A 71156-nucleotide genomic window follows, 5' to 3' on the forward strand; every position below is an offset into this window, starting at 1 on the left:
ACAGGTAGCCAAAAAAGATTCATCCTTATATATATATTAAAAGTTTGCAGTACAACCTTCAAGTTTGAAACCAAAAATACAGAACTTCTATGCTATTCAAATGTACAGAAGTATATAAGCTTCTCCAAAAATACGAAGCTCTGTAACAAAATAAAAACATATCTGATGGCGATCACTGGTGAGGATCTGAAAGAAAACGAAACATAAACAGATGTGAGCTACACGGCTCAGTAAGTAATCCTGCATAATCCTACCGGATCAACCAGTAGACTAAACATGTAAATCAGGATTTTGAGAAGCTGACATGCATGTTTATCTAATAATCATCCTGGCATAATAAGTATGCAATTTAAACAAAGCAGTAGTGCAAATCACAAAATTTTCATATTATATGCATATGAAACCGTGCCCCCCAGCATGCCGTGGTCCTTTTACTCTCGGATGCTACTGCGAAGTCAGACTCGGCCACTGGCGGGGCCAGCTCAGTTACTATTCAGCCACTGGCAGGGCAAGCTCAGTTACTATTCAGCCACTGGCGGGGCAGGCCCAATTCCAATTTAGCCACTGGCGGGGCAGGCTCAGTTACTATTCAGCCACTGGCGGGGCAGCTCAGTTACTATTCAGCCACTGGCGGCTCAGTCATTCTCAGTAGCATCTTTGAGCCCATTATAGTGCCTCTGGGCTAGCTAAGACTTTATAAACTTACATGCATGATTATAATATCAGTATCATCATGTTGCATACATAGCCATAGCTTCTGGGATCATTAAAGTTACTTATGCATTGTAACATATCATGTATGAAACATATATACTTAAAATAAATGCTTAGGAAACATTAATAACATAACATGATCCATAACAGGATTAAGACAGGTTACTTACATTCTTCACTAATCATGCATACAATTCGAATTGTATGAAAAACACTGGTTCATCTTATAAAACGTAATACAAGATCTACGATAGGATTAAGACAGATTACTTACAGTGATTCGTTTTCTCCCAAGTTTCTTACGTCCTGGTGACGGATCCTGAGTCACCTAAAATCACATTATAATGAGCATATTATTTTCTTTTACTTGTTTGGATTCTACCCGAAATTTAGCCCAAGTCTAATGTGTTCATATTGGAGCCTTGATTGGGTCCATATGGTTTAATTGGCCTTCTAATTGGTCATTAGGCTTAATCCTAAGTTTAATTTGGGTTTAATTTTGGTTAAATTTATAGTCTGGCTTGTCCAGACTTAGCCCAATTTGATTGGGCTCGGGTTTAGTCAAATTTGGCTAAACCCTTTCCCCCTTTTTTTTTATTTTTCTCTTTTTCTTTTTCTTTTTCTTTTTCTTTTTCTTTCCCTTTTTCTTTCCTTTTCTTCTCTTCTCCTTTTTCTTTTCTTCTCCTTCCCGAAGCTTCCTCTCCTCCCTTCTTCTTTCATCCCGATCTCCCCCTTCTTTTCTTCTCCGACGATGGGAGCACGACGAGCGGAAAGGGAGGACGGCGAGCGGAAGAAGGCCGGGCCACAACCGGCGGCGTCCACGGCTAGGCCCCGCGGCGTCCTCGGCCGAGCCTGTGACGACGGTGCTCGCGGCCGAAGCCGGCGGCCGCCGCACACGACGAGGAGGATGAGTCCCCTCTTCCTCTCTTCTTTTCCCTCTTCCTTTCTTTCTTTCATTCTTCTTCTTTTCTTCAACCTCCCTTCACCAACCCCATATTCTCTCTCTCTCACTCCCAAACCCTCTCTCTTCCTCTCTTCATTCTTCCCCTGTGAAGAAAGAAGGGGGTTTGGGAGGGCCGAGCCACAGTCGGCGGTGCCACGGCCGGGCTCGCGGCGTCCACAGCCGCGCCTGCGGCGGCCTTCTCTTCTCCCACGGGGAAGAGAGGCCGGGAGAAGCCGGCGGCACTGCGGGATGCCCGCGGCCGCTCCCTTGGTCTGCCAGCAGCCGACGCCCGCGCCGACGGGATCACGGCTGAAGCCGATGGCCGTCGCCGGTGGCTCTCGGCCTGCCAACAATCCCCTTCCTCCTTTCTTTGTTTCTTTTTTTTTTTTTGTCTTGCACAAAACAGGGGGAGAGAAGGCAGGGGGCTTACCTGGCTTCCGAAGGGGATTGCAGTGCCCCGTGCTCCAGTGCCTCCACTCCATCGCCTTTGCCGATTTAGGGGTTGCCGGCAGAGGCTTAAATATTTGTTTAGAGGATGAAACCCCCCTCTGAGAGGTCCCATCCTCTCCTTTTCTCCATACTTCGGGACTGGCCGCCGCCCCCTTGTCTCCGGCGCGCCGGCATCGGCTGCCAGCAGGGGGTGCGGTAACCCCTCCCTGTCGGTCTTATCCCTTCGTTTTTTTTTTTTTTTATTTCCTGATAATAATTATGCTGGCTACAGTGAAATTTGGGCCCAACCCTTAACTGGGCCTATTTCTTATTGGGCCTAGTAGGTTATGGGCCCGGACATTACAGAAGCTATTTTTCATAATAAAGCATGATTTTCACAACATATATGTCAATCCATAATTTTAAGAAAAACATGATATTTCGATTAGCAATTCTTATGCAGAAAAAGCATGATAATTTGACAAATAATAAACAGTGTAAGATCTATTTCTTTCACCTTAGATCGTCAAACATCACTAAGTAAATCTATTAACCCTATTTATAATATTAAAAGCGAAATTAATTTATGTCCAATGATTTTAATAGAATTAAAATAATAAAAAAAAGGGGATGATTGGTCGGGTGACAGAGTACGTCGGCTTCAGGCAGGTCAGGTTTAAGCAACTCGATCAATGAATCATAGCGTATGGACTTGATGAGAGCCAAAATCAATGGGTTCCATATATACTTAACATCAGTCCAGTATGTGGCCTGGCACTAGGGTAGTTTAGGGTCACTTTCCAGGGATCAACTCAAGTTCATAAATCAGATCGATGGGATCCTATACTAGGATCCATAAGGTTGTTAAGAGAGACAAGAAGATGAGAGAGAAAGAAGAGAGACAATAAGAGAGAGAAAGGGATGGGCTCTCTCCTCTTCTTCTTTTCTTCTTTCTTTCTTTCTTTTTTTCTTGGTAAATAGAGGAAGGTAGTGGGTGGACCAGTGGATGTTGTGGTCATGGTCCGGCGAGGTGGCAACCGAAGGGGGTGGCAGATGGTGGAGAGCAACCGGCGGTGGTGGCCGGCCGAATTCAACCCAAAAATAGGGCCGAGAAGGATGATTATTGGCTCAGTTGTACTCGGATCCTAGCCCGCTCGCCGATGGCTAGGGGGTCTAGCTTCGACTAGGGACCAGCATGGGGAAGCGGCCAAGGGCTTCGGCGATGAACATCGGCGACAAAGATGGCCGAGAAAGGGAGAAACAAATCGAAAAATAGGAGAAGTAGAGTTCGGCTGATTTTCGGCGAATATTTCGCTTGCGACAGTCGTTTAAGGCCGTGGAAGAAAGAGAGAACAAAGGGGAAGAAGATCAGGGCCTTACCTTGGCTCCGGCCTCAATTTCCAGCAGGTATGGTGCCCGGATGCTGTGATTTCGAAGAGAGAAAAGAGAAAGAAGGAAGCTCGATGTGGAGGACCAGGAGAGGTGGGGAGGTGTTTATATATAGAGGAGTCCTAAGGCTCCGATGGCCCTATGCCTCCGACTCTTAGTCGAAGTCGCCAAAGAGGAACAAGACTCTCTTTGAGAGTTTTCCACTTCCTATCACGTGCATGACATGCGAGCCAGCAATGGGCTAGGCAAATCAAGTGGATCAGGTCTGGACCGGGCCTTCACATTAAGTATATTTAAAAGAAGTTTTTTTAAAGAATCCATCCAGCCATCTTCATGACTTCAAAACTTCAAGTGGAAAAGGTTAAGAAAACAAGCAAGCCCTTTAAATTTCATGATTCTTGAATCCCTGACAAACAAAAATATGCAAACTCCGTCCGTCAAAAATCTACTATAACTACACTGCATAAATACTATCAACTTCTCAGCTCCAACTCATAAAGTCTATTATAACTATGCTGCATACTTACTATCAACTTCTCAGCTCCAACCAATAAATAAAGTCTTGCCTACAAACACTCTCCCCGTGAAGTAGCAAGGGGTGATCCACAAGCAACCCAGCACCAAGCATGCCATTTATGCGAGTTTATGTCAATATTAAATACAATGTTCCTCAAGAAATCAGCAATCCTATTGGAAAAAGGCTGAGTTATCATTAACATCATTTTTTTTTTTCGGGGGGGGGGAGCATAATTATCCTCCTTCCACTAAATATCCCTACATCTCTAAATGATGGCCATCAGCACAAATCAAAATCATTCCTCATTTAAGTTTTTCCTCAACTTGTATCCTTGGGAAGGTCTCCTCCTCCAATAAATCAGGTTCAAGAATCCTGCCAAAATGCTGACCAAACTTAAAGGTTATCCGTCAACCAAACCAATCTCTTAAAGGTCCATGACTTCAAATATAAGATATAAAACCTGAAGTAGTCCAATTTTACAAAAATGTCAAATCAAGAACAGATCCTACAACAACCCAATCATTGCTCCTTAATATGAAAATTGACCAGAACCCTCAGGTTCAGATCCCAAAAGCCCAATTAGTTCACACACAGGCACATGAATACGAATGCAGAGAGTCTTGCGAAATTACATATAGATGAATGACCTTAATCAACAATAACACCTTACCAAATAGCATATCCAACAGGAAGATACTAAAGTTAGAATGCACCCACAAATATACATATAATCACCAACTAAATTAGGCCCCAACATTTGGACCCATTTGACGAATATAAGATCATGAGAATCCAAATTTTGAGCGATGAGATATGATATGCAAATTTATTAATTGAAATTGATGTTGATCTATAGATCAGAGTGCCCGTCAGTTCCATTTTGCACCAAATATACACTCTTCTCCATATTGTCGAACCAATTTTCTTCTATTTATTGGTTAAGACCAGATGTCATGGCATACAATTAATTCTTATCTTTAATGTTTTGACCTACCTAAAAGCATCTATATTATGCCCATGTTTCAAGATATTTCAAAACCAAACATTTCATCAAAAACGCATAACTCTAAACCAAATCTCATGATACATTAATTTTGTCAATGAAATCAAAATACAAATGAGCTCGGTGGATAGGTAACAGCTAAAATTCATATTCTTGCTAAGAGCAACTGCACAAAGACCTAACTATGTAGCAATGAATAACGGACTTCAATTCCATGATCATGAGATAACAGGAGGCACACTGATGCTGCATAACTGAAAGTGTCAGTGAATGATAGACTATATCAAAGTAATATCCATGCAATGAGCACGATGTAACTGCGCATCTAAAAGAATCCAAGAAAACCCTTTAATACATACATTGTACAGCAAAGGTACCTTCAAACATATGATCAGAATGTTCTATCATCCAGAGAGTGAATAGACGAGAAAAGAATGAACCATGCAATCATCCAAGTAATCTCTACTCTCAGAAAAGTGGATGGTTATAAAGCAAAACAACATGCATACATGCATATAGTGGGTGCATCCATTGGCAAAGAAGATGCGCACACAACTAAGGAAAAATAATCCCAAGTAACTGCTAAGATGCCACCATTTTAGTGAACCACCACAATCATTAGAGATGAGATGGAAAAAATAGATAGTCAAGCAACTACAATCATCTAACTTTAAATAAGCACAAAAATTGCATTAGAAACTAAACAGGAGTCTTGTTGATTGTGTCATAAATGTTCTACAAAATAATCAGAGTATACAGGTCATCTACATAATATCCAAGATGTAAGAAGAAAATGTGCAACCTGAATTCAAGGTGATATTCACTGTTTGGTTCCATTGAGAGAGACAATACCTTCAAAAATCCCAACACCATTTACCATTTTGTTTCCACCAAACGAAATAGAAATAATTTCTTCAAAAAATTCCAACATCACATTAACAAACTTTCTTGATACACTTCCAAATATGAATGTCTATACAAATTTTGCCTGATCATGTTCTGTAGAATACTTTGTGGGATGGCGAACACCAACATATCTATCGATGCAAAAGATGCAGAAACTTGTGCCTACAAAATGATCAGATAAAGTACAATAAGAAAATTATGCAATCTTATCTTGCTTCCTGACATCAAAACATAAGCATAAAAAGGCCGAGAGGGTAGCTCAAGCCCTTACCATTTTCCTTTAGAACCTCAAGTGTGCAAGTAGCACTGATGTGATCCCAACAGCAAAACATGATAGAGCACCAAAGCAGTCAGCAAAACTAAGTTGCAAAAGAAAGTGTGTATGGTAAGGGTGCACTTTCATTTTATAGATTTTCTTTTATGATTCAGAGTTAGTAACCAATAGATCTGACCGATGGCAACCACCCATACACATTAAAAGCGCTGCCTTGTCAAGTCAGCAGAAGTTCATTCGCCCCAAGATGAGGCGGGCGCATGCAGACATGAACTTCATGCTCTTCTGGACCGACACGGTGTTTAGGGACCATTATCTCGAGCACGGTACCAGACTCATCATAGTATGCTTCCAGCTTGGCATCTTCTGGAATGCGCGTGGCCAGAGGTATTTCTCTTACGAACTCCCCTGGTGGGCAGTGCTCAGGAGAAGGGTCTGTTAGCTTGAATGTTCTATCATGTCTCTTTATATAAAGATTCCGGGCAGTGCTGACACATGATATCTTCACTATCCCGCGTGTAAGACTGTTCCTCCAGGAGACCTTCACCCTCTGTTGATCAGAGAACGGCAAGCTAACCACTATCAGGTATCCCTCATCATCCTCATATATAGTCTTTGCGGCAGTAACCGGGCCATATGCACGCCTCATCACACCACTAAACTCATTTAGCCATGGTACTGGTTCGACTGGGTGCACATCAATATCTTGGGACCTGTCTAAATAAGAATTATTCGGCAAGCAACCATCTTCCTCCATCCCATGTGGGAAGAAATCCTTCCTACGTTTCGTGCACATAGTGGAGACATCAGTTCCATCCCCACCAGAATGATTTGATGATGGTTGTGTCGATAAATTCAGACCCGAGCCATTAAGCAACCTCCTTGGATGGGGATGTGAAGTATTCTTTAACAGCAGAGGTGGTTTCTCAAGCTCAAAGTCGGTGTTGGGAAGATTCCTCCATGACCCGAAATCGCAGGCCTCGAGCGGGATCGAGAAATTGACGTCCCTTCCTGTGAGCTCCATCCACTTCTTGCGATCAGCCTCAGAGACCACTGAGAGATTAGGTGACCTTACGACCTCGATCCCGTGCACGCACTGCGGGTTCGACAGGCCCCTGTACTGCTTGCGCTGCATCCGGTGGGAACGGACAAAGCCCTTGTCAACGCTGAAAGGGAACTGGGGCTCGCCGAGGCGGGAGTGCCCGTTCATGTAGCTCCTCAGCTGCATCTTTCCAAGCGCATTCTCTGGCCTCTCCTTAAAGACCCACATGTACATGTTCTCCATGTCATGCTGGACCATGAACACCTCGAGCCGGAGGTCAGACTTGTCGAAGCCTGCAACACCGTTTGCATCCCGGATGCTCTTGGCCTTGGATTTCTCCGAGAGAACAGGCTTGAAGTAGAAATTGAAGAAGAACCAGGCACCCCAGATGCTATCCCCTCTCTTGGCGCACTTCCGGGAACCAGCAGCGGCAACCACAACAGCACTGCAACCGGACTTGGGGAGGCTGAGGACGGCCTCGGTCTCGGAGATCTGGGGGCCGAGGCCAACGTCAAGGATGTCACAGGAGTCGGAGCTCCAGGACTGCGGCGGAGGGGAGCGCTCGGCCGAGAGGGGAAGGTTGATGTCGGGCGGCCGGGATAGGACCATCTGCTGGCGCTGCTGGATCATGAGCTCCCGGTCGCAGTCGTCGTGGACGAAGGCGGCGGCCGCGACGGCCAGCGGTGGGGCGCCGCCGCTGGGGTCCATAGAGAGAAGGGTGGACGGGTGGTGGTTCTCCATGGACAAGGTGGTGAGGAGGGGCTCCCCCATGGTGGCGGTAGCGCAGTCTGTCTCGTCCCTCTCCGTGCTTGCTTATCACCTCCTCCTCCTCCTCTTTGTCTTCCTCCTCTGCACCCTATCTATCTGGCAGGTTTCGAATTCCAACACATCCAGCAACAGCATCCCAATAAAAACCCTCACAAATCCATTCCATAAAAAATCCCAGCACCACCAACCCCTAACAATTCAATTCAAAAGAACCCCATCCAAAAAAAAAAAAACCCAATTTTTTTGTTCTTTTAGTCAATCAAAAATCCCAACTTTAACCAAAAAATTGCTTTTCTTTCCGTTAGAATCGCCGATTCCTCAAACGAGAAAACAAACCCTAGAACCAGGAATCCAGCGAATCAGATTGAAGGCGAGATCTTTATCGATCCGCGGCTATAGAATCCCCCGAAACCCTCCGAAGACGGGAGGGAAAAGCCGAATCAAAGAGATCAGACCCATCTAACTATGGGCGTATCCGAGAGATGGCGAGAGAAGGAGAGAGAGACAAGAAAAAGAATCGGAAACCCTAATCCTATTCCTGACCTAGAAAACGGATGTGGTTACCTTTTGGGGGGTTCGACTCCCCGAGAGGAGGAGTCCTCCCGAAGCTTCAACGGCGTCCGGCGTCTCCATTCCCGGTTTTCCGTCAAGGTTAACAGATGAATGGGCCTTCGGTATGGGGAACAAAGAAGAAGAAGAGGGGAGGAGGAGGAGGAGGGAGGAAGGAATATCGGGGTCTCCGTTTAAGAAACCGTGCCCTCGGTTCCGGCCTGCACCAGATGACACCGCGGCCCGCCGTTACTTGACGGTGACGGCAAACTGTTCAATTTTTTCTTTGGGAAACCTTTTAATTTTCTTTTTTTCTAATAGTTATATTATATATATATATATTGGTCGTTGGTGGTGTATATGATCGACAAGTCAACGTCGTTATCTCAGCGCTTGCTCTCTTTCCTTCTCCTATTGTGACCAAGCTTTGGTCGGTCAAAAGAAGCTCTCTCGCTTTCTCTCTCTAAATAAGAGAGCACGCTTTTAGATCTCCTTCAGCATCTATCATAGCGGTGGCGGTGGACCTTGGGAATTATCTGAACGCCATGAGCTCTCCTGTTTGTCGCAATATAGGGTATTGTGCTCCAGATGCCTTCATAAACGTACATAAGATTTACTACACAACCAAAAATTAGCAAGTTAATCATGTTTTAAAATGGATAGCACATACATTTACTCATGTTTGTAAATGATAAATTTAATAAATATATATAAGCTTAGTATGCCGTACCGGTTTTAATTGAATGGTACAGAGCATATCATACCATATCGATTCAGTATCGGTATTCGATACATATAGCATACCGATATTCGGTATACCAAAAAAAAATCTGTACCATACCGGTACTTTGATAGTGCAGCACCGATATGAAGTTCGATATCGAGACAATAAGCCTTCTATATAGGAGCATTCTCAACCTTTCATAAACTTCCCGATTATCATATATTATAACAAAGAGAGAATGTATTGCAAAAAGAAGAAAAGGAGAAACTTAAATTAGACAAAGGGGAGAGAGAGAGAGAGAGAGAAAAGATTTCAAAACGGAAAGCTGAACGGATGACGAATTTATTCATTTTTGACAAATAACGGCAGAATATATTATGTGGCTGCTAAGTCTTATTCAATACCAGTAGGTAGAGGAATACATATCCTTGGACAAAAGATAGCTTCCCTTCACACGAAAAATTATTATACAATTGAATTTAACATGGAAGAGTTATTTGATAAGAACATATAAATAAGTAGCTTTATTATAGACACTTCCTGTTGATATTTTTTTTTCTCTCGTCTTTTTTTTTAATAAGTGAAAAATATATAGTTCTTACACTCTTCACCATGCTTTAAATGATATCTTGATTCTACAAAAAATGAGAAGGGATTTTACACTGCAGTCCATTCTTGACATATATTCATAGGCCTTAAGACATTAAAGAAAGATTGTTTAAAGTGCAGCTCCATCAGTTAATAGGTCTAAGCATGAACATAAGCCAAATATTTTGCTAATTACCACACTAAGAGAATTTACCTGGTTCCTCATTAAGACATGTCTCATGGACATTGCTAAAATCTTGATAATCTGCTATTGGATATAAAAAAAAATGGCCAACTATATCTATATTGAAAGGCTAGCATTTGATACCCCTAGTGATCCTTATGCCGCACCCCTCTTCTTGGAAAAGATTTTATATTTGAGTGTTGAATAGTGCATTTTCAAATTATTAGTAAAGCAGGAGATAGGCATATTTGACCCTTTGTATCAAACATTTTAATAAGCTAATTTGGTAGATAGAGTGAGCACAAACAAATACACTATTAGATAGAATGATGGATGATGATTTAGATTAATATAATTGGTCAAGTGGTCAGGACCGAAGGAGAGTTAAATGCTTCTTTTTCCATAACATAAGTAACTTATTGTGTCTCGGTTTTCAGATACTTCCAATAAAATTATTCCATCAGTGAAATGTTTGGTGGGCATCCAGTGATGTCACTTAATAAAAAGAAAGATTTCTTGCGTAAGATGAGCAATCATGCATTTGCAAACTTTGGGAATGATATAAGTAAATAACTCTAAGCCGAAGACAAGAAATCTTAGCATAAAACTAATTAAACAACTTGATATCTAAATGCAAGCTTTCCTTCTAAACGCAAGCAATCATGGGACCAGTGGGACGCACCTTTTTCTCATCTCAACCAGCCAAAGATTAGGACATACTTAGCACAAATGACAACTATTTCTTGGAGTCCTAGCAATCATATATGAACTTATATAATGATCTTCCAAGCAGAGATTTTCATTAGCAGCCGCGAGATCGATCTGTGGTAAGAAATGATTTGTCAAGACGAAAGATAATTACGATGAAAAATTTGAGAAAGTTTTCCTGAATTTTTAAAAGAATTATTGTCAAGAAAAATGAAAAAGTGACATGCATGGAAGATGATAATATCATAATGACAGCATTACTGTTTTATCAATTATCTCGACAGCAATATTGTTAATAATTTGCAAGCACTTTATTAAGCAATCTGTGGATGGAACTCAAGCAACCGTTCCTCCAACAAAAGCTTTGTAAGTAATTGGAGAACTTTTTAATTATGGGGAGTTCGACTGGCCAGGCTATATTCAGAACAGATGGATGCAATGGACTAGGCTATTTTAATCATCTCCCACTTTGGCCATCAATGTCAACGGTTTGCATGGTGTCCACTTGTCTCCATACCTCCATAATAGATCTCAATAAGTGAGCTTCTTTAATCCAGAACTCACAAAGTGCAGCATCCTACTTTTATGGCAAGTGAACATTGTTAGAATTGGACAAGTAAGCCACTAATAATTGCAATAAGTTACCTCAGAGTGGGAAGGGAACATTGCTGGCTGCAATTGGCGAAGGTAAAAGTGCGATCCTATTAGATGGATATCTATGTGAATCATTCAATTAGGATTCTACTGCACCACAGAGTGCTGTGCATTTTTAAATAGCAGCCATTTTATTTGATGGTTATTCATCTCTTGATGGTGGCCACTTAATGCTCGTGAATTATTAACCTTAAATCATCCGCAAAGTAAATGATTTTCATATCAAAAAAGTGTATACTATTTGGATTTTTTTTAGTGATCCTCTATCAATTGGATAAACCTTGTTTCAATCAGAAATGATTCTAAAAAAAAATTATGCGCGCGCACACACAAAGGTGAAGCCATGGATCTACTCCTTAAGGCTAATTACCAAGCCTATCACTGATCTAAATTGTAAGTAATAATGTCATATTGTGAATTGGCAGAGATGTGAGAATGGGGGCTGGATTGAAGCTGGGAGAAGGGGAAGAGCCCTATTTGGTTAGTGGATAAGGACGTGCGAATAGGCCAAGGATGCTTACTTGATCGCTTACGTCATCTTTTGATAAGCGGCGCGTCCTGAGATGCCCGTCCCTGTTGTTGCACGCCCAGCCTCAAATAATTCACGAGGAAAAGTCTCTGCATCATTTGGATGCAACGTACCACGTGGAACAGCGTCGAATGCCTCCATTTAACGTGCTTCAATTCTAACGGACGGTGAAATTAAGAGGGACTCCTTGCCTTTTTTTTTCTTCCTCCTTCGCCATCAGTGCTTATTTTTGACCGTTCTTTACAAGCTCCTCCGGTTGGGCGTGTCCTTATCTAGCTTCAATTGTTTCATAGGAAGAAAAAAAAGAAAGAAGGGAAACATGCGCACATACCCTTCCTTCTCGAATGGTTTACAAAAAGAGCATCAAGCAGGGTAGGTCGTGCTTCAGCTCAGCAACATCCCCACTTTAAATTTGGCAGGTGTCGCACATGTTCGGTAGAAAGGGAATACAAATTACAATTGATACGTCTCATGAGATGACAATGGATCGAGCTATCATGAAATCTCCGATCAATCTATAATAATCTCGGGCCCCATTCAAAATAGCTTATCAGAGAGTATTTTTTGGATTTTTTAGTCCAATATAAGTATCCAAGATCTTTCTGATGAACAACTGATGTGGAACTAAACACATGTCTACATGGATCCTCGCATACTCATCTCATTTAAGTCATGATATTCTCATCAAATTAAAGGTTAAAATGCATTCAGATTTAATTACAAGCACCATAATCGGCCTGTGATTGGCTTTAATGGGCTAGTGTTGTAGTGTCCTCCAGTCCAAATAGGTTATGGGCTGAGCCTGCTTTGATACCATTTGTAATAATTTAGGATCTCACTTAAAATAGATAGTCGGAAGGTATATTTTGGATTTCTTAGTCTTGCATTAGTATCCAAGATCTTTCTAGCGAATAGTTGATCTGGGACCAAACTCACGCCCGCACGGCTCCTCACACAACCAGTAAAAACCTGTCGTATAGCTGACTCAAAGGTGCATAGAAAATCCTTCGATGCGCGGAGCATGATGCATGAGTAAAATGTTTGCGCGTGATCTTTCTGATGTGCGATGGACTAAAAAAAAAATGACTAATCCGTACACTCGAATTCCTCAGCAATGAGCTCTGACTCTCATTTATATAAAACATTCATAAAGAACCCTCTAGGTAAGTGCTCTCGAACCCTCTTACATCTTTGTGCTGCGGCTTTGTCTCTCTCACAACACTTTCGCTATTCTCTGAGAGTTTGTTTGACTTAAAGATTGGAGGATTCCTAGCTAGACAATATTTGGTAAGAGGATTTTTTGTCTTTATTGTTTTAGGTCAGATCCGACGTCGAATCAAACGTCCAAGCACGATCTTATCTTTCCAGCACCACCTCAGAAGCGGCTAAAGTTGGAGTCGTTGCTACATAAGCGCAACGACTACCATCTTACCATCTCAAAAGCGCATCGCGATCTTCGACCAACCTCTATGATCTAAACAACCAACCGTCTGAACCCTCAAATAGCTCAACATCTTGGTCGGGCCGATACTCGGTGGCAACAATAGTGTACTCAAATAATTCAATATACTTTTAGGTGCTTTAGATGATATTACTAAGATAGGTTCTTTCACCACGGAGAATAACAATCATGGTGTACTCAAGTAATTTATGCTTTGTATTTTAACACAGCATATCTAATTTTCATTTTTTTTTCTGACACATCTCATCACTTGAGTTATTATATTTTATCTTGCTCTCTTCCTTATGCCTCATTTCATTGGAAATGTCAAATCATTTCTTCAAACACATCAAACCTATTTTCTTTGATCGACTATATCTATTTAATAGGCTCAATCGATCTGCCATATCTACAATCCTCGACTTGTAGATTTTTCGTTTTAAAACAATAATCATAAAATATTGTCCTACAAAATAAAAGTATCTAAGTTTTCTGCAGAACATTTGAATGTATGATTACTCCAAGACATTTCACATAAAATAAAAGCCAACCTGAAACTTTCCTATAATCTTCTCAAACAAAAACTTCTTCAACGAGGATTCATTCTTAAAGAAAAGAGAACACATGGACCGGTTAATTCTCTTGATAAAAAAAAGGTGGAAACATGGAACATCCAACGCGACCCTTCCACCTGAACTTTTGTAGGCCCGCACCATGCATTATTAGCTTCTTCTGTGCTTGGAGTGGAGCACTCGCACCTAACCGGTTTGCTTTTGGGATTTGGGATCGGCGGTGAACTCCGTGGGGGCCTTGCCGACGCTCCCCTCAACCCAATACTTGTGTGGGATTGCTTGAGCCTAGAAATCAACACCGTCCAATCATCAACTTTCCTTATTGGAAAGACATTATACGACGAATAGGGTTTATAGAAATGAGATAAGATGATCGGTGCGCCGCGCGCCAATCACATGATGCATGTGGTACTGTAAGGCTTTCTTTCTCCTTTACATTTTTTCTTAATTTTTTTTTCAAAAATGCCTCTAAAACATGGCAATCCTAATCTTCTTTGCCGGGCATTGTTTTTATGGACCAATCCACGAGCTACTAATATTTGGTTAATTCTAAAATTTGAAATTATAGAAGAGAGAGAGGGTTGAGAAAAAAACTCACCTGCAATAAAATGCCGGAGAGGAGGGAGAAGGAGAGGAGCTTGCCGTCGGATGTCGCTCGGCACCGGAGAGGACAAGGATCGGCCGCTCATCGTCGGAGAGGAGCTTGCCGTCGGAAGTTGCTTGGTGCCGGAGAGGACAAGGATCGGCCGCTCGTCGTCGGAGAGGAGGGAGGAGGAGAGGAGCTTGCCGTCGGACGTTGCTCGGCGCCGGAGAGAACAAGGGTCGGCCGCTCATCGTCGAAGAGAAGCTAGGGCTTGAACGGGATGCAGAATGAGAAGGAGGAGAACGCCCGCCGGTTTTGTTGGGAATTTGACTTCTGATGACGCGTATAAGCGTCGTCTTAGGCCACCATCTACCACGACGGCAGTAAAATCCGATTTTTATAAAAAGTGTCAGCAAAAAAGGATCGGTAAAATCCGATTTTTCTGTAGTGAGATTATGATTCCGTCTTCTTTCTAGAAGTCAAAACTATTTGGGTCGCCTCTTGCCGAATCAAAGTCTGTCGCACGTCCAAAGCACTGTGTCCGGCATGGGGTGTAGCCACCGCCGCAGGCCCTTGCTTGAGCTTGAAATCTAGATAAATAAGGCTATGATATTTTTGTTTCAATTCTTTCACCTCATTCGCTCATCTTTTGTTTCGATATATGATCATGATTACCAAATCTTGTCTGAATTGTCTGAGGTTGGCTTTCTTAATTATGATGCTGTTCCGCTTGTTTGTTTAAATGATTTTCGCTAATGGATGCTGGATAATTGAATAGGATGGAATGAGAATTAAATTGGATGCTATTCAATCGGCATTCTTGATTAGTTGATTGATGGTGGCGCATGATTTAATTGACAATATTAGTAGAAATTTAAAATGTAGGGGATTTTAAACTCATGCAATATTGTGTAGTTAAGCCCAAGCTAGATGTGGAAGTATTAGCCCGCTAAGTTGGTAAAGTTTTTGATAATGATTTAAAATTGAATCCTGCTTTCATCAAGGTTTGAGAGAACGCAAGTATTTGGCCAGGGTGGGGTTAGGAGGTTAGGAGTATTCGATCGGAAGATGTCTATACCTACTAAACAGTCCATTGCTTACAGGTTCTTTTTATCGAAAAAATCATCTAAATGTGGCAATCATATGTTTGCTAACAAATGCCAACATTTCAGTTTCAAACTCCTCTCTGCTTCAATTACACAAATATCTGAAAGTTTCTTCATGTATTACTTTGTATTATGAATGCAGCTCAGATGATCGCATCCATGGAACAAGCATGAAGCCAAACGGCAGGACTTGCATTAAAATACGAAAGGTTGTAGCTAGCGATCAAGAACAGAGCCCCAATCTTCTCCTTAATCATCTTAGGCATCCTTAATTGATTATAAAATATTACATGTACCATCTGTATCTACAAAGATGAGAGATGAACCATTATTTAAGCCAATCATTCTTTCTACCCATCTGAGCAGCAGGTCTTTATTTTTTCAACATAGTAATAGATTAAGACTGTATTAGTTTATAATGACTAAGTGATCAGATTAGTTACCATTCACTGAATGCAATATTTTAGTCCATGAATCACAAAGAAATTATGAGGTCGAAATTGTAAAGTACAAGGGCAACCGTACAAAACAGCTTATTGATAACTCACGCAACTTTTCAGTCTCTCAGCCAAGTCTATGCATCCATACAAGCAATGCCAAGCGCTCCTTTCCAACACAAAACAGCATACAGTACTGGCTCAAGGAGGCCATGCATGGGCCAGGCCTAGGGCTACAGCTAATATAGTATGAGAGGTTCCTTGTAACTACTGTTGCTTCTCGCCTCTCTCCCATGGACCAGTACCATAGCTCCTTGCAGCCAGGGTGGCCACCTCAAGGACAAAATTCTTATATCATTGCTTAGGTTAAGTATATACCATTGTCTACCATAGTAGGAATTGACCCTAACCCAAATAACAAATAGATGTATTCAAGAAAAAAAAAATAATGTAATAACAAGGTTGACGTATAGTCCGTTTCATATATGGTTAATTTATTTAGCTAATTTTGATCCCCCTTATCCAGTTGCTGATAACAAAAACTGATTCATGACTTTACCAACTTCCATGACTTTTAAGTTGGAATTTAGAAGTCTCTCATTTGCCGGACAAACTGCCATGAATCAAGCCGATCCTCTCATCCCATGTCCATGTCGGATAGTCATAAAGCGCCCAAATCTAGCGATGCCCCCACGTCAACGAAAGCATAACAAAATATTATGGAAACGGGACGGAACGGAATCATAGCTATCGATTGCAGTCCCCCGGTGCCTTACTGCACCAGTTCATTCAAAACAATCGCACGATATTTGAGAAAAAAGAAAAAAAAAGGCCCCATCCTATGCCTCTTAATGTTTTAGTGCTTCGCTGCCTCTCGCAGGAGCTCCGTGATGCGACATCCACGTTGGAGTCCAAAGAGAATAATATTATCGTGCGAGACTCCCAATGGACGCCCCTTAAACAAATGTTTCCAGACTCCGTACGCAAACGTATGCATCTATATATGCAAATAGCGACTTGTCCCTTCCTCTTCCTCCTGGGATAAGCTTTGCAGAAGCTCTGTCACCTATTAGAGCACTGCACCTTCAAGTTTCGGAGCTTACTATGCCATGGCATCTCCACCTCCTCCTCATCAAACCCCTTCAGGCGACTACTACTACTTTGTCGTGGCTGTCGCTGCTGTTGCAGTCTTGCTCTTGGTATGGAACGTGATCGCAGTCGGCTGTTGCTCTACATGCAGCATCATTGAGGCTATTCGGAGAATTCTCCGGTCCCGGGGACCTTCGGCCGGTGAAACCAATGACGAACAGATCGGAGAGCTAATTCCGGTGTGCAAGTACCGCAAAGAGCAGGCTCAAGAGCATGAGTGTTCGGTATGCCTGTCGGTCTTTGTCGACGGGGAAGATGTCCGGCAGCTGCCCAACTGCAAGCACTCGTTCCATGCTCCTTGCATCGATATGTGGCTCTACTCTCATTCCAATTGTCCCCTTTGCCGTGCTGTTGTTCTGGAGCGGCCGCCATCCCGGTACCAGACTGGCGGCGGTGGCAGCGGCGGCGAGGCCTCCATGCGGCGGCACCCAATCGAACCCATGGGCACCGCCGGCTTGATTGTTGTTCTTATGTAAATAATTTTGTGTCTACTTGCTGATGGCTTGCATGTATTTGGAGAACAATGATAATAGCCTCTGAGAACTTAGAGATTCATCAATTTGAGATCAAAAGTTCTTCTCACACAACGATTCCCTTCTTTTTCTTTTTGGCTTTTGAGAGGAGTCCTTCTCAGGTAGGTGATTCATGAAGAGATTTGCTGCAGGTAAAGAGAAGGTTAGGATATGTGGTGGTATCATTGTAGGTCCACCAGGTTATTCAGACAAGGTGCTAATCTTGTTTGATTGAAAATTCTAATCCTTTAAGCAAATAAATAAATGGACAGACCAACCATTCTCATCAAATGATTGCATTCATTAGTTTAAAACCAATCCATCAAAGGTTGATGCCAGATTGACAGCTACTGATAAGAACATAATGAAATAAGCAGACAGTGATCTAGCACAGACGACCAAAGTATGCTCTGATAATTTCAGCACTAAAACAGGGATAAAGATTGAAAGAGAGTACTGGCAACTCAAAAACAAATGAAGGAAAAGAATATGTTTAGAGTGATGGAAGCCCAAACACGAATTTACTGAATCATTCCAATATGCCAAACACCAGGCTTGATAATGAGAATATATCTTACATATAATACATGGCCCCAGCTTTCCCTCGCACTCATCTGTGAAATTTTATCTGGAAAGTTACATTTTCCTTAGATTGTCTAACCTTGCTTGTAGATCGCTATCTATCCCGCTCTCTTCATTCCCACTTGTTTCAGCCTGGGCAACCCTTGGAGCTGCCACTGGTGCAGCTGCCACTGCGGATGAGGGTGCCTTGACAAGCTGTGCGCATAAAAACAAATAGATATAAGGACACAAATTTCTGGCTGAGATTCCAGCAAAGAAAAAAAAAAAGGTAATCAAATTACCTCTGCATTGATGTCGACGCCAATCTCATCGAGGACCTGGTTAACTAACTCTTCTGTTTCTTCCTCTTCCTCGTCTCCTTCCAGAGCATCATCTATGGCATCTCCCATTACTTCGCTGACCATTTCCATCTTTTCATTCTGACGCTCAAACTCTTGCATTATCTTTTGCAACGCTGGTAGGTTCATCTGCCTGTTCATCTGTCCCATAGCTTTGGTAACACCTTTCATGGCCTCACCCATGGCTTGTGTTGATTTTAGTGTCTGCATGTATCAGAAATATCATTCCTGTTATAGAAAATTTGGTGTTGGTGCCAACTCCACACCAAATCAACGATTCAATAACAAACCAATATATACATTTTCCCATTTAAATCAGCCCATCAACTTTATAACCCTTCTAAAGATCTTCAAGACAAAAGTGAACCACACCCCCTCTTTTACAAATGAAATTCCAATCAATCTATTTCCAAAGCCCATTATCTACATCATGAACTACGAGAAATCCCACCAATCAATTGCCAACAGCCATCTCTAACTGCATTTTGAGGAACCCCATAGTACTCCAGGCAATTAAGTAGTTCAAGAAAATCCTCATGGAAACAGAATAAGAAAATAAAGGTAATCAAGAGACTATAGATGAACATACTGGAAGTCAAATATTCCTTTTCAATCCACAATACCTCAATGATAACCTCAGAATAATAGGATTTTAAACCTTAACCAAGCTTCAAGCAATGAGAAAGCAAGAGATATAATAGTGGACATCTGAGAACTTTATGTTAAAAAGCATACACCCCCATTACAACCCCATATTGTGATAGAATAACTAAGAGAAGAACGATGGAAAAACATTTGAATCTAAGGTTTTTTTACCGTATGTCTATACTATATTGGAGCCGATCGTCGCTGTATATTTGTGAGTCCCACCAATCTCCCACCGCGTCCGACGCACAGGGAGACTCGAATGGCGATCCCAGCAGTATGGAGAACCCTTCCACTGACTGGCATCAATGACAGCCGTCTTGTACTAAGTGCCTCAAGTTTGTATTTCCAACTTTTGCTTTGTTCCTGGGCCCCACTCGGAATGGTTACTGGACAAGAGCATGTTTGGTTCAAGAATTATTACTCAACTCCTAAGGGACTGTCGCCAATTTAGGGCCCTCCAATCCGTTATCAGAGGAGCAGTAATAATCTTAAAACACCTAAACTTGACCATCCGTTTCTGTAGTGCAACCCACCCTGATGGAGGTTTGAAGACATGTAGTAAAAAAGCATACCTCACCTTCATTTTTTAATTACTTTTGCAAAACCAAGTAATGATTCCTCATATGTGCAACACCATAGGTCTCGTATACTTTTCTACTAATTTATACTTCAAGGTTATCCAAAAAGTAGGGTTGTTACAGTCCAGATTCGGAAGTTTAGTGTTACAAAGCTACTCATTGGCACACTTAGCGTTCTGTCATCAATAATACGATAAAAGTCATGCACAAAAATGTGATATAATCTATGGGGTATTGATTCAAATGGCATAGACATTCTCCAGTCAAATGCATGCAATGCTATTTGATGCAGGCTTCCCAATTGGATAAGAATTATTATGGCTGTCAGTGTCTGTTTTCTAATTGTTCTTAATGAGAAATTTTAAGATGATTTTTGGCCCTATTAGAATAGGATTTTGAAAAGGATATTGTAAATTGGAGGTACCTTAATCTTCTCTCTTTTATGAATACACTAACAAGCTATATCAAATATACTTGGAATTGGCTCTACAAATCATTCTACACCATCTATTCATAAAACGAACCAAATTCTCCATAGAGAAATCCAAGTTTCACAAAACTGTTATTGATGATCATATCAGTCAGGGACTAGGTTGGTACAGAATGGTATGTACCGGTACAAGGTATGCAGCACTTTGCCGATACCTCCATGCTTCACCTAAAAGAGAGAGGGAGAGGGAGAGGGGATAGTGAGAGGGAGGGAGGAAGGAACAAGAGAAGCTCCTACCTCCAATCAGCGATCTCTGGCCCTTAATTTGCAACTTCTGGCCTCCGATCTGTGATTTTCGGCTCCCAATCCATTACCTTTGGCCTCTAATCGATGAGATCTATGACCCCTAGCTTCTGACAAGCTTTGTTTGAAGTGGAGGTTGTCAAGGGCGATTGGTGGGGCTGTCAGCAAAGGGCGATTGGCGGGGGTTATCAGCAGTGTTGTTGCGATCGTGGTGTGGGGGCTAGAAAGAGAGAGAGGCGGCGGCATGGCGAGAGAGAGGAGAAAAAGAGAGACGATAGTCATCATTGCCGATGGTGGTGGCGACATATCGTAATGCTAGCAAAGGGAATTACGAGGCAAAGAGTTGCAAGAGGTGAGGATAATCAGGTAACAGGGGACAAGAGGATTCTAAAAGAACTAGTTTGGTTCAACTTGCTCGAAATAACCTAAAACTAAGGGGGACCAACAGTTCAATCCAGTTCGGGCTAGCTTTAATTTGGAACCAAATCAAGAGGCCAAACTGTCCTAGTTCCTGGTCAGTCCGGATTGGTGCACCCGAACTGCTCAGTTTGGGATGGTTCAATGGACCATGGAGAAATGTTTACCACCTCCTTCCAAGCACTATAACGGAATTTTATTCAAGAAATAGAAAGAAGAGTAAGATAAGCAAGAACATAGGAAGCAAAGAAAGAATTAGGGGAAAATCAAGAAAGGGAGCAAAGAGAAGAGGATCCTTAGGAATGAAATTGGAGATGCGAACTTTAAATTTCAGTGACAAAAGATGTGCTAATAAACTAGAAGGAATACACAGTGAAACCTAACAACAAATTTAACTCTAGCAGTAGTTAGCCACTAGATGACACTTGAAACGATAAGCCATTTAAAGAGCATATTCCATCTTGTTGTGATATCTAGTTTGTCAAAAAACATTGCTTCGATCATGTTTCATGATAAGAGACTAGAAGTACACCTGTAACTAGTAATTGGTGTTCCTTTGCACCGAAATCTCATGCAATAGAATAGGGCACACGTTTCAACAAAAAATCTGCGCAAATAGCATAAATGGCTGAATAACAATAAACAACATCATAAATATTTGATCCATTCATGCCATCATAAACAAACTAGAACAAGGCAATGAACTTGTTGCTAAGCCCTGTGGAATAGGAAAATCAGAACAATCTAGTAGTTTTGGGACATGAAGGGCACTGGCTATTAGAAGCAAATTATGATTTAACCAAATTGCTCCAGCAGAGATGAGTTGAATTAGATGGACCATACAGAGCTCCAGCACAAACAAATTGCTTCTGTTCTAAGGAGGGATGCAGCATAATGCAAAACATTAACCATTCCACAAGAACCATATGATTGTGCACTTGAAAGCCGAAAACGTTACCTGAATTCTAAGAGAAACACCCTGGAGCTGAGACTTGAGTGCATAGAACTTAGTAATCTGATGTCTTGTCCGAATAAGGTCCTTTGCCATTACTTTTACAGCTCCCTGACAGGAAAAAAAAACATCCAGATGCGAGAGATTTGGCATGGATATCAATCATACAATTTAATTTACAGTTTACGCTACAAAAACAAATAACGCATGCTGTAACATAAACTATGAAAAATCCTTAGACAAAAACTGGAGCCAAATGAATGAAAGATAGGAATACCAGAAGAAGATGGATAAGAGATTTCCAGTTTTCAGCTGTAATCAAACCACTGCTATGTGCTGATGAATAATATACTGAGGAATTCTTAGTTACAATTCCTAGAGGTCTGGCAAGTATATATATATATAAGTATCCGCAAAATGAGAGCTACTGTTAAGTTATAAGCTCGTTTTAAACTTGGGCAAACAGAAAAAAATGCTCCACCGAACAAGACCTCTGCTGTGTTTACCTGAAAAGTGTAAAAACAGAGAGCACCTATGCAACATTGAGGAAGAATGATACTGGCATGGTTCCTGATTTTATTTTTATGCATGCAACAAATTTAATAACAAGATAACTATTTCTAATTCATGTTGAATAGAATAAAGTTTAATGATAATGACTTTGTCATTTGTCAAGATTACTGTGTATAGGGAAAAGAGTAGGCAGAAGATAACTTCAGCTATTTAACTTTGGTAAAACATAACAATTTCAGAACAGTTAGAATGTAAAAGTAAGCTTAGGTCCTCCATATTGACAAGTCCCTTCAAAAAGGCGGGCCCTATGTAGCACAATCTCATAGCTCCACCAACTTGGAAGTTGCACTCTAGAATGTAAGAGCAAGTTTCCAGAGGGCACAAACCATCACATGAACACTAGATTTTGGATTCCTTATGATCTTATACTTGTTGGGAAAAATATCTCTGAGATCTAGAAGTGCTATATTCAGAACCCTTGGTTAATTTTAAGTTTTTGAGGTTCCAAAACCAAAGAAAATTTCCAGGTACTACTGACAACAAATTTCTTACAACTTTAAGATGCTCTTTAGGAAAGCATGTTATGTAATAGAACTTGAATTATTCAAGTAGTTCCTTAGATACATTCGATTGCATTTGCCAAGGGCTTCCGACAGTTTCGCCTTGTTGGAAATATAAGTAGGATGCTAAGAGAAAGATTTTATGCAAACTTCTAAACAAGGATTCATGTCCAGGTAGTACTTTGTGTCTAAGCAGTATTGTATCATTTTGATGAGAGAATGGCATCTGGTATACCCTTGGGATACCGGTTCGCCCATGAACTGACATGTCCATGCCATCCAGTTGATACCGGTCAGAAAAAAACCGGGACACTAAAAAAAAAAGCAGAAAAAGAGAGACAGCACTATCCCACTAGGGCTCTCCTTTGTTATGCAAACTTCTAACCAAGGATTCATGTGCAGACAGTACCGTGAGTCTAACTGGTACTGTACCATTTCGATGAGAGAATGGTATATGGGATGCCCATGGGATACTGGTTCGCTCATGAATGAAAATGTCCAGGTCATCCTAACTGATACTGGCCGGAACAGACTGAGACGTTCAAAAAAAAAAAAGAAGAAAGAGAGTGTATCCATTAGGGCTCTCTTTTCTCCCCTGTTGTCCAGGCATAGGAGACAGGAAAACTGAGAAAGAAAGGGAGAAGGAAGGGAAGGGAGAGAAGAGAGAAAGGTAGGGAAGAATTTAAGCCCCATAAACCCCATCATCGACTCAAAAACCCTATTAAGGACCTCAAAACATACAAGAAATCATTAGAATTTTATTAAATTGATAAAGTTAAAAAGTTGAAGAAAGGCAAAAGACAATAAAAAAAGGAAAAAGTAGCATCTTGCTACCACACCAAGATGCCAGCCCATCTCGAGTGTTTGGATAGGAGTGTCCCAATACCGTACGACATGAGACCAGGCAGGGATAGATACCGATACCGGGACTTGAACCCTTGCTCCTATCAATATTAAATTTTCATAATAAAGTTCGTTTTTTTTTTTTTTTGCTATACTTCAATCTTAATCTCCTCTTCCCTTTATAAGTATGTCATGTTTCACTCAGCAGCAACTATTTCAATGCAGAACTATCCACAAGAAGCTGCCATCTTGGACCCCTCTGAAAGAATTTCAACAGAGATATATATATAGAAGATCAAAGCACTCTCATGGTAAAACTGAAACAGACCTACTCGAAGCAAAAATAGCAAGCAATGCTGAGTTGGCTATAAGTTGAACTATGTAGATACAGTCTTTCTTGAGAACTATAAGTAGTTGCAAAAGAGTATACCATTTGGCCTTGCCTAGCCGTTTTCTTGATCTCCACAATAAGCTTCTTTTCCTGGGTTTGGAGCCCCTGTCTCTCTCTTTCTATTTCTCTGATAGATTTGTCAAGCATTCTTTTGTTCTCCCGCAGTAGCTCTGCAATTAAACCAGCAACTACTTATTGCTCCACTAAAATCATCACTTTTCCCCTTAAACTGATATATATTAAAAAATTGCAGTAAAATTACAAAGAAATCGCATAGTAACGGAACTCATCAGTTAATTGTATGATCGCTGAAACACCGATGTTAACCAAAACTTATGACAAGATCCATTCATGCCAAAATCTGTGCAACACTTAATTAATTTTGACAAAAAGCATCCTTATCCCGTAGAAATGGACAAAGATCCGTTGGAAAGGAACAGCAAGAACTTAGAAGAAGAAAAGCAATAATAAAAGCTGAACCTTTTTGTTCGTTATGAATCAAGGAAACCCATCCCAAAGTATTTTTCGTTCTATTTAAAAAGAAATCACCGAATTATCGGAACAGCAAGAAGGGAATTGTTTGAAATTCGCTTCTTTTCATAAATAATAGAAAAAAAGAGGAAACAAACAGGGAATTCAAAGGATACGATATGAAAAGAGATCGAAGATTCACACCTGCGGGGGTTTTCCGGTTTCCGAAGAGGAAACTCATCGTGGATTAGATTATAGAGATAGAGAGCTTGGGAACCCTTCTCGGTCCTTTCGATATTCTTCGAACGGAATCGATCAAAAGAAGTTCTTGCTCAAAAGGTGGATTCGATCGATCAGACCTTACTTCAATACGCGGTTTCAAGCTGCATTAATTACGACAAGTTGGGGAATATTCCGAGAAGACTCCGGGCTCCGATGGTAACCCAAGTCGCCGGCTTTGTGGGGAAACTCAGGTAATTTGATAAGAATGGTCGGACTTCCTTTTACGCTACATTTGGTTGGCCCGGAGGCGAGAACGAGTAATAAATTCCTTTCCTCTCCGTTTTGGTTACTCATTTGGCTATAAAATGTTCATTTTCATGGACAGTGAATTTCTATTAAAAAAAACAAAACTATACCCAAGAAAATACTTTTCTCTTGTCCTGAATATGCACCTAAATAGTAAAAAAAGAAATTTTATATATTATTAAGATTGTTATTTATTGAATATATGATGATGATTTACTATCTTTTGGACAATATGATACTATATACTACATATTATTCATAATATATACTATATTGATATTGCATTTTATCATATAATTGATATTAATATTTTTAGTATACTAATCCTGAATATATACTATACATAGTTAGTAGTATTATTATTTTATCATAATATGTTATATAGTGTATATTACTCAACCATATTATTATAATTATTTTATTGTTACATATAACTACTATATATTATATTATAATATTTATATGATTATATTGTTTATTTTATTATTTCTGATTATATTATTTTCAAGTAAAAAATAGTATAATTTGAATATTTTTATAGTATAATAAATATAAATTATATAATGTAAACAATATTCAATTATATTGTTGCAATAATGCTAGTATGATTATTCACTAATACTGAATATATCTTGTAACTATTCTCATATAACATTTATAAGACTTCTATTTGCCTTATTTTTAAAAATAATATCATATTAATTTTAGTATTTATAGTAATGTTGACAATATTATATCTATGATACTATATTGGTATAAATAATATTAATTATGTAATGTACAATATAAGATTAATCATATTTTAGTAATATTGCCATACTAACATTATGTTATATATTATTTCAGTAAAATATTCTTTTATAAAAATATTGTTATGAGATTGATTTAATATTATTATATTAATGATATAGAAACTATTAATAAGATACTATATTATCCTATGATGATTATATAGTTCATATAGTTACAAGTTAAAGAATTATATAAATATATACTATATTATTTTTTTTATATATTGTATTTTTCTCAACATTACTGATATTAAAGGATATTGTTAATAGATTCTCGAGAATAGATTTTTCTAACTACCATTCCTAGCAACCAAATATAGTTTCAATCATTTTTTTAATTTTAATAACAATTGAAGAAAGTGCTGTACAAATATAAGAAAAAAGAGTTCCTATACAAGTTTTAATAGAATTTATCCATAATATATGTATTTTATAAATATTTATTTGTAATAATTAGAGAGTGAGCCTTAACGTTCTAGAAATGTTGCTTCATTATTTATAAGGTTAAAATACGGAAACAATATTTCTGCTTAGAAAGTACATTATATACAACTAATCATTCCTAAAACTCATAATCTGGAGCCTGATATATTAGCTTGTCCTTTATCTATATAAAAATTCGGTTTAAGATTGCCTATACAAATATCTGCCAACATTGCCTCCTATTTGCAGAAAACCATATGGGAAATAACAATATCGTATAAAAAAATTCCCAGAGAAACTAGTCCAGGCGTTCAACTCATATCAAAATCTACCAGTAATATTTTTATTGATAGGTGTTTGCCAAAAATATGGCAGGAGTACTTTATCCAAAGACGGGTATCACCGTGCCGGCTGAAGCTCATCATCTCTCATACAAAAACTCCTAAAGGGCAACTCTTCCTCCTCAGCCTACATTGTGTCCCCAGAGTGGCTAGCTGCATAGGTAGCCATCCAATCAGTTGCCTCGTTAGCCTCTCTAGATACATGCTTGGCTTGGAAGGCCATTCCATCTCTCATCATTACTCAGATGTTTCGAAGCAAGGGGTGATCCATACGACTACCTCTCGGACTCTTTTGATTCAACTGATCACCATGACCGAGTCACCCTCCAGTATGATCGAGCTGGTCTATAACACTCGTTGCGCATGATGAAGGCCCGTCTAAGCAGTCTGCAGTTCAGCACTAAAAATCGAAATGTTGAAAAGCCGATAGCTGACAGCTGCCAGCTGCCACCATTCTAAAGTCCGGATCCCTGGTAACAAAGCTATCACCTCTCCTCCTGCCTTCATTTAAAATAGGCCAATTAAAATTGACATTAAGAAAACTTATCGATGGAGCTTTCAGACAAAGAATACCGTACGAAATGATGTTTGAGTGGGATGGAGGTTTCAGATGTTCTGAGCCCTAAAAAAACCCGCGTCATGAGGTAGCATGAGTGATCTCAATGTATCCTTTATAAATATAAGATTTATGTTCTCTTCCTCGTTGCAGAATGCCGCATGGTGACTACGTTTTTACTGGCTTCCAAAACCAGTGACTCCGTTCTGTACTTATTTTCCTTATTTTTCTTCTCCATTCCGGAAAAACTCCTCCTACTTATTCTTTTCTCCCCGCAATGAAATCGGTGGAAGCGACTCTTTTTTTCCACCATTAATCCTAAAAAAAGAAAACTATAAGATTTATGTTTCTTGGATCGTACGGGCTATACACTCCGCAGCCCGGTCTTTCTTCTTAAGGAACACTCCGCAGCCCGGTCTTTCTTCTTGCCTCCTCCTCGCCGGCGAAGGAGGCGGAGATGCCGAGAGGCGACGGCGGCGATTGGGGATCGCGGGACGCAAGAGTCAAGAACAGAGCAATTGGGATGATTCAGACGGTTCTTGATGCGGAGAGAATGGTGGGGGACACGGTGAGATCGTAGGATGACATCCTGTTGGTTATCGAACAAAGTCCACGGACGGGGGCCGGGGGAAAGGATAGTTGGGGCTACCATGGAGGACGTGTCGTTCGGCTGGTCGCAACGGGGACCGTTTTCCCGGCATTCCCGCGCCTCTAGAACTATTCTCCTTCCCTTCTCATTCTCTCTCTTGATATTTCCGTGCCTGCAGATCTATTCTCCTTCCTTTCCTCTCTCTCTCCGTATTTGATTCCCATTCTTTTTCCTTGATCCCTTCCATCTCGAGCTCTCAACATCGCTTCTCATTCTTTCTCTTCTCTCTGTTCTGTTTAGTTTCATTGAAGAATGGACGAGAAGTATGATGTAATCGTTCTTGGGACGGGCCTCGAAGAATGCATCCTCAGCGGGCTTCTCTCCGTCGACGGTCTCAAGGTTTTTGCCCTCCCCCTTTCTTACTAATCCAAGAAAACTAACTAATCCAAGAAAACTAGGGTTTTTGATTCAGAATATTTTGCTGATAAACTTAGGTTCTTTCGTCTTCATTCGATGGAGCGATATGATCTATGTACTGATAGAAAGTCCCCCCAGCCATTGGGGTTCTTGTTATTGCCTTATATATATATTAAAGCATTGTTAATTTTCTTTTCATTTACTGTGTTGTCAGTGAGCTGTGTAAGAATATCATCAAGATTTGTCAAATTTTGACCTTTTTTATCTTTTCAAAACTGTGTAGAAAGCCTTGGTTCTTGTTTTTTACTTCTTATTTGAACACCAAAAAAGAGAGAAAATTGACTTTTCATCGCGATGAACAAACTGCATCAAAAATTTCATCTCCTTTGCACCCAATATCTTGTGCAGTCCCATATTTTAGACCAATAAATAAAATTTGTCGATTAAGTTGTAGATTTAAATGCTTTAATAAATTTTTGGTGCATCAGTTCTATATCCCTTGCTTCCTTTTTTTTTTTTGTGAGTAAAGAAAAAATTTCTCTTCAAGAATCATGAGAAACGGAAAAAAATGGATCTGTTTAACAATATCATATGGATATCGGTCACACTTCAGAGAATAAAAATATCATAAGCAAGGGTTGACCAGCAGATTTTGAACTATAGCCGAATATTGCACAATTTGGTATCGACATCCCACCTATTAAATGTAAAGTTTGTGCTCATTCCTCTCACCATCTTTATTATCTCCTGTGGATCATAGACCTTCTGTTCTTTTGTTAGTGAAAATTCAAATATGGCCTAACTTATTCAGTTTTGTAACTTGTACAAGTTTGAAACGCTAATCTATTCATATATTTATGCTAATGATTGCAGTGTTGAAGCATTTGTACGAGCAATCTCTCTCTTGTTATCATTTTTCTGTAACTTGTTAAATATTAGATCTTTTCTAGAATTTGTAATTGAATATCCTTTTTTTGGATTTAAATGCAAAGATATTAGATGTTTAATATCTGGACCAAATATAAAATAGTGGTTTTCCCTTTTCTTTCAATACACTCAGTCAGATAATACTTGTCCAGAAGATATGCAAATACTTCTTGATTTATTGTTTATCCAAAATTGTGCCTTGGTGGATATTGTTATATAATAGGAACTTCTATGAGGTATAAACATGAACTGACATCATTGAAACTAAGATGCTTTTAATTGTTGGTCCAGGTCCTTCATATGGACAGGAATGACTATTATGGTGGGGAGTCAACTTCCCTAAATCTTGTGCAGGTGTTTCTGCTATTGACTTTATCATGGCTATGCTTTTTCACTTTTTTTCTTGTTTCAAATCCCTGTTTTTATCTTTTTCTTTTCTTAAACCTAAATAATATTGATGCATTTTCTCATGTTCTTATCATGCAATAATAGCTGTGGAAGCGGCTCAAGGGCAATGATAACCCTCCAGAACATCTGGGTTCAAGCTAGGAGTACAATGTTGACATGATCCCCAAGGTTTCCAATGATTTTTTTTGCTTTTATTCTTAAGTTAGTCATGGTTTGTGTTTCAGCCACATCTCTATGGATGCTACATTCATGCTTCCAATTATTTGTTTTATTCATCCTGTTGATTTTTTATTGCACAAGTGATAAATTTGGGGAAAGGAAAAAAAAGTTAGGGCTCTCAAATCTCAATGCAATCGTTATGTTTATGTCAAATTTTCAAGGTTTCACATGTTAGATGAGGATACTTGACTCTTTATGTTTAGAAATTTGAACTCAGGTGGAACTCTTTTATTTAGGGCTCTCAATGCAATCATTATGTTTACATCAATTTATCAAGGTTTCACATGTTAGATAAGGATACTTGACTCTCCACGTTTAGAAATTTGAACTCAGTGGAACTCTTTTATTCAATTTATGTTCTTGTATTGCGCAAAGACGCCATTGCAATCTTGGTTTATAGCTACTGAACTAATTATGTAGTCTATTGATTGCCCAACTTTCTCAAAGTTAGGTTTCCATTCGTGATTTGGAGAGGGGAATTGACATGGACATATTGACCAACTTGTGTGACCCAAAGCATTAGAAAGGGAATCGAGAAAGTTCTTAAGTAAACTGAGTGTGGAATATGAGTTATAAAATGGAGTGATATACAAGCTCATTTTCTTTGACTAGGGACATTTGTGACTAGAATGTGAGTCATAAGAAAAAAAATCTCCCTGCTTCTCTTCTTCATCAAAGTCTATTTCGTTAGTAGTCTGCTATTTATGGGCATGGTGTAAAATAAGCATTATGAACAATTCTTCAAAAAACTAAGTTCCTTTTGCTAGGCAGTATTTCATCATGCTCTCTTGGTGATTGATAAAATGATGCTTTTGTCAAGGATATGTCTGGTCATATTATTTGATGGCTTTATACTCTTTAGTGTTGGTGCATCCATACTTGTTTCTTGGCTTTCTTTTTCTGCCTTCGATGTTTCTGACATTCAGATCTACCTTTTGGCCTTTGTATCTCTTGACTGTTCATGCCTGTTTAATAGAACATTATATTAGGTTCCATGTTTCCACTTCATGGGTAGTTTTTGAGTCTCATCTGCTTTGGAAAAGGCTACTTTGATTCCTCTTGTTTGTTCTTCCTTTTCTCTTACTGGCTTGGACAGCAGTAGAACGGCATCTTATTCCTTCAAGGGCATAGGGCTGTGCTCTGTACCAGTTGGCTTCGTCTTTGCTGATTAAGGAAATATCCTTTTACATTATTTGAAATTAAAAGAAGTTTACAAATAAGTTACTAGACTAGGTGATAAAGTACTTTATTTAGACAGTATATATTATTAACTGATTCTTGTAGTAGAAATTGTCAGAATCAATTTAATAAGACCTTTTTCCTCCTGTTCTTCAGAAAGAGAATCCATTGTCCTTTCTTATAGAAGTCAAAGTTATTCAGTTCCTACTGTAGTATGCAACCATATTTTTATGAAGCAATATCTTCGTAATAAATCGCAAGGCTGCTTCTTGAAGTTATCAATTATTTGATTGTTTCCATTGTATTATTAAGCTATTTTCTGATTATTTCGTTGGTCTATTTTGTTATCCTTGTATTAAAAGTTGCGGCATAACAGATCTTTTTTCAAAAATGGTCTTTAAAAAAAAATTCTTAACTTGGGCAAATGCTTCTTAAAGACGTCTTTGCATGATGGCCAATGTGCTCTGATCTGTTTTCTTATCCCCTTCCTTTGGTCTATTTAAGCTAACAATTACTTGAATATTTCATGTCTATTTTGACATCTTAGTTTTAAGAGTTCAGACATAACAATCTTTTTTCTTTTGTTTTTTGAAATCTTGCTTTTTAGCTAATCTTATTTTGGCAATTGGTTCTTAAAGACATCATTACCATTGTGATTTGGCAGTTCATGATGGCCAATGGTGCTCTGGTCCGTGTTCTTATTCGCACTGGTGTCACAAAATATTTGAACTTCGAGGCTGTTGATGGTAGCTTTGTATACAACAAAGGGAAGGTACACTTTTGTGATAATTTTTAATTCCCAAATTTAGTCATTTTACTTGGAATATTTGTGTTGCATTCAGAAATTTCACATGTTCTACCACTGTACTACCAGATCTACAAAGTGCCAGCTACTGATGTCCAAGCATTGAAATCCACATTGATGGGTCTTTTTGAAAATCGTCGTGCCCGAAAGCTTTTCATTTATGTACAAGATTATGAGGAGAATGATCCAAAATCTCATGAAGGCTTGGATCTCAACAAAGTTACAACCAAAGAGCTTATGGCGTATGAGTCTTGTCTTCCCCCCCCCACCCCCCCCTCTGCTGCTTTCCTTGTGTTTATTTGACTGATAATGAAGTCCTGTAAATCAAGTAATCAACTATCTAATTTCATATTCCTTTTAGCTGTATTTAATTTGTATTTTATACTTTTTCTTAGCTTATTTCTCCTTGTCATTACCAATTGCACAATTGAATTTAGAAATGACTTCTTTTTTTTGAAATAAATATGATAATGTTGTCTATTTTGAGTCCATGCATACACATACATATGTAGGTAGACAAACAAAGTTTACATTTTCTTCTTCTCTTTCATCAATATGCGTGTAGATGCAGACATAAATACATATGAATATGTACGTAGATTACCATCTGCATTGCAATAGAAGTGTGAAAATAATTATGTTATCTGAAGATAAACCTGAATGATACATGATTATTGCTATAAGTTTCTTAATTCATTCTCTTGAGCTTAAGAAAAAAAAAGATCAATGAAATTATGGTGCATTGCATAAAAAAGATAAAAATATTCAATTCAAAAGTCTGTCCTTGGTAATACAAGCATGTAACTAGAATATAAAGTGGGAATCACGAGGGAGAAAAAAATGTATATGGAACTTCATGTGTTGGTTTTAAAGATCACAGGGTACGAAGATCCCTAAAGTAGTGAGAGGATACCAAGTGTCATGTGTTTGACACTCCAATGCAAATAGAAGAATCCATTGAATATAGGAAACAAGGTGTAAGTGTCTCAGCATGTGTATCCAATCAACAAAATGAGGCAACTTTACAAATACTAGCTTATATCTCTTGTTGACTTGAAGGAAATTCAATCTTTATGGACAGAGTGCCTAGATTACTCCTTTTAAAATTTAGTGTTTCTTTGTGTCCGACATGAGACACCTGGGACACTTCATGACACTCCTTAATGCTTTGTATCATGAAATCAAGATGTCATCACCATTACTTCTCTGCTCTTGGCACTTCTGCATAAAAAGATGTTTCAACCTAACATAACATTTATCAGATATTATATTTATTTAATGAAAATTGTGCAAATAGTCTCACTGAGTATTCATTGTGTACATATTCATATTTATGTACGTCTATAAGATTCAGATGTGTTGCTGTGTTGGGTTTCTTAAAGATTCCCATGTAGACACTAGGTGCGTGCCCATTTCAAGTGCCTGAGTAATGCTGCTTATGGAAGTGTCCAACCCTTGTTGTTCCCATTATCATGAGATGCTGATTATAACTTGTTCTGTTCAAGAAATTTTCTCTTTGTAATTGTTGGAAAACTTACACACGCTTGGCCTTATTATTATTGTTGTGCGTGCATGTGCGCATGTGTATGCAAGCTCGCCTTCAGGCACATGTGTAGATGTGTGTACTTGTCTATGTGTCTTTTTGCTTACTTAGGTTATTATTGTTGTGCATGCATGTGTATGCAAGCTCGCCTTCAGGCACGTGTGCAGATGTGTGTGCTTGTCTATGTGTCCTTTTGCTTACTTAGGTATGCATGTATATATTGTGTCAATGACTTGATGACTGAAGAGTCTTTTGAAGAAAGATTAAAGGATGTGAACCATGAAGGCGTGGAGGCGACAATACGGAGAAGGAAAGAGAAGATTCCTATCACGTTGCTTTAGCAATTTTTTTATTGTTAATGATTGAAGGAAGATATTTAGGTATCTTTATGTTGGTCTCTCTGCTATGGTGCTGAAACAGCAGAACTGGATTGTGATGTTGTTCTAACAAACATGGAGTAGTGCAAATATAGATTTTAAGTAAGAGTAAACCTCTATCATCTTTTGGAGCTTAGGACTTCTCAAATTTATCGCAGGAAACCCAAGAACTTGAGCATATTATCTTCTATGATAAATAAATAATGCCTTATTTTTTGACACCATTCAATATATGAATCAAAGTTTTTTTTTTGACAACTTTATTTCTTTGATATAGCAAATATGGGTTAGAGGACAACACAGTTGATTTTATTGGGCATGCATTGGCACTTCAGAGGGATGATAGCTACCTCGATGAGCCTGCAATCGATACTGTGAAGAGAATGAAGGTAAATGTGTGATTGTAATGCTCTTGACTATTCTTGGTTTTAGCATTGAGAGTTTTGAATGTTGTGCTTTGTATATTATTATAAATGTCATATTTTTTGTACATTAAAGATGCATTTGTCTTCCATGTACCAGGAACAGAAACCTATCTTTGACTGTAAACCGAATCATCAAGCATTGTCCCATCATTCGGGATTGGCTTTATAAATCCTTCTTTTCTGATTGTTCTTATAAAACACTGTGCAACTACAAGCATTTCCAAATTCTTTTCCTCAATCTTTCACTTTTCTTTCATACCTTTAGTTCTCATTCTTTACCTGTCCTCCCTACTTTTGGCGTACATCCATCTCTCCATGTTCATCCCTGCAATGCTCATTTTTGTACTTCTACCTTCTCTAAAGCATATTCTGTCGTCATCTTTTGCATTCAGTATGTAAATGGTACACCCTTGAGAAGAAGCTACAAAAAGTTGTCCAACATCTTTTATTGATATTATTTTAGCGATTTTAATTCTATTTTCTATTTTTTTAATCTTTTGCTTTTCTGGGAGTTTTCTGTACTTTCACCATTTTGAATGAAACCAAAAATGTTTTGATCTGAAACAGAATTATTTTGGTCTGAAGCTAATATTTATTTGTTCAATACTTCAAACATCCAGCAGAAGAGAAGTTTTTAACCTGGTTTTGTAGTCATAGTTGTTGGAGGCTTCTTGAGATGTATCTGTTGCAGGAATGTGGAGATTTGGATTCGGTGCAGCTCTTGCATTACATCTTAGGATTACTAGTGACATTATATGAGTGCTCATCATTGTTACATTTATTTCGAACAGCTGTATGCAGAATCTTTGGCACGATTTCAAGGAGGATCTCCTTATATTTATCCACTATATGGGTTGGGAGAGCTTCCCCAAGTATGTTCTCATCTATCACCATAGCTTTTATGGTGATAGTTTCCAATAGGTTGAAATGACACATGCCTTTGTTCGTAGGGTTTTGCTCGTCTTAGTGCAGTTTATGGTGGAACCTACATGCTCAACAAGCCAGAATGCAAGGTAAGAAATTTGATCTATTTTCATTTAAGTTAGTTCATTTTTGTGCATGTCTTTAATATATAGTATTGGTCGATCATAAAGGACCAATGAACCTCAAATTTGTTAAACATAATTAAGAAACCTGAAGAACAAGGATTGCATGATAGGTAGAGTTTGATGCAAACGGAAAAGTTTATGGTGTGACGTCTGAGGGAGAAACTGCTAGATGCAAGAAAGTAGTTTGTGACCCTTCATACTTGCCTGATAAGGTTTGAAATGATTTATGAAATTGTGGCATCTTTTTCTAATTGTGTAGAATGGACCTCTGATCTCCAACTGACCAATTTTAACAGGTTAAAAAGGTTGGAAGAGTAGCACGTGCTGTATGTATAATGAGTCATCCCATTCCAAATACCTATGATTCACATTCAGTGCAGATTATCCTGCCACAGAAACAGTGGAGCGTAAATCAGACATGTAGGTTTGACTGAATATCTGTTGTTATGTTCTGCATTTGCATGCATTGCCTATTTGAAGTCACATGAGTAAAGGCTCAAAATTATGGTTGTATATTTAACAAAAGTCATGCTTTATTTTTTCCATGAATTAATTAACAAACTTATGGTAATCAGTCAATTAGTAATCGAAAGAGTCATTTATTCTGAAAAAAAGAAAAGAAATAAAGAGCCATAAATTGATAGTTTTCAATTTTCTCTGCATTTTAAGACAGGATTCCCAATGGATTTGTTTCTGATGCTTTTGTCTTAGTGAAATATCTTTTGATTTATTTGTCCTTGAATTTAACTTCTTATGAATATTTAACATTAACATCTTGTTCTTTGGTTTTTGTAACCATTAAATAGCTAGAAACAAGTTGCCTGTCTAAATAATTCATCTAGCAACATCGGTACATTCTTTACAAATGACCACAATATGTTTTTGTTAAGAAAGGGTAAGGGTATTTTGTTTTAAAAGCTCAAGCAGCTACTGTTTCTGTGTTAGTAAGCCTTAAGTTTTATTTTCTTGTAAATATGCATTTATTTTGTATAATTATAAAGAACTTGCCGTCCGGTCCTAATTAAGAATGGACATGGATGACAAACAATGTCAGTGCAGAAGGAAATTTTGATTATGTTTTATGGACACGAGCAACCAATTTATTATAAAGTGGATAGCGGGAAGACATTTTTGTTCTACTAAAATATCACACTTGAAGTCTCTTAATATTGATGTCAGGATTGATTTATTAATTTCAGGTATGTCTTTTGTTGCTCTTACACTCACAATGTGGCCCCAAAAGGGAAATATATTGCTTTTGTTTCAACTGAAGCTGAAACTGACCAACCTGAGGTTGAACTGAAGCCTGGGATTGATTTACTTGGATCTGTGGAAGAGATCTTGTTTGACATTTATGACAGATATGAACCTATCAACAAGCATGATGAGGACAACTGCTTCATATCTACGGTATATATGAGCGAATCTTGTTATTTGTTTGATAAGAGCTACTTAATTTTCCATTCACCAGAATATTTAGTGAAGCTACTTAATTTTCCATTCACCAGAATATTTAGTGAAAACTTGTTTTGTGTATAAGGGAACCCAGCTGGTAATTCTGATTGTAGTGATTTTCTTTGTAGAGTTACGATGCAACGACACACTTTGAGTCAACAGTACAGGATGCGATCTCCATGTACAGTAGGATAACTGGGAAGGTAATATTTTCATTATTTGGGATAACATTATTAAGATAAGTAAATACATACTGGTACAATGATATGTTTTACCTTTTATAGTTGAAATATCATATATGTATATGTAGAGAGAGAGAAACTTGGCTACATTCGAGTGGATCTCCACTCAGATCTAGTCAGGTCTATATTGGACAATGGGAGTCCCATGTTGATGATCCGAGTAGTTGGATGTAATTTACTACATTTAAATTGCTTACACATCCAAAATCATGTAACTTGGAGACCCTTAGCTTATACATCAAGTAGTCAAAAAATTAGACAACCTAAATAAAATTAAATTATATGTATTTTTTGATCAGTTGATGCATAGGTTAGGGATCTCCAAATCATATGATTTTTGGTGTGTGAGCAGTTTTGAGGTAGTAGATTACATCCAATAGTTCGAATCATTGATGTTGGACCTCCATTATCAAGTGTTGACCAGACCTGATCTGAGTGGAGATCCACTAAGTTTAGTCAAGTCCAGCTCTCTCTATATATAAGATAATGACCTTGAACATTAATTGCAATTTCATTACAAGATACATATATGTTTGTACATGTATATATATAAGATAATGCCCTTGAACATTAGTTACATTTTCATTAAAAGATGTATAATTTTTTCCCCAAAACAATATGGTATCATGCATGGAGTTCTGTAAGCTAAAGAGTTCAGTTTTGAAAGCTGTGGATTGATGAAGTTTGGGAATTAGATTGCTACATGACAGTTATATTAGTAAATTGGAAATCGATATGGTGTTGTGTTTCTTGGAAATGCTTTGCACATGTCCTACATGAGTGCAAATCTACGTCAAGATAATCCTTATGACACATGAATTACATGCAGGGTCCACTTGTGACTGCTGGCATTAAAACAGCCACTTTGCGATCTCCACCAAAAATTCCCAAGATTAGTAGTCCTTGTAATAATCACAATGTAAATCCTAGCTTTCTCCACCATCATCGGCTTTACCAAGTGCCTAAGAGAACCAAAAAGATTACGAACCTATTGCAATGTTTATAGACTTAACAGTAATAATCTATTCTTCTTTCATTACACAGGAGCTTGATTTGACTGTGGATCTGAGCGCTGCCAGTGCTTCTCCTGAAGATGCTTAGGTTTTCTTCTCAAGTAAAAGGATTGACTACAGACCGATCAAGCATTTGTTTCTGTTTTTGTTTTCCATGCACGTCCCATGGGAGATTACATTTGTCCTTCTTGTAGGTGCACATTGGAAGCTCATTTTTTATTTTCATAAGTACTATGAGTTAATGCGAGCAGCGAAATTACTGCATTTGAGAAGGTTCTTGCCTTTGAACAGGCTCTTGTTGATTGACAATCTGGTGGGGGATGTACATGCTGTTTGCCAGAGAATTTCACATATGCTGGTCATATCTGTATTCATGGTAATCATGTCATACCTGAACACAGGCACCAAGCCATGTTGTAATGTCCCGTCATGCTCGATAAAAATTGAACTACTTGGTTTGTTAGAGCCAAGAAGGCAAGAGCTTGGAGCAGACATCAGACACCAATTTAGTTGAGTAGTTGGCAAGCTCCCGAAGCTCATCCTGACACATCCTTGTGTTGCATGTATTATTCCTGCATAGCCCCCCTTTTTTTTTCGTTTAGCTTGTTTCAGTGTCCAAGTGCATGAGCCTGCTGAAGATGTCTTGAGAAATCTGTTCTAAGCCCATCTATATATCAAAGACAATGAACGAGGTGAAGGGTGCTTAATTAACCAGCACGGAGCATTTTCAACTCCATGCGTGCCATCATGTTTCTAGGTAAACCATCTATGATCATGAAGGTCACCCACGTAAAGTTCATGCACTTTCTTTATGCAGTATTTCATCATGAGAAATAACGAGCTCCTGTTTTCAGTCTTTTGACTACCACAGAGATTTGTGAACTTACAACCTGTTTAGCAGAACGCGTAACTATTTGAAGGTACTTGTGTCAAATGATATTGTTTTTTTTCTCAAAGAAAAAAGAAAAAAAAATCACCTCTACCTATATGCTGCAGTTAAAAATGGGGACGATCAGACACTGGATCCTTGCACGTTTTGATAGAGCTGTATTCAAATATCATTGGAGGAAACAAGTATTCTAAGGTAATGTCTTCTGACCCCAAACAGACTCTAGATGACATGTTGTTACTAGATGCCTGAACCACAAGGGCTGGTTGAAGTTGGAATCTCAATTATAATTCAGGGCATTCAAATTTGCCCACAGTAAACAATTGTTGGTAACAACAATAGTGATCAAAAGGTTTAAAACTAGAAGATGGTTAAGACCAGATAAAGGACATATAAACTCTTCCGAAAAAAGAAGAAGATCGAGGACATAAAGAAATAAAACATCCTTTCATTTGAGCCCCAACATCTAGTCGCTTCGATGATTCTACAGATAATGAGCTTTGCTAGTAGAATATTTTGTGGCAGCAACAAATCTAGCACTCAATAACATAAATATGTCGCATGTCCTTGTCGATCAGGCTTACGCTGTTTTGGACTTAGAGAGAGCCTTCTTCGGCTGCCCAAGCATATAACGGCACATGTGTGCTGCCTGCGGCAGCGGTTCATTCAACCAGAAGAGCAACGTCAGGCCTAAAAGTGACCTGCCAGGTTCTGCAAGAATATCCAGATGGATAGAGAAAAATGGGAAGGTTAAAAAAAAAAAAGGAAAAAAGCATGCCTGGGACATAGACTCATAGAGTCCGAGGGCAATAACGGATGCATACAAGTAATCAAAGGAGAAATCCCTCGTATTTGGCATCCTAATGCAGCACCTTTCAGATGTCTTGCCATGACCATAAACAAAGCATCTATTAGGCATCACAGAGGACGGAAAATAACTCAGAAAGTTCAAATTCATAAAGGCTAGAAATCGTTTTTCTTCTAACTAATTGTAGGAGGATGATCTACCATGATAAGTTGACGACCATGATGTAGGGCAGGGCAGCATACAATATCAAGAAGCTGCTGTACGTTACGCACAAAAATCCACATGAATGAAATAAGCTCCAGCAGGAAGCGAACTGCTTGTTAACTGGAAGAAATCTTACCTAAGCCTTAAGAGCCAGGAAGGTGTGAAGCCGATTTCGACTCTTTCATACCAAAGAAAGAGCACCCAATAATCCGCAAAAATAAAAATTTACAGGAAATCAAATATCAGTTTATATCCTGCGTTTAGTTTTTCAAAAACTACTGTATGATGATATCTTGAGTCAATGGATTGCCATGTGGGGTGCAGCAGTTGTCCAAGTTATTGTTTCATATCTAGATTCACAGAATTTTTCTAAATCAAATTAATGTGGTAGATCTTTATAATGGACCAACTGATTACCAGAGAGCTAATAGGAATATGTGTATTTGATTTGTATTAAAATAAAAAGTTCCAAAAATAAAATGGCAACGATTGTGTCCATCCTTTACTTCGAGATATCTGGGCAATGGTGAGGGATGGAGGGGTTTTCCAGGCCAAGCATGTCTTCCGTAAAGCTAATGGGGCCGCAGACTGGGTGGCTGCTTATGTAGTCAGTCACTCGGGTAGTATCCTGTGGGTTGGAGATGGAGAGTTGCTCCTGGCACTTCGAGGTATTTTGTTTTTTAATTTTATTGAGTGCATCCGTATTTATCTGGTATGATCCACACACACAGATTAATTGATCTATGTCCCCTGGGAGGGGACATAGATCAAAAAAAAGAAGAAAAAAGCATGCCTAGGATATAGAAAAATTGGAGCATTTCGATTTGATGATGGTTGTGGTGGATGGTGTGCGGGGAGTTCCCGGTTTGGCAAGGATCCTTGTGCTATTTCCGAGAAACCTAGCATTATAACTCGCAAGACCAACAATAAGTTCCAAGAGGGCTGGAGAGGTTGTTGCTGAACCTCCTGTCTCCCGAGAAGTTTAGGCCTAGGCAATGGAAATAACTTAACCATGTCATACCCTGTTCATGTAAAGATCGTTTCGAAGGTTTTTGCTGCACAGCTGGTTGGTGGGCAAAGGTGCCCATGCAGATGATTTTCTTAAATTTTCTCTTAAGAAAGGGTGGAGAGAGGGAGAGAGATTCACTTAAATTTCGAGACCATAGATGGCGCTTACTTCGAGCAGGAGGTAAATTGCTACCTTTTTCATCCTCGTCGTATGCTGAATTAATTTTTGCTTGGTTGGGACTTTATATTGCTACTACAGAGTTTCAGACGCAGAAGTTATGGTTGGAAGGGGATTCAGTCCCTGTGATCAAATGGATATCTCACCCATCCGCTATTAGATGTCATAATCTTCCTTTGTTACGTGACATTCACAGGCAGATCAAAACTCAGTGCCAATGTATGGTATCTCATACATATCGAGAAGGTAATCAAGCAGCTGATTTCATGGCAAATTTGGCTTTATCAGGGGATTGTGATTTTCAGTTTTCTGATCTTTTACCTCCTCAGTTGGCTGTTATCTTAAAGGCTGATTGCAGGAATGTGTCTTTTAATCGAACAGGAGGATGGCTACTGCTCTCATTATGCATATGTATGTGGCTGCTTGCTTAAATTATATATGTTGCTCTTCTGCCATCTTTTGTGTCTTTCAGGTGGGTTGTCCTTGGTATCATACGGTTGAACACTATTTGCTAGGAGCAGGGTGGGTGTTTGATGATTTTTATAGGTAAGAACATCCGCCATCCAAATAGGGCTGTTAATGAGCCGAGCTGCTCGGGCTCGGCTCAGTAAAAGCTCGGCTCGTTAGTCAAACGAGCCCGAGCAGCTCACGAGCCCAAACGAGCTCTAGTCTCCCACTGAAAAATCTTATTTCGGCACCATAATTCATAAAAATCTGACCACATAGAGAAAAATAGCTTGTTATCGAGCCCAAGCCCGAGCTCGAGCCCGATTACGAGCCAAAGCTCGGGCTCGTTCTGGAGCTCGTAATTGAAACGAGCTTTACGAGCTCAAGCTCGAGCTTTTGCTTCGCCAAGCAAGCCCGAGCTCGAGCCCAATATAGAGCTCGTTACCGAGCCCGAGCCCGAGCTTCTGTGAAACGAGCCGAACCGAGCTCTCCCAGGCTCGGGCTCGGCTCGGCTCGTTAACAGCCCTACATCCAAACATGTCCTTCGTGTAACACCGTACAGAATACAGATGATAACAGAACAGGCATCTTACAATGATTATCAGATGGATAATTGCGTATTTAAATGTCATCAGCTACCTCGAACCAGTTCTAATACCTGATATATCTGTGTAGGAAGCATTTCTGTGATGACAGAATCAAGAAATGACAACATTCTGAAGCCTTTGCAAATTACTTAAATTTCTTTTGTTAACTGCTGCCGATACGGTGAGCCATGTAAACATTTTCAGGAAATGGTTTTCCTGACGAGCAGATTATCCTTTTTAAACAGTGGGTAAAAATCCCAAGCATTTTAAGCCAGGCATAGCCACTGTTTTCACTTCCCAACTGTTCAATCCAAATAAAAAAAAAATGCCCTCCCTTGCTGATGTCTCCAAGCATAGATATTTCAAAATTCTTACATCACAAAAAGAGATGCTATCAAGATGTTAAACGTTTTCCAAAAGTATGCCTCCAGTGGCTGATCATTCTTGCTGCAACATGTTACAGTTTGAATCACTGGTCTGAAACATGAATCTGGTAAACTTCTTTGTCCTGCTGCCAGTAGTTGCGATTATCCTGTAGTTGATCCACTTGCTTGAAAAGTTGTTTCATGACATTATTAATAATGAACTGTTCAAATAGTCAGTTAAATCGAAATATGCTGCTGTTAACAATCATTGTGGGCATCCAATCACAGATTATAATCGACTCTGCTCCAACCCACTACAAATACGCATATAGAAAAAGTTTAGCAGAAATTAAAACCAACATTCATGAAATGTGCTAAATACATAATTCCTAACTCAAGTAATGGTACAAATTTTCAGTCAGTTCTAATAACACTGTATTATGGAAGCCATGATTTTGTTGTTTCCAGAGCATCTATCATTGCTGGATTGAAGGAATCCCCCTACCTAACATCCTTAATGGAACACCTCTGAAGTAATACCAACACCACTGAATGTACCCACTTGCTCTTTTTTCCCAATTGAGCAATAACTTCAAATGGAGCAGGAAACTAATGCATCAATGCAGATGCTCAGATTCCATTGTCATTTATAGCAGTGATCCCCAGTTCAACACAAAGTGGCTTGAGTCCTTCTTCCTCCATCAAACTCAGTGCAGCAAAGCTATAGTAAGAGTGATACAGGTCGGGTAGCATATTCTCTGGGAATTTCGTAAAACCACCATACTAGTGCAGGCAAAACAGAAAAGGAAAATGTCAGCAAGTCCAGAAGAACCAAGCCATTCTAAAGAAGCAAAATTGGCTTAACAGAGCTACTAAATGGGAAGCACCGTCAGCACCTTAGACTGGCAAGAAAGCAAAAATCTGCGTAGAGCACCCTTGTTGAGGAAGTGGTAGAACCCTAAGATTTTCAGGACTCCTCCAACCCTGAATGTAACACACAGGATAGCGAACATTTTAGAGATACAAAAATGTTCTCACTTTAAGATTTAATGTTGCCTCCTTGCTTACCAAAACGCATAACATGTATCACTGGGTTTGTTGGCTCTGCCCTGAAATCCACCATCTGCTGCTTGCCTCTGCAATTGAAAAATGAAAAAAGGGAAATAGAGATCACTGCTATATCCTTTGGGTTTTCCATCACTCTCATGGTTATTATTGTCATCAAAACAATGAATAATCATTCATCACAACTCAAAAAACAGAAGGCATGCAATTTAAGAGGAGCTCAACACATGAACAATTTCTTCCAACTCTTGGCATACAATCGTAAGTATACTACCAGCAAATGATGAATTTCTTCGATTTGATCAATTCATTATGCTAATTTCTGAAGGCCAAACCCCCTTTAAACAAGTTGCACCACTAAGTGAGTACAATCCTTCCTTTAAAATAGGTGTTATGTTTATTGGTGGTTCTAACATCAAATCACTTTAACAGGACTGAAAACAGACTTGTCCCACAAAAGAACCTTTTTAATTCTTATTCTAAAGCATAACGACTAGTACCAGTTGAACAATGTATCAGCAGAAAATAGATAGGGTGCACTGGATTGCACACATTTGAGAAAACAACCTAAGCTGCTGGCTATTATCACTCAATATGGAGCCATCATGAAGGAAGCACAAGATTAAACATCTATTCAATTTCATTTGTCCAGATACATGATGCTTCTAGGGAAAGGTACCTGTAAGCTCCAATCCACGAGCAATGGCACATCAACGACCACAGATTTTGCAGGTTTGGAAGAAATATCAGCATTAATAAAACCCATCAGCTGGAGAGCAGCAACTGCACAGTAGGTCGCACCACCTGCATCGCTAAGACAATGAAAGACAATGAGCACTTAGTGAAGATAGTTTTACATGTTGATAGCTCGTTGTTGGGGTTTTTAAAAATGGAAATACGGAATGTTAAAAGTTATACAGCCAAAAGGGGCTCTTTAGAAAACCCCCTGAAGTTCCTTACATCCATCCAAAGCATGGAACAACTATATATGCCTCATCACCATGGAAAACATCACTAGCAATGTGAACAAAAAAAAAACTAAAATGCAATGACAGAGAGAATGAAAATGGCGATAGAGAGAGGGAAAGAGTGAGGGGGGGAAGAGAGAGAGAGAGAGAGAGAAATCACCACCTGAACATCATAACATGAAATTAATAGGATCCACTTACCATGAGATTCTGAACCTGGTACTAAACCAAAGCCACCATCATATGACTGCAAGCAATAGCTAAAAGCATTAGAAGACTTGCAACAAAATCCCGTTGAGAACCAAAATATCTATTAATTAATAGCAGAAATATAGCCATAATGCAAAAAAAGACATCTAGAAGTTGCTCAAATTACAGACCTGACAGTGTAATATATACTCCTTAGCCTTTTCCTTATCCATTCCCGTCCAGTTATTTAGCATAAAACAAATGGCAGCTGAAAAGACCAATCATGTTTAATTATACAAGCTATCAATAATGCAAATACAAAGAGATAAAACGAAGATAGACATATGCAAAGAAAATTTTTTTCTCACCAGCGCAATAAACAAATCGCAGGTCTTTTTCTGCCCCAAAATGAATTGGCATGAAGCTGTCAAGGAGCATATATAACTTCAATTTTTTCTAATAAAAGCCAGGAAATAGGATTGATATCACTAAATTAAAGTAACCATATGTATGCACAAGACATATAATTGGTAGAAGTTCATGAAACAATACAAATAATAGAACCATGCAAGCTGCGTAAAAGGGGGAGTAAAGGTGCTTTTGGCAGCAATGTTGATTCCCAAATGTCTCAAATGAAAGGAATCTTCCTTTGATTGCAGATTCTCAGTGTGGACGCAAGCATCAAACTAGCATATAGCGAAGAATCACAAATTTTCTTATCTATAATGCACATACAGAGAAGGATAATTGATTGTTAGGAAGGGAAAATTTTTCAATAGCATGCCCACAAGAAACAAGTGCATGTACAATATTACATGAAAACCATAGTCAAAGTATGATGTTTCTGTCAGTTTATTTATTTCTAAAAGATATAGGAAAATGCACAAAAAACATGTTATGACAAGAATCACATAACCAAAAAGAAATAAAAAAAGGAAATAAAAAAATCCAGTTGAGGTATCTGTGCGGTGTTCTAATTGTCATACATACTCATTGTCGTGCATGCACACGCAGGAAAAGAAATGCCCAAAAAGCATACCATGACAAGAATCTTAAAAAAACAAAAAAGATTGTCAGTTGAGGTATCTGTGTGGTGCTCTCATTGTCGTAGATTTTATTTCTCACATATACATGTGCCCAAAAGAGGTGCATAAGAAGCGTATTATAACAAGAATCATATAACCAAAAAAAAAGATAGTTGAGACATCAGTTTTTATACAAAATTATTGTGCAAATTATATGTTCATTAAAAAATATTATACGCAATCAGGCATATAAAACAAATTGTCAATTTCTATTTTTCCATTTTGAGATAATATAGGGATATAGGATGATGAATAAGGGGATGAAGATGCAAATATACCTTCCATCAGGTTGTTGAAGATTTCTCATTGAGATCAAGATTGCCTCGGAATTGATGTTTGACAAATTATAGCCAATCATATTCAATATGGCAAGAGCACAATAAGTACTTGCTAGATGACTACAGTTGTGACTTGAAACCTGTTAGAAATAGGAAATTGATAAATAGCCAAACTTGGAAAGTACGGCCAAGATGTTGTATTTAGCACCATATTTATTCAGCACATACCTCACTATCATCGATAGTAAATTGAGAAGTTCTAGATCCATGGAATCCATAGAATTGTCCTGAGCAAAGCAGAATTTATATGCATTTCCACAACTTGCAGAATAATAACAAGATAAATCCAAACAGCACATAACTTCATATAACATACCATTATCCAAGTCAGACATTGTTCTTGGTTGTGCCTGAAAGGATAACACCCAACTGGCTATTTGATCCTTGTCAACCTAAATGAGAAGACACATTCAAAAATATATTCAGTGAACAATACTAAAAGAGATTAGAGGCCCTTAATGCTGTGCAACTGAAGCTCCAATAAGTTCCATGACTTGATGACATGAATGTGACATATCAAAACCAATAGTCTACGATAACTAGTTAATGCTAATCCTACAACTTGCAGAACAATGATATGGCAGTGAGGCTAATCTTAATATTTTTATGATAATATTAATATTTTCTTCGCGTACCAACCTTTTTTTTTAATCTCTTTATCTCTCCAATCTTTTGGTAAAAGCTATGGGAGTTAAAGAACCATACCATGTAAAAACATGTAAGGCTATTGATTTGTCTTTTTCTTTTTTTGGTAGCACTTCTTATTAAATACCATTATAAATTCTTTCTTGTCCACTTAATCTTACCATTGCAATAATCTCATTTGCTGACACCATATCCATTCAACATGTCATGGAATCACAAAACTCATGCTAGATATTTCAAATATTTATAGCAAGTGCCAATTGGCAAAAGTTCTGTAGAGGGGAAAGACAGCACTCCAGAAGGAAAAAAAAGAAAAGAAAAAGCATAGCATTGTTCTCTAACACCTCTCTGATGCAACAATTACATATTCATTTGGAACACATTACACATTACCCCCAAAACCACCTCTCCAGCAAACTTCTTCTCTTCTTACTATATTGCATGCCTTCTTCCATGGCTATAAATTTTAATGGATCCTTTCTCTTCCTCAAAACTCTTCTACGAACCAAGTAAGAAAACAGCCTTGATCTTAGGTATCTTGTTACCTGTCTCACTAATTCTTTCACCACCGTCCCAAAATAACATCCTATGGATGAAAATTACATCGAGAAACATAAAAAGTTTTTTCCCTTTTTTGGTTTTCCTTTCTTGTTCGTTTCTTTTCTGTTTATATGAGAATCCGAAAACAAGAGGAATTAAACAACGGGGCCGATCTATTTCAATGGAGCACCGTAAAACCAAGAAAGGAGAAGAATCGCCCTAAATCAAATCCATGATCCACTTCCAACAAGTCCAAACTCTTGACAAGATCGAGTCTTTTAGCGTGAAATGAACAGATCTACAGTAATTTCGTGGAATTAGGAAAAGGAAACGCTTTTACCCGATCTAGGGCGCCGAGGATGCCGAGGCCGGAGATGGCGAAGTAGGCGAGCGTGAGATGATTGATCTCCTGCGTCTCGAAGTCGGACGGCAGCCTCTCCATCATCATCTCCAGGAACAACACGTGCCTCTCCCTCTCCAACTCCAACCCCTCCGGATCCATGGCCGGCGGCGGCAACCTCACGACCGCGGAACACCGGATCCACCGAACTCGCACGGACTCCCCCGGTCCTCCCAATTTCTCCCGTCTTGGGCTCTTAGATTTACATACGAGCATTCGAATCTAAAGGCGCCTACCCTGACAGAAGCTTTAACATTCGCGTACATTTTAGGCAGCCCATCTAACTGCTAATTTGCCACGTGTCTCGATACGACTTCGAGCCCTGGGAGATCTGCACAGCCACCCAGGATAACGGAAAGATTCTGTCCCAGTTCGACGCCAACTTGCATGGCCGAGAGGTAGCCTCATCAATCTCTTTTCACCGTATCATCCGTTCAGGCCTTCATCTTCTTCATTGAAATCTTGAACAGTATCTATCATGCACTCTTAGATTGCTACTTGCAGCACAAAAAAAAAAGCAGCTAAATTATTTGATAATTAAATACATGATATTTGTATCATGTTAGCATCATTAAAATTCGGGAACAACTCGCCTGGAAATTACAGCTTGGGTCAGGCACGGTGAACCCACCAAGAAGCTCGAAAGAATTTGGACGGTAAAAATCTTTGAAACAAATATATGACTATTAACTAAATTAATCAGGTAGCAAAACAAGCCAAATTATAATACCCAGAATATATATAAATAATAAAGCTATTAGCAAGTTGTATCATCCAAAACCCAAGAAGGCCGTCGCAATTCACAATAGCAATCTGGGCGTGCTATGTAATGAATCTGGGCCCAAGTCCAGTTCAAATACAACCAATTTTGGGCGTTCGTCCGCAAGGCCCTTGCATGCGCTGCGTCGTATAGATTCCTAGGCTTTCGCACGGGCGAGGAGAATTCGAGTGGAAGCCTTCCCGCGGAAACCCGGCTGATCTGAAACCGTCCAATATAATCGGGCGGTTAGAACAAACTCCCCAACGAAGTCACGGGGAAGAAGGGGAGAACTTTCTAGAAACTCTAGATCTGGTTTTTTAAGCTCTTCTCTCGCCCTCGCTCCTCTCCCTCCCTCACAAAACCCTAGCCGCGGAGTCCCTCCTTCGCCGCTCCCTTCCTCTCTTCTGTCGAGTGGTTTCCGATCAGCTTGAAGCAATGGCCGGGAAGGGAGAAGGTCCCGCAATCGGAATCGATCTCGGCACGACCTACTCCTGCGTTGGAGTGTGGCAGCACGATCGGGTGGAGATCATCGCCAACGACCAGGGGAATCGCACCACCCCCTCTTATGTGGCGTTCACCGATACCGAGCGTCTCATCGGCGATGCTGCCAAAAATCAGGTCGCCATGAACCCCATTAACACCGTTTTTGGTGAGTTTTTTAGCTCTTTAATCTCGTTTTCTTATAGATCCCTTGCTAATGTCTGCAATGAGGTGTGATACGGTGTTCTTCTCGCTTTTTTCCTTTTTTCGTGTGCTTCACGGGGAAAAATCAAATTTTTTTGATCCATGCGTGATGCCCTGGCTTTTTTTTCTTAAAAAAATATTTTAAGGGAAAAATATTTTTTTTTCATAATGTGATGATCTCCCCCTTGGGGAAATTTTGTTTTAAGGATCTGTGTCTAAAACGTAAATCTGGTGTGGTGTTATGTTCTACTTGTCCCTGGTCATGTTTAGCATATTGGCCTCTGAAATCTTGTGCGTTTGGTAATTTTTATATTTATATAGAAATTCTTATAAAGTTCTTTTTTGCAAATAACTACTTTCTCTAGCTTTCACTGACTGAACCCTGGTTCAGGTTAATCAGTATTGCAGAAGGACAAAAATGTTCTTGCCTTTGTACCAAATGTGGCTTGGGACTTGATCTCTTCTCTTTCATTTTGCCTTCTTCTCGTTCAGGTCTTGGATGCTAGGGACCATCGTTTGAGGGACATGGGTGAAAAGATCGGTTAATTTTGCGGGGACAAAAATATCTACAAGATATTAGATAAACACGATGAACATTACATTTTCATCTAGTTAACTTGAGCGAAATAACTTGAGGAAAACAAGTTACAAGATTTCGGAGATTAAAATATAACTATTCAAAAGACCGGAATTAATACAAAATATAAAAGATTTCAGGGGCTAGTATAATTTTCTTTTTTGATAAAACATCTTGTTCTATCTGATAGTCTTGCGGTAGATCCTTCACTGGGAACGTTCTAATTTGTCAGGTAGATCTGCTAACATGCGGATAGATCTGCTAACGTTCATGTATCCTGTTGCTGGAAATTGGACCCGGGGGCTGCCGCGGACCAAGGAGGGGGAGGAGTTCCGCTGCCGGGATGGTGGGAGGCGGTGCGCCGACTGGCGGTGTTCCCCTGGGTAGTCCTGCAAAAAACCCGGTGGCCGGATTATCCGGCGCCGGCCCTCCAAAGCTTAAGTCAGAGGGGGCTAATCTGTGTGTCGTAGTGGAAGAGGGCCCGCCCCTTTTATAGAGGGACATAACGTTACCTGGGAGGTGACAGGGGAGTTTGTCTCCTTTTGCAATAATTGGACGCGATCACGCTCATTAATGTTGTTGTGGAGAATAAGGCCGGATCAGACCGGAGTTAGGGAGCTGTCACGGTCGGTTGGGCCCATTGGAGTGTGTTGAACCGCCGGTTATGGTAGGCCCGGGGGTTCGTAGATAGTAAGTTCATTAATTGCTGAGTGAACCGGTGGTCAGGGTGAGCCATACGTTGTGATGGTTCAGTGATCCGGAGATCGTCTTGAGCTGTGTTCATTTAATGACTGAGTGCATCGGAGGCCCGAGGGGGTCTTATGCATTAATGACAGGTCATGCCGAGTTCCTGTGGAGATCCCGTGCCTTGATGACTTAGGGACGGTGGCAGATTGTAGTGGAGTTACGTACTTGGTTGTCAGACTTGTTGGAGGATTAGGCGGTGATTGGGTATTCGGCTAAGGCATGGGCCTAGCGGAGGTGCCGAGCCGAGCAGGTCGCTTAGCGGTGTGTCCTGTGGCGGGATTGCTCCTGGTTGGTGCCCTTCGGTCGAGTACCTTCCAGCCGAGCGCCTCTATTTGGCGCTTTCCAGTCGAGCGCTTCTCTGGTCGGCGCTCTTCGGTCGAGTACCTTCCAGCCGAGCGCCTCTATTTGGCGCTTTTTGTCTCTGGTCAGCGCTTTCCAATCGAGCGCTTCTCTGGTCGGCGCTCTTCGGTCGAGCGCCTCTTTGGTCGGCGCTCTTCGGTCGAGCGCCTCTGAGGTGTTGTGACTTGGGTAATCTCCCAACACTACCCCCCGACTTCCTAGTTCTAGCTGGCTACTAGCTTGAGCGCGGGAAGTAGTTTTAGTTGGGTTATTATGGAAAATTTTGAAATTATTGCGCGTTTTTGAATTATCGGGCGCTTTGAAACGCCTTTAATAGGCGGCGTTTCTTCTTTTCCGAGAATACCTCATTATCGGGACGCCTTCTCCGAGGCGTCCTCGCGTCGTGGGCTCATGATGGGGCCGTATGATTCGATAGGGCGCTTCTGTGTTCGAAGCGTCAGCCCGGAATAAATGCGGCGTTTTATCTTTTGGATTGACACGCGTCGTAACCCGAATGGGGAGCAGCGTTTTTTTTTTTTTTGCTGATCTGGGCCGTTGGAGGGATTTATATAAACCCTCACCTGGCTTCCTTCTCCTTTCTTATTGTTTTCTTCTTCCAGTTTTTCTCAGTCCGAGGTTTTTGTTCCCGGCGTCTCACAGGTCCCTTTCCCTTTTCTTCTTTTTCTCCCAATAATCTCTTTTCCTTTTTCCTAATGGGTTCCGGTCCAAGTGAAGTCGAGTCCACCATGGGTGTACTGAAGGTGGAAATGATCGAGGAATGGTTTTTTCCTCTCCAAGGGTTCCAGTTGGAGCCCGCCAGGCAGGGGGATCGGGTGACCGACCCTCCAGTAGGCCGGATTGGAGTGTATCTGGAATCACTCTGGGCTGGCCTACGGTTTCCTCTTCACGGCTTCGTGGATGAGTTGCTAACGGAATACCAGCTGGTTCCAGCGCAACTCGCTCCGAATGCCTGGAGAACAGTGATCGGTTTCCTGTCGTTGTGCTTACTGCACGGGATTCTGACCTCTGTTAATGTTTTTCGGCGACTTTTTGTGTTAAAGTCGAACCCGGGAGACGGAGAGTGGCTCTATATCGCCCTTCGGGTGGGTCGTCCACTTTTTCAGGGTGCCCCCTCCTCCATTCATGACTGGAAGAAGAAGTTCTTCTTCCTGGGGTCTGAACGGACATGGGGATTTAACCCTAGGTGGGGGCCAACCCAACTCAAGTCTGTCAATAAAGTCCCTAAGCTTTCTTCGCGCGAGCAAGGGGTCCTCGACACCATTCGCAACCTTGGGGGCGGCATCTTACTGAGCGGCCTCATCAGTGAGGATGCTCTAGTGAATATTGGGCTAAGCTCGGCGCGTCCCCATGGTAAGAGTAGCAGTAGGGTGTCTTTTTTATTTTGTTACAGTTTCCAAGTTTTAATCCTGCTCGTCCTTGCAGATATCGCAAAAATGGTGACCAAGAGCGAGGTCCTATACGCCCGGTTCCAAAAGAGGGCGGCCGAACTTTCAGGAGAACCGACCGAGCCGAGGAAGAAAGCAAAGACCTCGGCGAAGACCTCGACGACCACAACGGTTGAGGTGCGCGCTCCTCGCCCCGTGCGCCCTGAGGCTGGTCGGGGAGAGGGCGTAGGCTCTGGCGGAGCCACGATGGCACTCCCATGCCCGATGCCCATTTCGCAAATCTCTGGTCGGCAGGAAGCTCCAAATTCCGACCAGGGAGGGTGGACTTCGACAGATTTGGCGCTCGCGCGCCCTTCTTCTACCATGCGGCGGTCAAGTCGGCCGCCAATCCGACCCCAGCTCTCCGGTTCCGAGCCGGGGAATAGTCAGGAAGCGATGGGGTCGGCTGCACCCAGGCCGGCCGAGGCCGGCCTGTCGGGTTCATCGGGCCCCCAGGAGCGGGTGCCATACGCTCCTGGATGGGCCGTCTTTGAGGGCGACTCGGCCCTCGACAGCGTACAAGTGGCGCGCGAAGTTCTCCGGGTCGCGCTGCTCCCGGCCGACCAGGCCAAGATCCGGTCCATGAACTATGGCGAGTTCATGGATTCCACTATTTGCTCCTCCATCCGAGTAAGTCAGCTTTTATTTCTGTGCAAATTTGTGTTTCGGCTTAAAACTATTTCTTACGTGTTCCTCTTGCAACGCCTCCACGAGACCGAAACGATGATTCACATCATCCAGGACTATCGGGACCGGGCCCGAAGGCATCAAAGGGGGCGTGAGGAGGCCGAAACAAAGTTTCTCGCGTCCGAGGCCGAGCAGAAAGTGCTTCAAGCGAAGCTAGGGGCGGCCGAGGACGAGGTTCGGGCTCTGGTCGCCGAACTTGAAGAGGAGAGGGGCGCGCACACTTTGACCAGGTCTGAAGTGCGCGCCGCTGAGGCCCGCCGGACGGAGGCCGAATCGTCGCTCGCTATTCGCGAGCAGGAGGTGGGGGAGGCTCGAATAAAGGTCCAAGATCTCGAGATCCGTCTACTTGACGTGCAATCTCTGCTCGCGGACCGCGAAAGAGAAATAAAGACTTTGGAGCGGAAGGCCGCCTACCATGAGGCTCGGGAGAAGGAGGCCCGGGAGCAGGCCCAGGACGCCGTCAAGCTCTTCCGTGAATCGGAAGAGTTTCGCGACTTGATGGAAGAGGAAGGCGTCAACGGGCTCATCCAGGGCTTCAAGGACTTCCGCAACCAGTTGCGGCGACTTCTTTCCGACTTCGACCTTAGCCTGCTTCAACCAGGCGCTGGGGTCGAAAATCCAGAAGCGGAGGTGGAGGCAGAGGTTCCAACCTCTGGCGGGGCCGACCAGGAGGGTCAAGTTGAAGAAGGCGAGATCGCCCCCGAGGTCACCGGGGCGGTTCCCGAGGCTACCGTGGAGGCCTCGACCGCAGAGGAGCCGACCGTTGCTGAAATCGCCGGGCCTGAGCCCTTTATATAGTTCTCCTTTCCTTTCTGCTCTCTTTTTTTTTTGTGTAAGTCGGAATGGCCTTTATACTTGTTTAGGCCGAGTCCGGACTCTTGTACTTGGCCTATGGGCTTTTTAAAATGAATATACATTTGTTATGACTTATGCTTTGATTCCATTTTTGGCTGACTAAAGATCTTTCGTTTGAATCCGTTTTTATATTAAGGAATTAGGTTCTGCGGCTCCAACTTCGTCCGCTATATAACCGAACTTGCGTTATGGCTCGGCACCGCTGAACTAGGGGCCCAAGACCAGTAATATAGCGGTGCTTATGTCTAGGACGTGCTTGGGCTCGGGGGGGACTCTCCGAGTTTAACTCGGAATTCGACCGAGCCCTAGGATAAGGCCACTAGACTTAAGATTCCTTAGCGAACTTCGAGCCCGGACCTCGGGTTGCCGAGGCGGATGATCGGATTAATTAACCAAGAATGAAAATAAATGAGATAATGTAGACATTAATCGAATGGGTACCTGGTACCGTGAGCGCTCTTGTGCCGAGGCTATGAACTTCATCTGGCTACTTGAAGACGCTCCTCTGCTCGGGCTCCGTTTTTTGAGGACGTTAGCAGAGAGATTCAGCTTTTGCCAAACACGGACTTCTCGCTGATCATGAATGGGAGAACGAGCCGAGCTCGTTGGCTGAAGTCGATGGAGAACGAGCCGAGCTCGTCTGGTCAATGAAGACCGCATCCCAACGTATTGGGGCATCCCGATGAATCGGGGCATCTCGACGTCTCGAGGCATCCCGGCCGAGGTTGGGGTAGGAGAACGAGCCGAGCTCGTTGGCCGATGGAGAACGAGCCGAGCTCGTCTGGTCAATGAAGACCGCATCCCAACGTATTGGGGCATCCCGATGAATTGGGGCATCTCGACGTCTCGAGGCATCCCGGCCGAGGTCGGGGTAGGAGAACGAGCCGAGCTCGTTGGCCGATGGAGAACGAGCCGAGCTCGTTGGCCGATGGAGAACGAGCCGAGCTCGTTGGCCGATGGAGAACGAGCCGAGCTCGTCTGGTCAATGAAGACCGCATCCCAACGTATTGGGGCATCCCGATGAATTGGGGCATCTCGACGTCTCGAGGCATCCCGGCCGAGGTCGGGGTAGGAGAACGAGCCGAGCTCGTTGGCCGATGGAGAACGAGCCGAGCTCGTTGGCCGATGGAGAACGAGCCTGGCACCAGGAGACAACATAGGAGAATCGGTGAGTTTGAACAAGCACAAGCCCTTTACAAATAAAATTTAATGGTTACAGTAGGGGATCCCTTGGAATACTATTGGTAGTACACGCGGAGATTTTCAGAATTCCAGCTTCGTGGGATGGGAGTCCCATCTAGAGACTCTAGCTTATAAGTTCCGGGCCGACGGATGCGTGTGACTCGGTAAGGTCCTTCCCAGTTTGGAGCCAGTTTCCCTTGCTCGGTTGGTCGGGAGGCCTCGGCTCTTCTGAGGACAAGGTCTCCTGCTTTGAAGGACTTGATTTTAGCCCTGGCGTTGTAGTACTGGGCGGTCTTTTGCTGGTACCTTGCCATGCGAACACGGGCGGCTTCCCTTGTTTCTTCGATCAGGTCGAGATTGTTCCTTAGCTGCGAGGAGTTGGAGCTGGCGTCATGATGTTCTACCCTCGGAGATGGGAGTCCGATCTCCAACGGGATGACAGCTTCCGTTCCATATGTCAGGTTGAAGGGAGTCTCGCCGGTGGGGACGCGGAACGTGGTCCGGTAGGCCCACAGGACATTGTATAGGTCTTCGACCCATTGTCCTTTGGATTTGTCGAGCCTGGCTTTGAGACCCTGCAAGATAATACGGTTAGTTACCTCGGTTTCTCCATTTGTCTGAGGGTGCGCGACCGAGGTGAAGCGGTGGTCAATGCCAAGCTCGGAGCAGAATTCTCTGAAGTGAATGTTGTCAAACTGGCGACCGTTGTCAGAGATGAGGATGCGGGGGAGTCCGAATCTGCAGATTATTGACTTCCAGACAAAGTCCCGCATCTTTTGCTCGGTGATCCGGGCAAGTGGCTCGGCCTCCACCCATTTTGTAAAATAGTCGATGGAGACGACCAGGAATTTTCTTTGCCCGGTAGCCAGAGGGAATGGCCCTAGAATGTCAATTCCCCACTGGGCAAAAGGCCAAGGGGAGCTGATAGAGGTTAAGGAAGCCGAGGGTCGGCGTTGGATATTGGCGTTTCTCTGGCATCGGTCGCATCTCCGGACGAAGTCCATTGTATCCTTCTGGAGTGTCGGCCAATAATATCCTTGACGCAAAATTTTATGGGCCAATGCTCGTCCCCCTTGGTGACTTCCGCAAATCCCTTCATGGACTTCGCTCATTGCATAGTCAGCCTCTGTTGGGCGGATGCATTTGAGGAGGGGAGATGTGAAGGATCTCCGATAAAGCTTTCCCTCGTACAATATGTACCGGGTGGCGGAGCGCTTCACTCGGCGGGCTTCCCGTTCATCGTCGGGGAGGACTTCGTCTTGCAGGTAGCTAATGAGCTCGTCCATCCAACTTGGCTCAGATTCGACGCAGAGGGTCTGCTCGGGCTCCTCCGTACTGGGCTTTTGGAGGTACTCCAGTGCCGTTGTCTTGGGGAACTCGCTCATGCGGGAGGACGCCAGTTTTGACAGCCGATCGGCCCTGAGATTCTCCGACCTGGCGACATGTTGGATGTGAAAAGAATTCAAGGACGAGGCGAGATCCCGTACCTTCTGTAGATACTTTTGCATTGTAGGGTCTCTGGCTTCGAAGTCACCCAGGATTTGGTTGACGACGAGCTGAGAATCACTGAAGGCCTCCAAGTCTTTTACTTCTAGCTCTTTGGCTAGCTTGAGCCCGGCGACCAGTGTTTCATATTCCGCCATGTTGTTGGAAGCAGGAAACTCGAGGCGTAGGGCCTGTTCAGCGACCACCCCCTCCGGGCTGGTGAGGATGAGACCCGCTCCGCTACCCCCCGAGTTTGAAGAGCCATCGACATGTAAGGCCCATGCCGGACTGGGGGTCTGCTTTGTTGGCGTAAGCTTGGGCTTAAGCTCGACTTCGTCTGGTATGGTGCATTCGACTATGAAGTCGGCGAGTGCTTGCGCTTTGATCGCCGGTCTGGGTCGGTACTCGAGATCAAATTCCCCAAGCTCGATGGCCCATTTAGTAATCCGGCCAGCTCGGTCTGATCGCTGCAAGATCTGCTTTACTGGCTGGTCGGTCAGCACGGCCGTTGTGTGGGCCTGGAAGTAGGGCCGGAGTCTTCGTGCCGAGGTGATCAAAGCATAGACAGTCTTCTCCAGCTTAGAGTATCGGGTCTCAGCATCCCTCAAGATCCGGCTGGTGTAATACACCGGTTTTTGGAGCTTGCCCTCCTCTCGAACCAGGACCGAGCTTACTGCTACAGGGGAAACGGCTAGATACAAATAGAGGAGTTCACCCTGTTGAGGCTTTGTGAGTAGGGGAGGGGAGGCCAGGAGGTGCTTAAGCTCTTCAAAAGACTGCTGGCATTCGTCTGACCACAAGAAATTCTTTGGCTTCTTTAGAGCCGTAAAGAATGGAAGGCAGCGCTCGGCCGAGCGAGAGATGAATCTCCCGAGGGCTGCAACTCGGCCTGTAAGGCGTTGTACCTCCTTGACTGTCTTCGGAGGCGTCATTTTCTGGAGTGCTCGGATCTTTTCGGGGTTGGCCTCAATTCCTCGTTGTGTAATAATGAAGCCGAGGAATTTGCCCGAGGTGACTCCGAAAGCGCATTTAGCTGGATTAAGCTTCATTTGGTACCTTCGGAGTGTGGAGAATGCTTCATCAAGATCGGCCACATGGTCTTGCGCCACCTTGCTCTTCACCAGCATGTCATCAACATATACCTCCATGTTTCGGCCTATTTGATCTTTAAAGATCCGGTTGACCAGCCTTTGATAAGTTGCCCCGGCATTCTTCAAGCCGAATGGCATTACTTTGTAGCAGTAGGTGCCCCCGTTGGTGATGAAGGCCGTCTTTTCTTCATCTTCCGGTGCCATGCGGATCTGGTTGTATCCGGAAAAGGCGTCCATGAACGTCAGCAGCTCGTGCCCCGAGGTAGAGTCTACGAGCTGGTCGATGCTGGAAAGGGGGAAGCTGTCCTTTGGACAGGCTTTATTCAGGTCAGTGTAGTCCACGCACATGCGCCACTTTCCGTTGGCTTTTTTGACAAGAACCACGTTGGCGAGCCACTCCGGGTAGGATATCTCCCGGATGAATCCAGCCTCAAGGAGTTTGTCAACCTCCTCGGCCGCCGCTCGTTGTCGTTCTGGGGCGGCGACTCGCTTCTTTTGTCGCACGGGCTTGCAGGTTGGCTTCACTTGGAGCCGGTGGACCATGATCTCTGGATCTATCCCTGGCATGTCCGCAGGCGACCATGCGAAGACGTCCATGTTGTCTCGTAGAAAATTGACGAGGCGTTCTCTTTCGCACTTGTTAAGGCCAGAGCTGACCTGCACGGTTAGCTCGGAAAAGTTTTCGTGTAAGGAAACTTGGATCAGTAGCTCACCAGGCTCTACCCGCTCCTTCTGAGGGCTGACTCGTGCCTCCGGAGCTTTGACTGAAGGCTGACCGGTTGCAGGGAAAAGTGTCTCAGCTGGTTGCCTCGCCTCATGAGTTGCCATGTAGCATCGTCTGGCTACTATCTGGTCCCCGCGAACTTCGCCAACTCCTTGGCTAGTGGGGAATCGCACGAGCAAGTGGCGAGTCGAAACCGCTGCTCGGAGGGCATTAAGACCTGGTCGTCCGAGAATGGCATTGTAGGCCGAAGGCAGGCGTATCACAAGGAAGCTCATTCTTACGGTACTTTCACGGGGGGCGAGCCCGGCCGAGACCAGAAGGTCGACCTCGCCCTCTACTGGGACTGAATTCCCAGTAAATCCGACTAACGGAGCATTCATCCTCTGTAGTTGCTCTGTTGTCATCCCCATTCTACAGTAGGCATCAAAATACAAAACATTCGCCGAGCTTCCATTATCAACTAAGATGCGTTTTACATCAAATCTATTTATAATCATGGAGATGACAACGGCATCGTCGTGGGGAGTTTCGACTCCCATCAGATCGTCATCCGAGAAAGAGATGGCTTCCGAGGAGCGTAGGCGCTTCGAGGAGGTTCCTTCCCCCGAAGCTTCTCCAACAGGGGCCCCGCCTCGGATGGTGTTGATGATGCCGGCGATGGGTCTGTTGGCGTTTGAACTGTCAGGCTGGGCGGCTTCTTCAGCTCTTTTCTTTTCTTCACACCGGCCCCGCACAAATCGATCGAGCATCCCTCGGCGAATGAGTGCTTCAATCTCGTTCCGGAGCTGGTAGCAGTACTCGGTATCATGACCGTGATCTCGATGAAAACGGCAATATTTCCGAGGGTCGCGCCAAGCTCTGGAATCTCGTTTAGGAGGTGGGAGTCGGATGCAATCTTGACCCTCAATCTCCATGAGGATTTCGGCTCGAGGAGCGGTGAGGGGAGTATAGCTCTCGTACCTCCCCTCAGGTGCGTGGGCTCGTGGCGAAAACCTCGGGCGGAGTGATAGCCTCTGCTGAGGCGGTCCTCGTAATCGGGGTGGACTCTTCAGGCGGGGCGGATTTTTGGCTCGGCGCGGGGACGGGCTTCTAGGCTGGCCGTGCTCCTCGCGACGCCTTTTCTGTCTCTTGGATGTCTGTTCGGCCCCGCTCCGCCTGGTAGCCACGGCTTCTTCAGCCTTGGCGTACTTTCGTGCCCGAACAAGCATTTCGGTGAGGTCCGCAGGGAAGTTCTTTTTGATAGAAAAGAGGAACCTGTAAGACCGGGCTCCAGTTTTTAGTGCTGACATGGCGATCGACTGGTCAAGCTCCCGGACTTCCCATGTTGCGGCGGTAAACCGATCCAAGTACTCCCTGAAGGATTCTCCCTCCTTTTGTTTGACATCAAGGAGGGAGTCTGATGTCCGCCGCTGGGGCTGGCTGGCGGCAAAATTGCTGGCGAACTGCCGGCCAAGTTGCTCGAAAGAGGAGACTGTGCTCGGCTTTAGCCCGGTAAACCAAAGCCGGGCCGGTCCTCGGAGTGGCGCTGGGAAAGCTTTGCACATCATGGCCTCCGAGGCCCCCTGTAGGGCCATTAAGATCCGATAATTTTCCAAGTGGTCTAGGGGGTCAGCCCTGCCGTTGTAAGGCTCCACCTGGGGCATCTTGAACCGCGACGGGACCGGCTCGTCTTCAATCTCCGGGGAGAATGGGGACTTCGTAGTGAACTCGAAGTCACCATCACGTCCTGATTTCCTCCCGTGGAACGCCTGGATTTGGCGCTCCAGCTCCTCGACCTTCTTGTCGAGCTCATGGTTCTGGGGGATCGCTGCAACGGTCCGTTCCGGTGCGAGTTGCCCTGGGACTGACTCGACCTCCGAGGGTTGAGGCCAGCCACCAGGGCCTCTAGCTGGGTGTTCTCTCCAGAGAGAGGCCTGGACTTGAGAGTCCTGACCTTGAAGGGGGAGCCCGCTTGTAGGGGGCTCCGGTTGAACTGGGGCCGGCGAGGGTGGTACCGTCGGGACGCCCCTGGGTTGCAAGCTTTGGACAGCAGTAGCCAAGGCCTGCACCTGCCGTATCAGGGCGTCAAACTGCTCCGGCCGGACTTGAGGAGTTGACTCGGCCGGAGGTGGTGAGTTCTGGACAGAGTGTCCGGGACTAGGTGGAGGACATCGAGAGGCATCGGAAGCCCCTTTACTTCTTAGTTTCATGGCAGCAACTCGGGCCCTTCCTCTAGCGCCAACTGTTGCTGGAAATTGGACCCGGGGGCTGCCGCGGACCAAGGAGGGGGAGGAGTTCCGCTGCCGGGATGGTGGGAGGCGGTGCGCCGACTGGCGGTGTTCCCCTGGGTAGTCCTGCAAAAAAGCCGGTGGCCGGATTATCCGGCGCCGGCCCTCCGAAGCTTAAGTCAGAGGGGGCTAATCTGTGTGTCGTAGTGGAAGAGGGCCCGCCCCTTTTATAGAGGGACATAACGTTACCTGGGAGGTGACAGGGGAGTTTGTCTCCTTTTGCAATAATTGGACGCGATCACGCTCATTAATGTTGTTGTGGAGAATAAGGCCGGATCAGACCGGAGTCAGGGAGCTGTCACGGTCGGTTGGGCCCATTGGAGTGTGTTGAACCGCCGGTTATGGTAGGCCCGGGGGTTCGTAGATAGTAAGTTTATTAATTGCTGAGTGAACCGGTGGTCAGGGTGAGCCATACGTTGTGATGGTTCAGTGATCCGGAGATCGTCTTGAGCTGTGTTCGTTTAATGACTGAGTGCATCGGAGGCCCGAGGGGGTCTTATGCATTAATGACAGGTCATGCCGAGTTCCTGTGGAGATCCCGTGCCTTGATGACTTAGGGACGGTGGCAGATTGTAGTGGAGTTACGTACTTGGTTGTCAGACTTGTTGGAGGATTAGGCGGTGATTGGGTATTCGGCTAAGGCATGGGCCTAGCGGAGGTGCCGAGCCGAGCAGGTCGCTTAGCGGTGTGTCCTGTGGCGGGATTGCTCCTGGTCGGTGCCCTTCGGTCGAGTACCTTCCAGCCGAGCGCCTCTATTTGGCGCTTTCCAGTCGAGCGCTTCTCTGGTCGGCGCTCTTCGGTCGAGTACCTTCCAGCCGAGTGCCTCTATTTGGCGCTTTTTGTCTCTGGTCAGCGCTTTCCAATCGAGCGCTTCTCTGGTCGGCGCTCTTCGGTCGAGCGCCTCTTTGGTCGGCGCTCTTCGGTCGAGCGCCTCTGAGGTGTTGTGACTTGGGTAATCTCCCAACATATCCTATTCTGGATTATGTGGATAGATCTACTTTAGATATGCTGTTTGGAATTTATGCGGACAGATCTAAGACCTCTTTATGTTGCACACTATCTATTTTTTTTTTCCAGTTTTGTGTTTCTAACAGACTAATCTGATATTTTCAGCTATTGTTTTATAGAACATTAAAAAAAAATGATTCCTATTTTCATGCATGATTAGTTTTGTGTACCTCTTCTCCAATTTTGTTTAAGTTGGTGTCTGATGAGTTAAAATACATGCGGTGACTCTTAAGTAGTTCTTAATGAGTTAATGCGGTATTATTTAATAACTTAACTGTCATGTCATTGGACAGGAGGTTCATTAGCTAAAGACTGAGCAGGAAAAGTAATAGGTTTCAGAATATGTGGAAAAGCTGCTTTAACTATAGAAAATAAACTAGTTTATACCTTTTAAAGTGTAAGCACTTGTTGGTTGTCGTAGTCAATATTATAACCATCTACAGGCTCCATTCTTATCTAGAATTTGAATATATCAGCCCTTGTTTTACATGCTGTTGTAAAAGTTTTATCAAGGCTGTTGTGGTTTTATGGGCAACACCCACACCCGTTGCGTGTGAGCCACCGGTGTACCCAAAAAAAAAGGCTGTTGTGGTTTCTCAGTTTTTCTTTCTACGTCTCCAGCCTTAACTACTTCTAGGATTAACTGCTTTTGGGATCATCAAGATTTAGCTTGATTCAGCTTGTGCTTATGCTATGTGGTTGCAACTGTTGCCATTCAGGTTCTCTGTTTTGGCAAAAATGAGATTCACTTAGGTGTTGATTTACTATGTTTGACTATTGTAGCTAGACATAGTGATCAGATGTAGGGGTTTTTTGGTCTTGGGTGGCTTGCATGATCTTTCCTCCCTTGTCTGCTCCATTCTAGTGGATAATTTTGGAGATTAAGTGATACATGTGAATTTTGCATGTAAATTCTCATACTATGGTTAAGCATGCATGTTGTTGGCTTTTGGATTATAATTTTAGTGGTTCTTGGGATGTCTGACGAGCTTGTAAGTGATCTTCATCAACAGTAAAGGAATTGCTAGACATATCAGCACTTATTACTAGTGCCATTTTCTATTGCTATTCGCCAAATGCTAGGAAGTTCCTTATTCACTTTGTGGTATTGAGGTTACGATTTATGATTTAATTGATTGCTTTATAAATATCAGAGCTTGTAAACCTGGCTGCTGTGACCATGTAGTTGATTAAGCTTTCTCTTTTGTATATTTTTTAATTCTTTTATATATAACACTCCTTAGCATCAGAAAAAAAACACCCAGCAATATTTAGCATAAATTTGACTAACCATGGCATCACATGGAAGACCTTACATTTTCTTTATTTTCTTTTCAGATGCCAAGCGTTTGATTGGCAGGCGATTCTCTGATGCTTGTGTTCAAAGTGATGTTAAGCTCTGGCCCTTCAAGGTTGTTGCTGGCCCGGGTGACAAACCGATGATTGTCGTCCAATATAAGGGTGAGGAGAAGCAGTTTGCAGCAGAAGAAATTTCTTCTATGGTTTTGATGAAGATGAAGGAAATTGCTGAGGCCTACTTGGGTTCCACTGTTAAGAATGGTGTTGTTACTGTTCCTGCTTACTTCAACGATTCTCAGCGCCAGGCCACCAAGGATGCAGGTGTTATTTCTGGTCTCAATGTCATGAGAATCATCAACGAACCCACAGCAGCTGCCATTGCTTACGGTCTAGACAAGAAGGCTGGAAGTGTTGGTGAGAAGAATGTTCTCATCTTTGACCTTGGTGGTGGCACTTTTGATGTCTCTCTGCTCACCATTGAAGAGGGTATTTTTGAGGTGAAGGCTACTGCTGGTGACACTCATCTTGGGGGAGAGGATTTTGATAACCGTATGGTCAACCACTTTGTTCAGGAGTTCAAGAGAAAGCATAAAAAGGACATCAGCGGAAACCCTAGGGCTCTTAGGAGGCTCAGGACATCATGTGAGAGGGCAAAGAGAACTCTCTCCTCCACTGCTCAGACGACTATAGAGATCGACTCCTTGTATGAGGGCATTGATTTCTACTCCACCATTACACGGGCCCGGTTTGAAGAACTTAACATGGACTTGTTCAGGAAGTGTATGGAGCCCGTTGAGAAGTGTTTGAGAGATGCAAAAATGGACAAGAGCAGTATCCATGATGTTGTCCTTGTTGGTGGATCCACCAGAATTCCTAGGGTCCAGCAGCTATTGCAGGATTTCTTCAATGGGAAAGAGTTGTGCAAAAATATCAATCCTGACGAGGCTGTTGCTTATGGTGCTGCTGTGCAGGCTGCCATCTTGAGTGGTGAGGGCAATGAGAAGGTACAGGACCTGCTGCTCTTGGATGTCACTCCTCTTTCTCTTGGCTTGGAGACTGCTGGTGGAGTAATGACTGTTTTGATACCAAGGAACACCACCATTCCCACCAAGAAGGAGCAGGTCTTCTCAACCTACTCTGACAACCAACCTGGTGTCCTGATTCAAGTTTATGAGGGTGAAAGAACCAGGACCAGGGATAACAATCTTCTTGGAAAATTTGAGCTCTCTGGCATTCCGCCTGCTCCTAGGGGGGTTCCTCAGATTACAGTCTGCTTTGATATTGATGCTAATGGTATCCTGAACGTCTCTGCTGAGGACAAGACTACTGGGCAGAAGAATAAGATTACGATTACTAATGACAAGGGTCGTCTGAGCAAGGAGGATATCGAGAAGATGGTACAAGATGCTGAGAAGTATAAATCAGAGGATGAAGAGCATAAGAAGAAAGTTGAGGCAAAGAATGCTTTGGAGAACTATGCATACAACATGAGGAATACCATCAAGGACGACAAGATTGCGTCGAAGCTCCCTGCTGCTGACAAGAAGAAGATTGAGGATGCAATTGAGCAGGCAATCCAGTGGCTCGACGGCAACCAGTTGGCAGAAGCCGATGAGTTCGAGGACAAGATGAAGGAGCTGGAGGGCACCTGCAACCCCATCATTGCCAAGATGTATCAGGGTGCTGGTGCTGGCATGGCTGGTGGAATGGGTGATGATAGTCCCTCTGGTGGTGACAGTGGTGCAGGTCCTAAGATTGAGGAGGTTGATTAAGCATTTTATCTCTCATGGTGGGTATGTCTTATTTTCCCTTCGTACTTCCTAGTTTCTTTGATAGAAGATTATTCATGACTTCTTCATCAAAAAAGAAGATTATTCATGACTACTTTTTGTTTAATCCTGGCCTTGTATTATGGCTACGTGCTTTCTCGTAGAGGATGCTTTAAATTACTGATTTTGTCGACCTTTTGATTCCTTTGGTGAACAATGTAATTGGTGGTGGAAATTTTATATAAATTTTGGACCTGATTGCTTTGTCTATCTAATTTGTTATTTCTTAGTAGCTTTATCTATCAAATTTGTTCTTTCTTAATCTGATTTTTGGCTCGTTCAGTGATGGTCACTGTGCAGACCTTGTCCTATTGAAAATTATATTATTGAACTGCTTTGGTCATAAATCAGTATAGTTGTTCAAAGATAGCTGGGTCTGAACAGGACCCATGAAAAGATCGAAAGGCTTTACTATACCTGGATGACTTATCATTTCACTTTGGTGATGCTTATGAGGTGATGGGCAGGTTGAATATTTTTAAGTTCTTGTGGATGGCACTGCATAGTCTGTTCGACCTGGCAGGTTAGCATCATCTTGTACGCTCCGTGCCTCTTGGCCTGCAAGGCCAGTTTTACTTGATTTATCAGTTCCTTGGTCTAAGCTCTCCTTTACTCCATGGAATCTTAACCTTGTTGTGTCCTTTGTAAGATGCTCCCACTTAGGTTACCTCCTAGGTTAGAATCCTTTGGTTTCGGCGGTCGTCGTTCTTTCTTCTTTGTGTCTTTGGAGGGTTACAAATGCCATGGCTGACTTGCACTCCACTTTTGGGCAGAGGGCGACGTGTGTTTCAAAGTCTCTCTCACAGGGCTGGGCATTATTTCCACCTAATTATTTTGGGATTGTCATTTGATGGACTGCCGCTTCGAAGCTTGTGAAACAACTTCATCCGAGCCTGCAGAATGAATGACCAACTTGGATGAGAGTTTCGAACTGGTGGATCTTAGTCGGCCCCTGCAACTCAACAACTTGGAGAGAAGTTACGGCTTTCGCCCTCCAGTGGGGTGAGTTCTTGGGTTTGAATTCCTCTTAAGGCGATTCTGTGGTCGTGGGACTATTGCTTTTTGTTGCATGCAGCAAGGACTTCTGTAGATGCAACTGCATGTGGTGCAAGTGGCTCAGTGATGTGAAACACTGTGACAATTTGGCGAAAAAGTTAGAGGTATTGGCCTATGGCCTATGTTAAACTAGATCTTGAGATACAAAGTTAGAGAGCTTAAAGGCTACTGAGAAGTGCAGAGTTGATAGAACTGCCTTTCAGGTGTGCTTAGCCATTTTGCTTGTGACTTGGCTTCAGCAGCCCGTGCAACATCAGTCCCGGTGGAAATTAGAGCCTGTTTGAAAAATTCAGTAGGATTGGACTGAATTTTTTATTATATTATAAATTTCAATCTATTTAAGTAAGGTCCGCATCAATTCAATCTCTCTTCGACGTAAATCCTACCAGATAAAAAAATCTCTATAGATTTTTTTCCGCTCATATTCTCATAAATAGGATTTAGGCTAATATTAGGATGGGCTTTTATGAAAAAAGAGGCTGGACAGATTAACAAGCCCAATTCATATAGAATATCCATTTTAATATTATTTTGATCCTCTGGAATTTTAACAAACAAGTCCTCTTAACCTTTCGGTTTAGAAACATTAGCAAAACTCTGAACCACCAACCTAAGAACCAGCTAATCATGTGTAAAACCTTGAATATGGGATTTGTTAGTCCATTTCGTGCGTATATTCTCAATTCACTTTCTTCCAATGAAGTAGAAGTGGTGGAAAATCTCAGAATATAAGAGAATAAACTGTCATCAATTGGTTTGCTTCGAGTTACTTCATAATTTATTTACTCAATGAGTTAGATAACCCTGAGCGAGTGAAACCGCATAATGGTACAAAAAGCCATTGTGATTTAACTTCTAAAAGCTTATCAAGCAAGCTTCTTTATAAAAAGTATCGTTACACTAGTCTCAAATGTAGCGATCTCAGTTGGAGGAACTCAAATTCCTCCTGCCTTACTCTTGTTCTCCCATCAACGTCTCGATGACTTCGTCTTTGCGGTACACCGAGTCAACCGTGTGGATCCCCCCCACATACAAGGTGGCCGTCGAGATCGCAGACCAAATCATTGCAGATCGGAGGGTTGAAATTTTGCCGAGGAGTCCTTGACATCAGGGGCTCCCCTGAGCTAACTGTACTCGGGTTGATGGCGACCGCCCAAGCTGCGGTCCTCCACTTGGGGGCCAACGTCGATGTTCCGTCCCTGTTGTGATGACGCCTGCCCTACAACCGTGTGGCCCCATCCTGGCCGTCTAATCGGTGGACCTCATCCATGGTCCCGTGCCGGAAGTCCGCACAATCTTCGACACTCATCCAACGGTGGGCCCGGTCGGTTCGTCCCACCCATAATGCCCGTCATCAACTTACCGATAAACTGACAAAGCGGAGCGATGGACGGATGGGTTTATGGGCTCTTTAAATGGGGCCCACCATAAGGTTTCCCCTTCTTTTACGCGGTTATCCCCGGTTTGATGGGCCCCCTCTGACAGCGTCATTTTCCGTATAATAATTTCCGTTATTTTCCGGGGCTCTCCTTAATAATGGACACTGACGACTAACGGTAACAGTGAACTATAACATTCTATTTCTAACAATATATATCTATATTAAATACATATTTTTTTTTCATAAATACTCTCTTAAAGATCGAACTTTACATGAATACCCTCATATACTCTTGTAAAATACTTATTTTGTTGCCTTACTTTTTTTTATCCTTAATTTTGTATATGTACCTACGCCATCTAACGTCATTAAAAAACTAACGGTTTCAAATTAAAACGACTAAATGGTGTAGATGTGTAAAAAAAAAATATTTATAAAAAAATTACGATGGAAGATTAAAAAAATAATTTCAAAATTTTATTTTATGTTTAATTAAAATAAATATTGTTTTTATTAACGATATAAGAAAAACCGTATACTAGGGGCATTTATGCAAAAACAATATTTTACGAAGGTATATAAATAAATATAAATTTTAAGAAAATATTCGTGCAAATTTAAATTTTTAGAATGAAAAAAATTCTTAAAAATATATACAACATTCTATACTTGAATCAGTTTTTTTTTTTTTTTTGGTATAAACAAATTTTTTGCAGATATTATTAATATATAAATTTATTCTATTTTATTTTATTTATGATAAGGTGAAGAACGAACCGGATCTCTTTTGCTATATGGTGGTTGTTATAATATAATTAGATGATAATCTGATGATCGCCATGATTCAGTGACGTTATAGCAGTTATTATAATGTTGCGATGATTTAAATTTGAAACCTTGGACCGAGATACGTGAGTATGGATTGGAGGGATTATTTATGATGTGCCCGTCAATCAGAAGGTTCAGATGGCAGGTGTGGGTACAGTGTACAGCGGGATGTGGTCGCGCGCGACGAAGTCATATTTGTGATTAGGTGAGGCCAGGCGTCAACGTGGGTGGGGTTTCGACCAGCCCATAATATTCGGGCTGGGGCCCACAAATCAGACGTCCGGCAGCACTTCCCCGACCGGGAGCATCTGATGAGTTGTCCTCATCCTCTCCCGCTATATCCGTCGTTCGCTCTCTCTCTCTCTCTCTCTCTCTCTCTCTCTCATGTTGTCCGTGAGACTCTCGGCCTTTTCCTTTTTTTTATACTTCTTGCCCTCTTCGCTGCTCCAAGGAAAAATTTGGAAAGGGCTCCTCTGGTTTGTCCTGGAAATTTTTAGGTTGCTTCCCTTTAACTTTTTGGCGGTAGGATTTTGCTATAAGAGATAGCGATTTCACGTGGAATATGAACCGCAGGTCCGGTTGCTAGAAGTCACGCTTCAATTTTTGGAGGGTGGACTCCAACTGCACTTAAAATATGATGCAAGAACTCATTTGCCGCACACTTTAAGTCTTTTGGCATTAGTCGAACATTCAGACATCTTACCTTCATCGAAATAATCACCAAGGACCCATCTGTTCTCGGTCAATACTGCCCAATGCCACGAAACTTGATGATCTAATTCAAGGATTGTTCGATTCAGGCCGGAATTGTTAGATTATTGATTAAATTACTCATATCAAAGTAAATAATTTGATCAAAAACTAAGAAAGTCAACTCGATAACTAGATTGAGTTTTTATATGGATTGGTTATCCAACTCGATCGTATTTTTAGACCTATCCTGTTAGAAATATGTCATCTATGTTATGCACACTTAAACTTGTGTAGCTGTTATTAATTAGTACTTTATTTTTTATAACTTTAAATTATTTAATGTTAGATTTGATATTATTTTATACCAACTATTTTTTGGATTGGCTCGTGATCTACTCGCATCGTTGAAAACCTAGGTTTCTATGATTTGAAACTCTGGTATGTGTCACAGTGACTAATGGATTAATTACTGAATTGGCTGGAAACGGAGCCAATCAATCTCATTGGCACAAATAAAAAAAAAAAAAGAAGAAGCTGGAAGTGAGAATGTGAAGAATTTTAACTCTAGATTTAAGAATGTTTTTAAACTTTACACTCTGCACAGAAATTATGGCATGAATAGATTGCATATAACATCCTACCCATATTTATCAAAGATTCATAGAGTTCCAATTGTCTGAGAAAGTGCTGCATGCATGCTAGGACTTGTATGGATGACTTGAAGGTAGTGATCAAGATGCTGACAGCTTAGTTGGAAATGTTCAAAAAGGACACTGCATGGTGTTGAATTACCAGTACAAGAGGACGTGATGATGGCTAGAGTACATATGTTATGTTTTCAATAACAAGGTTCTTTGTTGGTTAGTTTCTTAGTACATATCTCTTTAACAAAAAATGTTTATTTGTGTATATGCATAAAAAGTCGTGCAGGTGAATGGAAGTTGGCTAATGTGTCTTGGCATTGGCGCCATGATCGCAAATAAGTGCATAACTATCATCCTAATCCTATATTGAACTAACGTTACATCATCAGCCTAGTTACAAGGTTTAGTTCACCTGCTGATGAGCCGAGAGTCAGACCGGCAGATAGAGAAGGAATGGATTTGGAGGATGCGGATTCACCCGCGTGCGACGCTCTTCATCTGAAAGGTGGCATGGGGTTGCTTACCAACTAGGAGCTTGTTAGCATGGCGTGGGATGAGGATCACTCAGGATTGTGAGGTGTGCATAGATACCGAGGAGATTATTGATCATGTTCTGCTGCAGTGTTCCAGAGCCAGGAAGATTTGGAGGAGATCATCAGACCTATTGCCCCACTCAGTCGAGTTGGTACAGGATCTGATTCATTGGTTGAGGGTCTTCATGCGGAGGCCTAGTACTGCCGAGTCAGGGATTCGCTAGTGATGGGGACATCAGAGCTGATTATTTTTCCGCCTAGTCCACCATCTTATTTGCATATTTATTTTATTTTATTTCTGGGCTTGTTTGCATTTTAGGGCTTATCTGTATTATTTTTGGACTTATTAGGAGTTATTTCTGTGTAAGGGGGTATTAAGTTAATTGTGTTTATTTGGGCTCTATATATAAGGGACTATTTTCATGATTAGGGTTTTAATGAAGGATTAAAGGTTTCCTCCCCCACCTCCCTGCCTCCCGTCTCTCTTCCTCCCTTCCCGTCTCTCTTTTCCTCCTCTCTTCTTCCCCCTCTTCTCCTCCTCTCTGCTGCTCTTCCTCTCTTCTTCTCCTCCTGTTCTTCCTCCCTCTTCCTTTGTTTCCTATTTTAAAGCCACGGCAGTCATCCCAAGAGTGAATCATCACCGCTGCAGCCACCTCTCCTGTGACCGGATCTACATCAACTCATCGTCACCGCTGCAGCCACCTCTCTCGTGATCGGTTCTACATCAACTGGGCATATTTGGCTTATTATATTTGGTTGGACAGGAATGCTGGCTTGTTCGAGGGCAGAAGGTTACCCCCGAGGATGGTGGTGGACAGAGCGATACGTCATGCGAGGGAGATCACCATAGTTGCCGCGAGGTTCTCTTCTGGGATGGCCAGGGACATATGGGGTACTCTTTCCACTGCCACAGCGCCCAGGTAGTATGTCGGTGGACGGATTGTCCGGAGGTGTTGGTTTTGTGATTAGAGATCATCTCGGAAGAATGATAGCAGCTGGTGGCCGTCGTACGCATGGACTTACTGCTGTTGGGACGGAGCTGCGGGCAGCTTGGGAAGGGATATCCTATGCCAGGCAGGTACTTGGTGCCGAGCGTTTATGCCTTGAGGGAGACTCCTCTGTGGTGATTGACAGGGTTCGAGGATTGGACAGATATAGTGATGGTCATCCTCTTATCCGTGACACTCGTAGGTTGGCTCAGGAGTTGAGCGATTTTCATTCTTTACACATTTTTCGAAAGGCAAACAGTGCAGCAGACTAGTGTCACACCCCGAGCCCGAGGCGCGGCAGAC

General features: G+C 42.0%; 4 protein-coding genes, 1 long non-coding RNA gene and 1 pseudogene across 7 annotated transcripts; 3 read left to right on the top strand and 3 right to left on the bottom strand.

The window, feature by feature from the left end:
* Nucleotides 1-5874: 5874 nt before the first annotated feature.
* On the bottom strand, nt 5875-8832 carry LOC103723026 (uncharacterized). 2 transcript variants are annotated; one of them, XM_008813817.6, is made up of 3 exons: nt 8550-8739; nt 6173-8081; nt 5875-6063 (listed from the first exon to the last, which is right to left on the bottom strand). In XM_008813817.6, the coding sequence occupies exon 2, from the start codon at nt 7986-7988 to the stop codon at nt 6393-6395; it is 1596 nt and encodes a 531-aa protein (XP_008812039.3). In that variant the 5' UTR covers nt 7989-8081; nt 8550-8739; the 3' UTR covers nt 5875-6063; nt 6173-6392. The 2 variants fall into 2 exon arrangements, with proteins under 2 accessions (XP_008812039.3, XP_008812037.3); XM_008813815.6 differs by having other exon boundaries at nt 6173-8832.
* A 9364-nt stretch (nt 8833-18196) lies between these two features.
* On the bottom strand, nt 18197-25305 carry LOC103723027 (vacuolar protein sorting-associated protein 2 homolog 1-like). Its single transcript, XM_089928169.1, has 5 exons — nt 24952-25305; nt 24316-24446; nt 21976-22080; nt 18585-18845; nt 18197-18498 (listed from the first exon to the last, which is right to left on the bottom strand). The coding sequence occupies exons 1-5, from the start codon at nt 24986-24988 to the stop codon at nt 18358-18360; spliced, it is 675 nt and encodes a 224-aa protein (XP_089784295.1). The 5' UTR covers nt 24989-25305; the 3' UTR covers nt 18197-18357.
* Nucleotides 25306-28141: 2836 nt separating this feature from the next.
* On the top strand, nt 28142-39386 carry LOC103723028 (guanosine nucleotide diphosphate dissociation inhibitor At5g09550-like; annotated as a pseudogene). Its single transcript, XR_015974468.1, has 16 exons — nt 28142-28374; nt 29611-29673; nt 29812-29895; nt 31790-31897; nt 32000-32172; nt 34128-34239; nt 35067-35147; nt 35226-35288; nt 35435-35536; nt 35621-35744; nt 36524-36734; nt 36908-36982; nt 38066-38224; nt 38326-38791; nt 38889-38954; nt 39031-39386. The product of XR_015974468.1 is annotated as a guanosine nucleotide diphosphate dissociation inhibitor At5g09550-like (transcript).
* A 2142-nt stretch (nt 39387-41528) lies between these two features.
* Nucleotides 41529-42431, top strand: LOC148699685 (uncharacterized). Its single transcript, XR_015974469.2, has 2 exons — nt 41529-41667; nt 42244-42431. It is a non-coding gene; the product is annotated as an uncharacterized LOC148699685 (long non-coding RNA).
* Nucleotides 42432-42849: 418 nt separating this feature from the next.
* Nucleotides 42850-48001, bottom strand: PGGT-I (Prenyltransferase family protein). The gene is made up of 11 exons (XM_008813819.6): nt 47691-48001; nt 46482-46557; nt 46334-46392; nt 46106-46245; nt 45111-45166; nt 44934-45010; nt 44755-44800; nt 44265-44389; nt 43589-43656; nt 43417-43504; nt 42850-43303 (listed from the first exon to the last, which is right to left on the bottom strand). The coding sequence occupies exons 1-11, from the start codon at nt 47964-47966 to the stop codon at nt 43151-43153; spliced, it is 1164 nt and encodes a 387-aa protein (XP_008812041.1). The 5' UTR covers nt 47967-48001; the 3' UTR covers nt 42850-43150.
* Nucleotides 48002-48772: 771 nt separating this feature from the next.
* On the top strand, nt 48773-64939 carry LOC103723030 (heat shock cognate 70 kDa protein 2-like). Its single transcript, XM_008813820.6, has 2 exons — nt 48773-49159; nt 62940-64939. The coding sequence occupies exons 1-2, from the start codon at nt 48946-48948 to the stop codon at nt 64670-64672; spliced, it is 1947 nt and encodes a 648-aa protein (XP_008812042.3). The 5' UTR covers nt 48773-48945; the 3' UTR covers nt 64673-64939.
* Nucleotides 64940-71156: the final 6217 nt, after the last annotated feature.

The sequence above is a fragment of the Phoenix dactylifera genome, chromosome 17, assembly GCF_051530095.1.
Source record: "Phoenix dactylifera cultivar Ajwa chromosome 17, Ajwa_hap1_PhDact_Kaust_v1.1, whole genome shotgun sequence".
NCBI classification, from domain to species: domain Eukaryota; kingdom Viridiplantae; phylum Streptophyta; class Magnoliopsida; order Arecales; family Arecaceae; genus Phoenix; species Phoenix dactylifera.

Excerpts from the sequence above, each read along its gene's own strand:
- LOC103723026 (XM_008813815.6), bottom strand. The coding sequence starts at position 7,988 with ATGGGGGAGCCCCTCCTCACCACCTTGTCCATGGAGAACCACCACCCG.
- LOC103723030 (XM_008813820.6), top strand. The coding sequence starts at position 48,946 with ATGGCCGGGAAGGGAGAAGGTCCCGCAATCGGAATCGATCTCGGCACG. Across the intron at positions 49,160-62,939 it reads CCCCATTAACACCGTTTTTG|ATGCCAAGCGTTTGATTGGC; the intron begins GTGAGTTTTTTA and ends TTTTCTTTTCAG.
- PGGT-I (XM_008813819.6), bottom strand. The coding sequence starts at position 47,966 with ATGCTCGTATGTAAATCTAAGAGCCCAAGACGGGAGAAATTGGGAGGA. Across the intron at positions 46,246-46,333 it reads TTACTATCGATGATAGTGAG|GTTTCAAGTCACAACTGTAG; the intron begins GTATGTGCTGAA and ends TATTTCTAACAG. Across the intron at positions 44,390-44,754 it reads ACCAGGTTCAGAATCTCATG|GTGGTGCGACCTACTGTGCA; the intron begins GTAAGTGGATCC and ends TTAGCGATGCAG.
- LOC103723027 (XM_089928169.1), bottom strand. The coding sequence starts at position 24,988 with ATGAGTTTCCTCTTCGGAAACCGGAAAACCCCCGCAG. Across the intron at positions 18,846-21,975 it reads GTGTTTCTCTTAGAATTCAG|ACACTAAAATCAACACAAGC; the intron begins GTAACGTTTTCG and ends TGATACATGCAG. Across the intron at positions 18,499-18,584 it reads GCGTCGACATCAATGCAGAG|CTTGTCAAGGCACCCTCATC; the intron begins GTAATTTGATTA and ends TTATGCGCACAG.